The sequence below is a fragment of the Amborella trichopoda genome, chromosome 12, assembly GCF_054954075.1.
Source record: "Amborella trichopoda isolate Santa Cruz 75 chromosome 12, AtrichopodaSantaCruz75HAP2 v2.0, whole genome shotgun sequence".
NCBI lineage: Eukaryota > Viridiplantae > Streptophyta > Magnoliopsida > Amborellales > Amborellaceae > Amborella > Amborella trichopoda.
The window spans coordinates 37655169-37727257 of record NC_142347.1 but is presented as its reverse complement, the minus strand read 5'-3'; the positions used below and the strand labels follow the sequence as shown (position 1 = coordinate 37727257).

Here is a 72089-nt window from a genome sequence, read left to right as displayed (position 1 = left end):
CATGTACCTAGTGGAATGAGTGGGGAGTCCACGTCATCTCAATAACCAAAGATACGCGGTGAAAAGAGGGCCACCATTTCCACTCAACTTGCAACTGGTGAGAAATAAATCTACTTCCAAATGAAAATGGCACATAAATTTTAGAGCGAGAAAGAGTTAGAGAGAGAGAGAGGGGCCACTCTACTTCTCGCGTCTCGCCCCACGAAAAGCCGTTTGTCTTTTCTAAGCTGGAAGAGGCACCCAACGAAAATCAGGAAGTACTGACACGCCTGAAAACACACGAGCAAAAATATGCATGGGATTCCAAGCCTAATCCCATCGCACTCTATTTAACACATATTAAACGTTTAAATCAGAAAAAAACTTTCCTAACGTAAACTGAAGAATGATTTTGTCTATTTTTATTATCATTAAATTTTGTTATATAATTTATTTTTCATTATTTTTTTAATAAATCTAAATTACTTGAAATTTGAAGAATCTGTACATCTTAGTGAGGTGCACCTAATAAAAATATAAAACAAATAATTCGTAAAATATAAATTGATCAAAATACTTCTAAAAATTTATAGAAGTATTTTGATCAATTTATATTTTACGAATTATATTTTTCATATTTTTATTAGGTGCGTCTCACTAAGATGTACACGCGCTCCGAATTTCAGATCATTTCGATTAGTTAAAAAAAATGAAAAATGAAATAGTTGCGGACAACTATGACCGGCAATGGAGTTTGGATGGTGATGAAGGTAAACGAAATCACTGTTCATTTTCGCTCATAGGCGTTTTGTAGTATCTTCCAATTTATAGAATGTAGTCTAGATTTAATCCAGACCATTTGAGATCAAGAACAAATGATGGAGATAGTCTGCTCGGCATTGTGACATCACGATAAAGGGTTACTAAAAAAACATAATAGTCAAGATTTATAATCATCATCATTATAATCATTCCATATTCATCACAATGATTTTGGATCGGCTACATGAATCATGTTCCTCCATGCTATAGATTCAAGATTCATGATATGTCCAAGCTTCATCGTAATAATTATGGGTGGGCTACATGAAACTTATTCCTCCACATCTTAGATTCAAGATTTCATGATAAGATGTACCAAAGTATTGCGTTGATTAGCTACCTACCTAAGGTAGCCCATCTCCTTTATTTGTGCTTGGGACATGTTAAGGAAAAGTTTAATATCGTCATCCTTATTAAACCATATAATAGACGAGCTTGCATGTAGTAATTCGTTTTTCTTTTTTGATAAAAATATTTGATGTTTTAAGTGTTTTGCACGGGAGAATAACAAAATCATCTTAATGGAAAGTATATTTTTTAGATAAGTTAATAAGGGAAAGAATAGCATACACATAAGAGTATGCTACACATCCGATCGGCTCTCGAGAGAGGCTGGTGGAGATGAAAGATATGTCTTATCGTTTTCTATCCATGATTCATCTCCACCATTGTTCTTCAAAATTGACAACGGATGCCCGGCATCATGTTGTTTTTTGGAAAATTAGTCAAAATATACGTATGAGATTAAGTACTTAATATTGTACTCACATACTTTGAATTAATTTCAGAATCGCCATCAAAATACATATGATTCTGGCTTTAACAATAGTAAAAGGGTAAAAAGTTAAATAGTTGAAACATGAGGTATATCATGATAAATTTCCCTTGTTTTGAACATATTTGATAAGTATGTTGTGCTAGCATTTGATGGGCTTTAATGTTTAGTAACCACTAACATATTGTTATCGGAAAGTATACAAAGAGATTATTTATTTTTGGTATAAAGAGGTCACAAACTCTCGTATGTCGAATTTCAAATTAGGTGATTATAAGGCTGTTATTGAATAACTAAACTTAAATATCAAAAAAGAAAATTTTTCGAACTTCGTAACACATCTTAAACCATCTAATGACTAAAAATAAAAGAGATGTCCTTGTAATAAAGATAAAATGGTTCATAATATTGAATCCCTATAGGTACATAATTAAAAAGTATGATATGAAAAAAAAATGCCACCCTAGGATCATACCCCCTCATAATACATTTATTAGTGTTTAGAAAAATGGCACGCCAGCATAGAACTAGTGTGGTACTTATTTAGGTCTAAAGACCATTGATCCCAAGTTCCAACCAATTCGAATAATTAAACCTTTTTTTATCATTATTTTTATTTCTATATAAATTTTTTTTTAGAAAATCGCTTGAGGGCGTGAAATGAGCTTGGGCTTGAATGGTCAGCAGCTGATGCTTAACATTGCTACATCCCAAGTTCGATTCCTACCGCCCACTAAAATACTAAAAAGAAAGAAAAACGAAAGAAAAAAAAAAAGGTTCACTTACAGGAATTCTCATTTTGTCCCGTCATTTCCTAATAATACACTATTTTTCTATTTCTTCTCCAGTGTTATTCCTCTCTAGAAAAAAGTTCAGCGATCGTCTTGCACAATACAAATTCAACTCTAGTGAACAAGAAACCCTAAAAGACCAGCGGATCAATTTCAAAATGGATTGATCAGTGGGAAACCACAAAAAATCATTTACAGCAAGAGCGAGAGCTCGATCAGCGATCAAACCCTAGAAGAACAATTTCAAAAGCTTATGCTCTATTACAGTTTCGTCAAGACTCAACACTGAACCCTATATTCCTTCAACAACAAAAGAAGAAGGGCTCTCTGACCTTTTCTTTTTGGCCTGAGAATCCAAATCGGAGATTATTCGATCACCTCGAAGAACAGATTGGACTGCAGCTTCACAAATGTGCCAGTTTCCACTCCATAAGAGCCCAACCGCTCCATTAACAGGGTCCACTGTTCGACCGCAAGCTTCGTATAAAAGTGACCGGAAAAGATCTGTAAAGTCACTGAAAGAATATTAAAATTGCGAATAAGAAATCACTCGAATTGCTCGTCAGGGCATTTTCTAACAAGTTTTTAGCTGGAAAACGGCGATATAGAAGAAGAGTTTGAGCATTTTTAAACGATCAAATCAAAGTACAGGAAAACTTGTCAAGATCGACGTTTACTGGCTTCTAAAGCACTTTCTGTAAGTTTCACAAGCCAGGTACATTTTCCAGTAAGTTTTTGGCCAAATTTTGTGTTAATAACAATATGTCAACAATTTTCCGGCAAGATTTTGGCCAGAAAATGTTAATCAATAACATATTTCGAAAAGTCTCCAGCGATCTTACCAGGTCTTTGGTTTTCTACAACGGCTGAGATGAAGGACATAAGACCTGCTCGTCCAAAGAACTTGGCCACAAAGACAGTGGCGTGGCCTTGAGCCTCTGTTCCTTCTATCCATTGAAGGCAAGAACGAAGCATGCAGCTTTCGCTGCAACCCTTTCTTAGAACACGGCAGCCATTGCAGCTCATCTGATCTTGCTCAAGCTTTCTTTAATGGCGTTTCTCTCTCATCAAACAAGAAAACACAGGCAGGTCCCTCCCTCCCTCCCTCCCTCTAAAGATGGTTCTCTTACATCACACAAGAAAAACCAGTATCCTTAAATTTCTCTCTAAAAAGCTTCTCTCTTTCTCTCTCTAAAGAGCTTCTCTCTTTCTCTCACTAAAAACTCTCTCACTTGGTTTGTGGTTTGTTTTTTTGGGGGGCAGGGCTGATTGGGACTCTTATTTTTCTAGCGTGTGTAATGGGCTCCTCAAACCCTAGACGGTCAGTCTGGGAAACAATTATTGCCTGAATAAAGAAAACTGAAAATAATTAATTCGAGAGTTTTTTTTTTTTTTTTGGCGTAAGTAATTCGAGGGGCTGAAGAGATATTAAAATATAATAATATTATATGATTAAATAGTCAGACGTTAAAAGCGAAGCAGCATATAAAAAAAAAATTTCTATATTTTATTTTTCTTTTCTATAATGTTGTTTTATGAGCGCGTGTGCTATACTCCCGCGGGAACAAAATGTCCATTTTCTCCTTGGGGTATAATAAAATATATTTGAAAAAGTTTATTGGATCTGAAATTTCTGGTTTCTGGTTCCATTTAAATATGGAAAAATTCTGAAATTCATTAGACTAGCTTAACAATCTAATTAGGGTTGAGGTTGAGGCGCTAAACAATCTAATTAAGGTGTACCTCAAAAATTCATTAGAATAACTTATTTCGATACTGAAAAGCCCACAATTCGATCATCTTGACCTCAAGATGTATGTACATGAGAAAAAATAGATTTAAAGTCTTCAAAGTAATGCATCTTGTAGTGTATTATCTAGATCGTCAATTTTCAAGATTTTCAATTATTCATAGGTTAACTCTATTTACTTTTCTTTTTAACTTTAAATGTTATAATTAGAGATAAAAATAAATTTTTAGATGATCATTAGGATTTATGATACTTAAACAAAAATATTTTGGCACTATTTGAAGGTACGCCCTACTTTGATTGTTTACGGCTTCGGCCTTATGCAAACCACATCATTTAAATATCATCAGATGAGTATTTTAAAAAATAAGAAATTGAATTTTGAGCTCCTTCAAACTTAAATCTTGCTGTTCAAAAATTGGATGGGGCACTTTCAATTTTGTGACATTTATATTTTTTCAGGCTCATGGAGAGTTTTTTGTTCTTTTTAGATTTGGTCTCTAAATAGTGGTGTATACATCCCCAAAATTAGGAGTCCTAAAATTACCTCTAGCTTGATTTTTGCCCGATGAAGTATATGGAAAGCTTGCTCATGTGGGAGCACAAAATCATTTAGCTTATTTTATAAAGATTTTATGTGGGTGGATTAGAGGGGCATTATCATTTCACGATTATCCTAAGCATTGAACTTAACTCGTTATTTTAGGCTTATCTACTCAATTATACAATCGTACAAAAGTTACCTAACTTGTTTGTTTACTTTTGCCTTAAAGAAATGTGTTTTTCAAGGGTAGGGTTTACAATAATTAATGTTTCCCCCTCTTCTCCCTTTAGACGGCTCCCCAAGTTCTCGCACTCTCTAAGTCTAATACAAGAAAGCACACCACTGCCTGGTTGTTTCCTCTCTAATCCAATAAGTAATGTCCCAAAGTGTGGATTCCTTCTTCCTCCTCCTCTTCTTTTTCTTCTTCTTCTTCTTTCTTTCTTTCTTCTTCTTTCTTTCTTTCTTTTATTTTATTTTATTTTTATTAAGATTTTCTATATTTTTTGTAAGAAACTTGGATAAAAAAATAAAGTTTTGATTTGGTCTTAAGAACTTGTTAACTTTTTTTTGGGATCACGGTTAGAATCTCCAACTTCTGACTCGGTTCTGCAATATTTTTTTTCTTGTAAAAAAATGACGTTCTGATCATCATCATCAATATAGCATTTTTCGAATTAATTGGGGTCGGTTACATGAATTATGATCTTCTGTTATGCTTTATTAAGGGTCATACCCTCATTGAGACCATAAGTCCACTTTATCTTTACTCACCAACTTGAATAAAAAAATAAAGTTTCGATTTGTCTTGATAACTAGTACTTTTTTTTATATCATTGTTTGAATCTCCAACTTTTGACTTGGTTCTACAAACAAATTTCTTGTAAGAAAACTAATGTCCTGATCACCATCATCATTATAGATTTTTTTTAATTAATTGGGTTCGGTTCCACTATTTTACTCTATTAAAGGTCATACCCTCAGTGAAGCCATAAGTCCCTATATCTGTTCTCACTACTTCCAATATTAAATACTTTTACATTTATCGAGTCAGATCTCCAACTTTTGAACCTGATTTTACACTAATGTTTATGTAAAACGAACATATGTGAACATACAGTTTTGAATGATATTGAAACTTGTATTTCTCGTTTCTTAATGACCTGATCTCTAGCTTCCAACCCATATTTTACAAAAAAAAAAAAAAAAAAAAAAAAAAAAAAAAAAAAAAGAAAGAAAAAGAAAAAAATGCCATGAAAAAACATAAAAATAAAAGAAAGATTCATGTCAAAACTTAAAGTTTCAACCCGAAAACTTGGCCGAAAAAGAAAAATCATAGGCAGGAGATTCAATTCCCCATCTGGAGGACTGTATGGGAAAAGATGAAAAAACTTACATAGAGAGAGAGAGAGACAAGTCTAAAATTTAAAAGCCAAAAGATTTTCTTGTAGGATTATACTGTCCATTTATTCCTCAACCTAGGATTATGTTTAGTGTGAGTTTGTATAAGGTGTCAATCTTACACTATTGATATAAGGTGCACCTCATAACTATGTTGAAAATGCAGTTTCGGTGCCACCAAGCCTTGTGATGATGATAAGAAAATCTACTATTGCCCACAATTATAAAATTTAAAATTCCAGAAATGGTGATGATCAAACATATCCATACACACTTGAAAAATCTTTAAAATGGACGTTCCAGATAGTGTGTTAGAAGATAAACAGTTTTTAGGACTAAAAGTCCCAAATTGTTCATGTCTATGAATCTCGCAGTCGAGATGATTGATTTTAAGGTTTTCCAGCATAGGAACAAGCTTTTCTAGTGGGTTCTTTAGGTGCACCTTACTCATACGGTATAAGGTTGACACCTTATACAAGCTTTTTCTTTAAGTTTAGAACCCCAAAGTTTAGAGATGCGACCTCTTCAAACCATAGTTAAATCTCAATAAAAAAAAATTCCCTAATTGCATGCTCCATGCACTTGAAAATAACAATGTCTCAAGATTGAACAAAGTTGATGAGATCTAAATATTAGAAGACTCAAAATTCAAGCTTTTTACTTTTTAAGTGGTTTCCAAAAATTTCATATTGAAAATGTCCTCCCATGTCGGTCTTCTAATCTAGGGAGCAGATGTACTCTATGCTCCAGCATCTTCTAATTGAGGGAGCAGATGTACTCTATGCTCCCGTTAAAGCATAATATATGCGCTCAAATTCAAATTCAAAAGACATTTTTATCCTCATTGTTAGAACCTCATCCCAACAATTTGGGATCGGCTGTAGGAGCCTTGTTCTGTCATTCCGCTCTATCAAGGGCCATACCACTCTATCAAGGGTCATATCTCAGATGAATTGGATTAAGATTCTTGATAGGAATATGGCAAAATCTTTCTACTTGCTAACCGAACAAAACCTTCCTTTTTTATCATATAGGCTTTGGACCAATAACATAGTTTCAGAAGACACTTATATATGCCAAAAAGAAAAAGAAGAGATTGTATACAATGAGACCATTTACCTTAATTACAAGGAGATCACGTTAGACGGCTTGGGTATATTATAATATTCAAGAAATTTTGTTTTGAACTTTGAGTCTAGTTAATGACACACTCACAACAACCTTATTTGAAATCTGCCGCGCAAGAGTGATCTGATGATCTCCTTGTATTAAAAGTAAGTAATCTCTTCATGTACTTTTCCAAAAAATATTTACAAAAAAGGCGCGGTTTGTATAGAGTAAACAATAAAATTAGAGCCTACCTTCAAATAGTGTCGAGAAATGTGCTTTCAATACATTAAATCTTTGTGATAGCCTTAAATACATTTCCATATTTATTTATAAAGTTTAAAGCTTCAAAAATAGTGTAGATTGATCGATCTATAAAAACTTGAAAATCTTGAAAATTGACAGTCCAAAAATGCGTTACAAAATACACTATTTCCAAAGCTTGAAATCCAATTTTTTTCTCATAGTCCATGCATCTTGATGTCGAGATGATCAATTTGACGATATTTAAGCATCAAAACAACATCTTCTAATAAAAATTTTGAGATAGATTCTAATTTGATTATTTAGAGCCTTGGCTCTGTATAAACTATTTCCTCACAAAAATTCACCTAGATATTATCTCGAATACAACGGGAGAAGGAATGGGTAATGCCTTTAGTCACACTTGAAGGGAGTCGATGTCATTATCATCTTCTCAAAAAGTCATAAAAATCAATATAAAATATAATAATAATAAAATATGGAGGAGTTGAGATGGAAACGAGAAAACCGGGGGCGACGAGCCACGTACATAAAATTCGGGACGAAACGAAAGGAACGAAAACAAGGCGCCATTAATTGGAGAATATGGGATCTGGAGTCCTCCACGTGGGTGTGGGGACCGCCACGTGTTCACGTCAGAATTGCTCCCACGTAGGTGGGGAGGAGCAACCCCCCAGACGACAAAAGCTTCCTGGGTTTGTGGAGGACGTCGTGGGTCCCCTTTTTTCTTTTTTTATTTTCCCTCTCTTATTATTATAATCAAATAAAAAATCTGTCAATTGTGGCCACGCAGTAACAGTACCATACAGTGTTGGAAAGATCACTCGGGCCGAGTACTTGGCCCATGCCCAAGCCATCCGGCCGAATTCGAGTAACTTGCTTTAGGCGGGGTTTTGCTGAAGCCAAAAGTATTAAAAATAAAGAATTAATTTTTTTTTTTTTAAAAAAGCTAAATAAAACACATTTAAATGAGGTTAAAAAAAGTTAGTGAAAAATAAAATTTGAGAAAATCAATTTGTGACGGGGGTATTTTAGAAATAATATTAAAAAAATGAATAAAAATAAGTATTTGTAGTCAAAACATTTTTTAATCTTTACCAAAACGATAGAAAACATAAAAATAGATAGGGGGACTTATGGCCTCACTGAAGGTATGATGTTTAATATAGTAGAATGACGGACAAGGATTCGTGTAACTGATTATAATTAATTGGAAAAAAACTACGATGCTGACGATGATAGAAAACATAAAAACACGTATTTACAATTTTTATTTTTATTTTTTTTTATTTTATAATTTTAGTTTTTAAATATTGAGCCTGACAAAGATAATTTGTCCGAGTTAATCAACCAAGTCTGAGGCCTATATGCCAAGTTCCATGGTATATGGGCCACAGAAAGAGATGATGGAGATTGCCCTAATCCAGAATGTGAACTCACCAAATCAATCCCAATCACAAACCGCTTGTCATGGATGAAATTTAGATGCTATGTATCTACCACTCTCTCTTTCTCCGCCATTTTTGTTTATTTTTAGTCTCTCTCTCCATTTTCTCATCCTCACGTCCCGTGTTTGCTTGCACGTGATTCTTGCACACGTGAGATGGACCACAACTGTTGCTATGAGAGTTCCATATGGGCACCTATTCAATCAAATTCTCAAATCCTAGTGAGGCAGTTAACGGGCCCAGGCTGTCCCATGGGCTTGGAGATTGGGCTCGGGTTAGCATTAGGCTGGCCCTGGCCCTGGCCTGACTTGAAAAATTTTAAGTTACATATCATTAAAAAGTCTATTATATTTATATAAGGGCCGGCTTGGCCCAGGCTCAATTCTTGAAGTCAAATTGGACGGAGCTTCATCATCATGAATTTGGACTGTACTTGCGCTAGGCGTATGTCTTGTATAGTTTCGGGCCTGGACCACGCCTGGCTGGCAGGGCATATGGGGCCCTAATGTATTCCTCATCCAACCATCACAATCTCTTAGGGAAATTATGAGCAAGTTTTTTTCTTTTTTTTGTTTGTATTGGGTATTTCAATGGTATAAAACTCTCTCTCCTAATTATATATTTCAACCCAAAAAATAATCAAAATTCCTAGAAATGTAAGATTTTTTCAGTTCAAGCCGTGTTGGGGAATTATTAAAACCTATCTTGAAAAATGGGTTCCCACGTAAAAGAGAAAATATAATTTCCTCCTCAAATACAATTTCTTGGGCTAGCAACAGGTTGGGTTGGGCCTGGACCAGACCCACATTGGCCCTAGCCTGAGCAAGGCCAGGTCGAGCAAAGGAAGGTATAATTAAAAAAACAATAAAAAAGATGAAAAATAATGTCTGGGCCGGGCCTATTTTAGCCTGACCCAATCCTTGGGCCATATTTTGAAGCCCAGGTCCTAGTTTTTTGGGGTCTGACCGATCAAAACGCACCGGGTTGAGCCACCTTGGCCCATTACCACCCCTAAGGATTTCTAGTGGTCCACTAGAATTAAAATAGGATTTCGTAACTAGATGCCTATCTCAACAAAATAGTAAGACCAAATAAAAAAGAAACTAGCTAGAATATAAGAAATTAAGAAATATAGTTAAATATAAAAATTAAATAATAATCACATAAAGAATTAAAGATAGAATCAAACATTAGCTTAAAAACTAAAAAAAGAATATGTTATGTTGAGATTAAATATTTCTAAGAGTTATTTTCCATTAAGATGGAAGAATATGGTAAAAAGTAACTCCACTAGCTAGTTATCGTTATTTAGGTTAAACTATATAAAATTAACTGTCAAAGGAATGTAATAAACTATTTTATTCTAAAAGGGAGCCACTTGGATGGCCTAGCACATGGCCAGTGGGATAAATATTTGATGCACTTTGATATGAGAATATTCATATCTTCTTTGATTCACATTCAACGATTTGGATCCACCCTGTGGACATATTAATATCTTCTTTGATTCACATTCAATGATTTTGGATCCACCCTGTGGACAAATTCCCAATCTTTTCCTATTTTAGAAAGTCGTCATAGTATCGGATCCCGTTTTGGTACAGTTCTAATGAAGGCCAATAGAACTGCAGATAAAAAATCCTCTAGCATAAAAAAAATTCCTTCCAAACAAGGTTTAAAAAAATGTTGATCCAGACTGTGAATTATCATAGACAAATTAGTTCCTACAAAATCTTGGGAACCAGTGGTTCGGTTATGTCAGAGAAGTGGTCACAAATGGCCCCACTTGTTTTTTATCTTTTTTTGTAATTTTTTATCTTTAATGACGTTCGGTACAAATCACCAAATTGGATTGAAAATCTAGATGCACAATGTGAGTCACCGATCTATTTTTTTTAGAATCGATGACATACTCCATATAGTTGCTGATGCTCTTGCTAAGAGAGCATCTACTAGCCCAGCGCCGATGCTACTGTGTGGCGCCATCGACCACCAGACTTTCTTTCTTATATTTTATTATTTGATATGGTACAATTGCCCTACTATAGGATTGTACTTTAATTGTTTTTCCTTTCTCATTTATTAATGAAAAAACAGGTAGGGGCCTTCTCCCCCACTGACTTACCCCCCAAAAAAACCTATTTTTTAAAACCTTGCTTCCAAATGATGCAAATCAAAAGTAGACGAAGGAAGAAGAACTAACCCAATGGGGTATCTCATTAATTAGATAGGCCCTACTTGTTTTTTTTTGGTAGATTAGGAGGAACTTTTTTTAAAAGTGTTAGTAGGGTGGTGTTGGTCGTGAGAATAAAAACCCACAAAACGTAGGTGTAGATTATTCTAAAGAATATTGACCCATATATCAATTGGAAGATAAAAAGTCATCTAAAACCCCTCAGAGAATCTACTAAAGATAGAAGCAATATAGAAAATATGCATATTGAATCCAAGGATCAAAACGCACTGATGCTCTCCACCTACCCTAGCCATTTATATATATTTGTGTTGACAATCTTAGCCCTACAATTCTAGCTTAGGAAAGAAAAAGACTTCATTCACCCTTCTTTTAATATCTATTATTATTTCTTATTTTAAAAAGTATTTGAAAATAATATGCTTTCAAATGATTCTTTCCTAAATTTTTAATAAATAAAGAGAGAAAGTGGCGAGTCTTAGTCCCACATTGAATAATAGAGTGAAGCACAAGTGACTTTTATATAGAAACACTCTTATGTGTTTTGTTCATTGAACAAATGAGAGTGTAAGACTCGACCACGCATCAAAATACCACTTGCCGGAATCCACTAGCCATAAGCTAGCAGATGACCTTCAATTGATTAAAGATGGATTAAGATGGATTCCAATACGATGGAGAGTAGAATCCATCTTTATTAATAGTAAAACTTGAAAAGTTGAATCCATCTTTATTAATAGTAGAAGTAGAATCTATCTTTATTAAAGATTGATTACCATAAACTAGCAGATGACCTTCAATTGATTAAAGATGGATTCCAATAAGATAGAGAGTAGAATCTCAATTGATTAAAAATGGATTAAGATAGATTCCAATAATATGGAGAGTAGAATCCATCTAAAGATTGATTATCATAAACTAGACATATGACCTTCAATTGATTAAAGATGGATTAAGATGGATTCCAATAAGATGGAGAGTAGAATCCGATGGATTCCAATACTAAGAGGTTAAAGATGTGGATTCAATTGATTAAAGATGTGGATTCAATTGATTAAAATGGATTCAATGGATTACATATTGATTAAAGATGGATTCTTATAAAGATTGATTAAAGATGGATTCCAATAGAATTCCATGGATTCTTATAAAGATTGATTAAAGATGGATTCCAATAGAATTCCAACCTCAAGATGGATTCCAATACTAAGAGATCAATGGAGGAAGTATATATTACGTTCCTCTATTTCCCCTTTCTTATTCATAATTTAATAATATGTCTTTAGGGGAAAAATATTCAATGGAGGAAGTATAGATTTTGGTGAGACTGCTAATGTTGGGAGAGCCCATTTAGATGTTATCTGCATGCTAATTTTTATATTGTTAAGTATATAACAATAAACACATGCCATGCTTTTGATGAGATTTCTGAGTTCTTCTTATTAGACAGACCTTAAATTTCTTTTTAGTAGATTTCGTAACGATCCTAACAATAGTTAAATAGAAAGAAGAAAAGGGAAATGTTTATATACTTCCCCTACTTCATAGAAGATATATACTTCCCCTCATTCAGCAATCCAATTTAGATCTAGTGAGCCATTGATCGTTTGATCTAAATCCGACACTTCGAAGTATTTTATTTTAAGTTTTTTTCTATAAATTATATGAATATAAAATTTGTTACTTGCCATATTCTCAATGGGAGCACCTAAAATAAATATTAAAAATAATTTTTGATAAAATATAATCATCAAAATACCCCTTAAAACTTTTAGGGAATTTTGGTTGTTTTATTTTATTGTAGTGCTTCAAAGATCGGCTAATTTTTAAAAAATGACCAACTGACTCGGGATCGGTCACTGGCCAATCTCAATTTGGCTTGATTCCAACGGCCATGTATGCAGGAATTTTTTTTGAGTACACTAATCGGCAGAATAATCGGACCAATCGGCACTAATTGGCTATTTGTTCTAAAAATCGGTCGATAAGTGCATTGTCACAGTGTAGAGTCGGCAAAGCTATCCTTATAACATTTTTTTTATATATATTTATCTTCTTTTTTCTTTTTTTTCCCTCCTACTCTTCTATTGATATAGTTTCTATGTTGCATATTGTAGAAATGCGGGCTTGGCAATAACTATATTTTTAAAAATAATTTGATCCTAATTTTTTATGGAGATCATGCATATGGAAAAAAGAAAATTCTTTGAAAACTAGAAATAAAAATTCCATTAAGAAAATATTTGGAACACTTGTTTTTAGATGGACTACCTATTTGCATCCTTTAAGATGGATGCTTTAAACCTCTAGACGGCATATTATAGAAATGATGTCTAGGCCGCATGAAACAATTTTTCTTCTTCTATTTCTCTATTTAAAACTTTATATATTATTACAACTTTTTTATATGCTAACGGCAAGTTTACCACTTTGGATGAGTAGACTCATACACACCAGAGTTGGTCAGGCCTGACAGGGTGCCAAGCCCGTAGGTCCCTCAACGCAGGGGTATAAAATTTATATGTTGTTCATCTGATTTGATCTTCAATCTAATACCTACACCACCAACCGCCGAGGGCCACATAGACACAAATATGTGTGTGAGAGAGAAAGAGAGATGGGAATTTATCAAAATTGTCATAAAGAGATGAACAATTTTATATTTTACCTACATTTTTAATTGAATTCCAAAATACCTAAAGAACAAATATGGTCTTGAGTTGAAATAATATTGTATTTTATAATATTATATTATATATTATATATTTATATTTATTTTATTAATGCAATTTATATTACATAGAATATATTGATCACATACTGTATATAATATATAATATATATTTATTATATATGCCTAATCATTTTCTCAAAAATCCAATTATGCTTATAATATTTATTTTTTTCTTTTCTTATGTGACAATATAAAAAGCAATACACGTAAATTTTAAACATTTTTTACAATGTTTTACAATTTTTTTGGGGATTTTTTGAGATTTTTTTGGAATTGTTTTTACCAAAATTGTATTTTTCAGAAAAAATCACGGCACCCATTGGCCGTTCTAGCCGGAATTGATTGGACTAATCGGATCTGGCTAAGACCAACTAGTCAACGCGATCCATTGTTTTGAACACTGATTTATTGAGAATGTGATATTAATATTTTTTACAGGTGAGTTTAAGAGAGAATGGACACCTAGAATTTGATCTCAAAATATTTTGTCAAAAAATTAAAAATAAAATAACATAGAGACATGACATTGTGATTGGGGCTATCTTAGCCGTCTATTCAGAATGGACGGTTGTATGTAGGGAAGTATATGAGTTTATCATTTGCAAGGAAAAAATCATCAAGATCATCCATCATTTAGAACTGATGGTGAAGACTGAAAGGTGGACAATGCGATAAAGCACGGTGTATATAAATTCAAAATTTTCTTTTCTTCCACCTATAAGATCACTTACAATGTTCAATTATAAATAAAATAACTCTTGAAATAAATAAATAAATAAAAACTGGTTTTCACTTGCTACCACTTAAATACAACTCCTTTATTCAATAAATGAAAGTTGACACACTACTTTATATGAATAGAAGAGCACAACAAAGAATAAAATAAAGCAAGTAAAGTTGCCAGAGATTATTTGAACTGGACCTAGTATACCCCATACCAAGTCTTCTCGTTCCAATAATGCTCAGGATCAATGATCAATCTCGATTATATTAAGTATGACAAAACCCTCCAAAAGCATATGGGTTTTATCTAGAACAAATGTGCTAAGGCCTCAATGCCTTAACCTACTTTAAGCCCCCTTTGTTTAACCTAGAGATATGAGAGAGAGAGATCCTTTAAGGGGGGGGGGGGGGGGGGGGGGGGGGGGGGGGGGGGGGCTTTTTCTTTCTATAAGTCTTTGCAAGAGAGAGAGATATTCCATAATGGGGTGTGGCCTTTAGAGAGAGAGAAAAGATAAGAGGAGAGGTGTAGAGATTTAGGGGAGAGGGGACACCTATCTATAAATTTTATAATGCTTAGGGTTTGTCATTTTTAGTGAAATCAAATCTAGGCCATGATCTAATGAGACTTGTGGGGTGAGAGATGTGAGTCATCTATTCATTAGATCCACCATCAAGATTCAAATGAAAGTGCTAGAACCTTATCATCTATTTCCCAACCTATTTCTATCAAATGTTCAAATAAAAAAAAAAATTCAAATAACAAAAAAATAAACATACTTTCTCTTTTAAAAAGATATTCATTCCTCAATAGTCAAATATCTTGATTCACAAAACGTATCAATTTTTATTATCTTGATTCATGAACCAATAAGGCTTAACATAAAATTAGAAATCCAACTTCGCATGAGGCTTCAATCCACAAAATAAAAAGCCAACATCCTATGGGTGGGGCATGCGATCCTAGGTCTAGGTGGCTCCAAGTGGGCCCCACCCAATTATATCATGTGACAATTTAAATGGGTCTCATACCATATGGTGGGTCCTCATATTTTAATGGATATTTAAATTGATTTTTAGAATTTAAAAATAAAAATTATTTCTCTTTGATTAATTAAAATATTGAAAATAAAATTTCTCTTATATTATAAATCCAAAATAAAATATCAAGAGAATCACAAAAATTCAAATAATCATTTTAAAAAATATATAACATAAAATTAATTAAAACTAATTAGTTTTGATGGGAAACGGATTCGTATAAGTCGAGAAGTTATGAATATATTGGAGAACTCCACTTGCAACTGTGAACTACGATCCACATTTGCTTTCTCAAACTAACCCAGCGGTTCCCATAACCTACAGTCCACTGTAGAGGTTCATGATTGGACCACTAAAGTCAGCCAATAGACTGGGGGATGTAATCTCATTCTATGAACTATAGGTTCTTTCCAAGAGGCATATCCATAGTCCCCCAAACCATGATGCAACCACAGCTCTGTGATGCATAAAAGTAATCTCTCGTACAAGTACACACGTCATCATCAATGGTGGATTGCTTTTTCGATGCGGCTATCAATATACATGCCATGTGATGGTACATATATGAGGTTTTGGCCCAGTCTCTAAAAGCCACAAGGCCACACAATCCCTTAGCTCACTCATCTGGGCAACTTCGACCTCATCAAGAGATGACCCACTGAACTCTCATCGGTTTATCTCTATGCGCAAGTACCTTAGATTTTCCAACTCAACTGGCCTAGCACATCAAGCCAAATCCGCGTATCAGCAAATAGCAATTGCCTAGTATGGTTCACAAGAGGACCACACTCCCACTATCACTATATAAAATGTTTATAGAGGCTATCATAAGGCCTTTAATGGCTACATAAACCCAACTTAGACTATACTAATAAATAAACAAAACATATAACATAATGGAGATGAACCATTTTCAAGGAATAAATCATCCACTTCGTCTATCATTTAGAAGAGATGGTGGATTTATAAATGAAGGAATCGGACTTGGACTCGAGTATTTAACAATTGACATCAAGCAACACTACATCTCAAGTACAATTCCTACCATTAAACTACCCAAATCTTATATTGCGTAAAAGGTGGTTGCTCAGTTTTCATTTTTATTCACCCAAAAAAAAAATACAATGATACAACTCAAATTTACGAAAAGAGTAATCAAATACTATGTAAGAATAAACCTTGTGTAGAAAGCACATGGATCTTTTTTGTTTGGGGTAAATTTACCATGAGAAATATTATCTCCATAATTTCAATCATACTATTTGTGGTAATTCTTGCCTCATTTGCTCATTGTAAACAAATGGATGGTTGAGATCATAGCTCTTAAGATCAGACTGAACTACCCAACTTGACTAGTATTTTCCGATCCGGTCTAAAGCAAAAATCTAGTTTGGTCTAAAACTTGTCAAAATAAAAATTTGACTGGTTTTGATTTTCTAACCATCCGGTTTTAACCTGTTTGACCGATTAAACGAAGTTTAAAAGTTTTTTTTTATATATATCATATTTTAAAAATAATATTTTTATTATTTTTTTATTTTTTAAATCTAGTCCAATCGACTCACTTAGCCAAATTGGTGGTTTCGATTGGGCCATATCCCTTATCAGTTGGGCAGTCAATTCGATCTTGATAATTATCTGTTGAGATGTCGCCACAAACACGAGCGTAATGGTACATCTCAACTTTCCCATTTGCGTTGATGGATGCTATGCATAGCGGAAAAGTAGTTTAGGCGCTAGGGGAAACATTACATTTGCATCGCCCGAGGCCTCACACATTCATCTTAAAAATCCATGTGGGGTTGTCATGTCTATGAAAGGGTAAAATCAATGATTTAAAATTTTCCTTCAAGAATTATTGTTTTAATTTTAAAAATTCATTTTTTAACAAATTCCCGATTTCCATGATAGATATTATATATACCTAATATATTGAGTCCAAAATCCATCTTAAAAACGAATCATGAGAAGGGACCCATACGAGCCGTAGGACTCAAAAACTATATCCATACTTAATATATAACCCCTCCCGAAAGAGCGCTGTATACTGTGGGCCATGTTTTTATCAGATATGAATATATGAATTTAAAGGAACCGGTTTCTATGCGGTCAATCCCGCATATGTAAAAATACAGCCCTCTTGATAAATCTATTTTTAGATGGATTTTAGGACTTAATTTTTAAGATCAGGTAATCTCTAACATGGAAATCATAATATGAAAAATAAATAATTTTAAAAACTAAAAGTAACAATTTTACTAAAAAAATATTTGGACAGTTAGTTTCCATAGATTTGATGTCAACATGAATGATTGGGGTGAACCGTCCATCTTCACATTAGCCGGGGTTGACATGCTTATACTAGTATGGAATGGAAATAGGAAATCTAGTATAAATTTTCATTGGGATTGTATATAATGAGACCATTTAACTTTGATACAAAGTGGTCACAATTCCTTACAACCATTTGATGTGAAATTTGATAGCTTGGATGTATTACAAAGTATGAAAAAGTTTCTTTTGAAGTTTAAACTTGATCAATGAAATAATTGTAGCCACCAAATTTCACATCCAATGGTCAAATATTAATGTGACCAAATTGTAAATGGTCTCATTTTATACTTTCTTATTTTCATATTTGATTAGTTCATACATTTTTATTGTATATTTTAGCTTCGAAAAATATATAATATGATCGACATGGTCTCGGTAACACCACCATATCCGATATCACTATCCAATCAATGGCTTCGAACAATGATGGAGGGAGAATGGGACACACATGGTTAGATACTCAAAATGGCTAGGTACTTAAAAAAGTGTTATTTTTATTTTTTTAAAATGATACCAAATTGCATATTATAAAGAATCCTCCAAAGTAGGACATTCGTGCCGGAGTAAATGCAAACTTTTTCTCCTGCAAGGGCACAGTATGCGTGCAAACCCTAAAAAGAAAAAAGAGATTTTGAAAGTGAGTCCCACATTTTAATACAGTATTAAAATCACAACTTAGTATTAAAATCACAACTTTCTAGTAAGATTTGGAAAACTAAAATGCATGTATCGGTATCATTGTTCTCTAGATTTGGCCAGAGACACCCTTCTGCTGAAGATTCATGGATGTACTGCAAAACACTCTCTCTCTCTCTCTCTCTCTCTCTCTCACAGAATGCTAACTCAAGGTGTGACCACATACACTTGTGGAAATTATTCCCTCTTTTATTCATACCACTGAAAAAGAAACAAAACAAGAAAAGAAACAGGCAATTTATATACAATGAGAGCAATTCGAAAATCCGGCAAGAACCAGCTCCCTTATCTCACCTTGCCTTTGATTTCTTGAATGTGACTAATACAAAAGAATTGCACGGATAAGGATGGCTGCACAGATCTCAAATACCAAGAAATTATGTGCACACTCACCCTCAGCATAAAAAATTGTGCCAGAGAGAGAGAGAGAGAGAGAGAAGCAGCAGGGGGGTGGGGGTTGGGGGGGCGGGGGCATTCCTCCCATTACCTCCACTTGGAGTCTTGGCAAAGTATGTTGATCATACGTGAGTTGGGTCTCACACAAACGTCTCCATAGCCATGTTTGGTTGTTCTCCATTGCAGATAGCTCGTCTCATCTGTATCAGATGTGTCCTGAGGCTGGACTCTTCTACCTGTTTCCAAGGATGTGATCATGTAACACTGGCTTTAACAAAACTTTTGAAGTTCGTAGATAAAAGGAGAAATATCATCAGCCTCAAACAGAAACCTGGCATGAAAATGTGGAAAGGCAGAACTCTCACCTGCACAGCTGCTGTTGCAGCCAACAGATGTCCACACTCATCAAGCATAGCTCTCTCTTGAGCAGCTACATTGGCAAGCTCAGAGACCAACTGGTTCATCCCCTCCACCTGTGAAACAACATTATTGCATTATGATGTTAAGAGAATTGGCCAAATAACACAAATATTTTTATCATAACTTTCGAAAGAAATGGCAAGAAAATTATTAATCCATGATACTATCAAGTAGCAAGGATGATGATTTATCAACAAACGTCTATCGTTTGGTAGGGAGACATGTATCAGGGACTACAGAAGATTGCACGTCTCAGACAAAATTTTATACCATAGTCCTCTTTATGTCCATTGCAGTATCTTATTCTTTTCTTCTCTCTTTGTAAAAAAAGAGAAAGATGCACTGAACGATGTAAAGTAGAAAAAGAATTAAGATCCTCGCTTCAATCATCACATTACCTTCAAAGAGGACTACCTAGCAGTACATAATGTTCTAAAGAGCAAGGGAAATATCAAAAAAAAACAAAATACAAGTTTATAATGTAGGTTCAATAACCCCATCCTTCAAGATAATCATAGTGGCTCCAAGACCCCCGACAATGGTTATCTTCGCAAATATGACAAATATCACCTCAATCTTATGAACAATTTTTTTCCAAGGAAGGTTAGTTGGGACTTGAATTTTGGACATTGTGAGTGCCCATCAATACCTTATCACCAAACCAATAATGCAAATAATATCAAGGTCCCATAACTAAGACGGTATACACCTAATTATGACATAAAAATACAACTAACATATTGTCAAGGAGGTAGATCGACATTCCTAGGTGACACCATTACCATCTATGCTTCCATACAACTTGCCAACAAGTCTAGGAAGAAACTTCAGAATACAAGGACAGATTTTGCTGTGAATGAATGGCTAAAAGAAGCATTAAGGATTGGTAGTAAAGCAATACACCTTTTAACTCTTGGAAGAGGCTTACCTTTATGTACCCAGATCAGTACCAGCCCAAAGGCCAGGTGTGATTGCTTGATTGTAACTACCATAAATTTTGGATTCTCTCAACATAAGGACAATAAGTTGACGTTCTCCTCAAATCAATACATGGATTAACAGGAGAGCAAGAAGAGCTGGAAGTTCTTTGTAATCGAAAAAAGGAACTAGATATTTCTACTTCGGATGTAGAAACAACTGAAGTGCCAAAGATATAATCCATTCAAAAGTATTAAACTGATCAACATGTTAATTGTTTCAAAGAAACTCGATAATTCTAGAGACAAAAAGCATTTAGGACGCTTGTATCATCTTTGACCTATGATACAAGGACACAGATATGAGAATCTCTCTAAGCTGGAACTGAAGAATCTGGTTTCCCTCCCTATATTTTGCCAAGTCAAACTTAACATGCCCATGCAAGTCTGTATGATCCATACATGTCTATATATTCAGATATAAATTTAAATTGGGATTTTCTAATGATAGAGTTAATTAAAAGGATAATAACATGTAGGTCCAAGTCAAAGACATCCAAATCATAGACGTGTACCCAATACTGCAGACATGTGTCTTACAAAGCAGACATGTGTCTAACAAAATGCATGCATGTCATGTTTCTCCAAACTGTTTATTCGCATCTATGTTACATAGATTCTTTCACATGGGCCCCATGCCCATGTCGAAGACGTATGGACATGGATACAGGTACGGATTCTTCTGGATTCCTCTGGATTCTTCAAGTACAAGAATCCTAGAAACTGAATTCTTTGTTAATGTAGACACACCAAATCTGACACATTTGGGTTCTTATCGTAGCATGTTGGATTCTTCTCTCCAAATAATACAATAAATGACATAAAAAGTTTCCAGCCTCCCTACATTTTTTAGAAGCTTTCAGACTCTCTCTCTTTCTTTCTCTCTCTCTCTCTCTCTCTCTCTCTCTCTCTACAATTTTGGAGAGTAACATAAATCCCAAAATTTTCCAATCTCTCACTCTCTCTTTCCAACTCTGTTTAATTTTTTTGGAAAATAGCATTAACAAGCACCATCTTGTTTCTTTTTTGCTGCAAATTCAAAATAAGAACTTGTTGTTTTTCCTATGAATCATATAAATAGAATTAGAATTTACTTAATGCTAGCCATGAATTCATTAACAAGCATCAAACTGTTTTTTTTTTGTGAATTGAGAAAAGGAGAACTTGCGAAATCTTTTTCACACTCCACATTGTTACCGAATCCTACTTTTCGAAGCTCAAAGAATCCAACACCCAGTACCCATGTCCTACACTAACACACTTACTCGTATCCATGCAACATAGACTCGCATGTCGACATAACCATCACACTAAATCTGCAAATCCAAAAAATGAAAATTTCCAGATACAAGTCTAAACGAAATGTTCATCTGTCATGTCCCCATGTAGATCTAATACTTTGGTGTTCATGTTTTCCTAACTACATGCCACATTTCTGTGGCAATAACATAGTCCTTATCCTTAACCCTTTTGAAGGGGTGAATTCCAAAGAAAGACTCCCGTTGTTCGTACAATTGCACTCAGATTTAGATTTATTTCTCCCTCTATTCCAAGAGTTTCGAAAGTCTTTCCTTGGGATAACCAACAGGAAGGAAGTTATCCTTTTAGAGAAAAATCACACCACAAGAAAATGAGTTCAATGCACGCCTCCTAAACCCTAGATAATATTGAACTCCCTCTACCCAAGAAATTAAATAAATTACCTTCAAGTCCCACAAAGCTAACAATAATATGAAACCCATACATGTCCCCAAATTGATAAGATAAAATAAATTTTGATTCAGCCTTCACATGATTTGCATCAATCTGTCTGCGTTTCCATTCTACAAAGCCATGTCTTTTGAAAGGGGTGGGGGTAATTCAGGGGATGAGGGTAATGATGAACTATATTAGTACTTAAAATGTTAATTTCAGAACAAGAGCTATGATAAATGGTTAGATTAGAATTTTAAGAGTGTTTTGGATATCAGCAAACAAATTTCCAAACCATCCCAAAATTAGTTTTTTTGTTGGCACCAAAAAAATTTGATGGAAACTTGGAACACAGTGCACAGGAGCGCAAGCACAATTAAGAGATGTTTACATCCCCAATCCTAGAATCCGATCTAAGAACCATCTAGTAAAACTAAATCATTTTCTCCTAAGGATGGTTAGGAAGAAAGTGAAATTTAATGAATCCATCTAATTCAGTTGGATGAATCCAAATAAACAACCCAAGAGCTTGGGGATCTACTTAAGAACAAGTAAAAGGAAAATAGTTACTGTTTCACTAGTCCTTGAAACAGAAACATTGAATGTGTATAATTGGTATTTGGTGAAGGATCTTGATCTCATCTAGTAGTTCCAGGAATTGAAGTGACTTACACCAATCTGGGAAATGTTTTCTCATAGTAAACATGCTCAAGGTCCCGTTTCATGGGAAGTAAAGGGAAACCTAAACCAAAGGTGAAGTACTTACCCCAACTTGATGATCATGAACTCATTGTGCTATATCAAAGGCGCAAATCTAGATATTGTCCATGAAATGCTGTCGTCAGACAGTCTCTAATCCTCATCAAAGCCACTTTAGAACAATTATATCATATAAATGATTACCTGAGGATATCTCAAGATTCCTTCAAGGCGGGTTTCTACTTAGCTACGTCAGTTTTGAGTTACTGTTTGCTCATGGGCACATTGGGATCACTCTCTGAGTAATAGGAACAATATTTACTAGTTTTGGAATATTACTGAGTACCATGCAGACTACCACATGTGAGATTGTGTTACTAAATGTAAATTGATTTCTCCTATACCCCTCCATTGGGACACAGCAAAGATCATCCCTATCAGTTTGAACTCATCTTTTCATGTGTAGACAAAGCATATTTAGGTTCATTGGCAGTTAACAAGGAAGAGCTCTTCAGATCATCATCTATCTACCTCAACTTACTTCTCAAACTCAAATAGCTTATTTGTTCAGTCAGGCAAGGACTTGTGAACAAACATCTCTTTTTTAGCAAACTCTCTCCCTCTTATCACTTTCTTAGTGTGAAGGTAAGTGTCAGAGGATGGCAATGTGGTAATTTTTAAACTTGTAAATTAATTTAATAATTTGACTGCCCAGGGGTCCATAATCCTTTTACCCTTATATAAGACATTGCAAAACCAATAGAGATTTGTTTATTGCTTAACCAGAGAAACAATTCTGGATTTCTCTTCTATCACTTTTGTTACCCAGCAGGGCATGCCCAAAAGAGTGATATTAGAAGAAAAGGAGCAAAATTTCACAAGTGACCAACCATCTCCTCCACACCTGATGATGAGAAATGCTGTAACCAACACAGCAAATGTACAAAGCAAGCAAAGTACTGGCTTAAAGCCTCTCTGACCTAAAAAACGTATTTGAGCTCCTAAAAGGATGCAAACTCCAGAAAATTGAGCATATCCAACAAAGGCTGCAACCAAAAACCCTAAAATGACTGTCCTGACCCACATTTTTTGAGGAACCCTTTGTTCCCTTGATCTCTGCAACCATCAACAATGCCCAAACAAATAAATTAAAATAAATAAATAAATAAATAAATAAAAGGGAAAGTTAGCTAGAGACCTGAAAATCAATGATGGCCACAACTAAAGGAATATTGTGACTATTTCTATAAACAATCCTGAGTGCTTAGGATCCTAAACCATTAGCTAGATACTGATTATCATCTTTGCAAGCGGCTAAAAGGTATAAGATTATTCAAGACTTAGAATCTTCTAGGCAACCCAGCCACAAACTCTATCATTCACACAAGGAGTTTATATTGCCTTGGCCTTTTGACAGGATGAAGCTCACCTACTAGGATAACGACTGTAATATTATGTTTGTAGAGAGTTTTTTAAACGAAGTGATCACCTCAGCTTTTGTAGCCCTTGGGTGAGGAGGAAAGATGGAGTGCAGGGCCAAAAAAAAAAAAAACTGTGACCATTCCGTTTCCTAGGGAGTGTGCACAAAATCCTACCCAAGGTCTTAGCTTCAAGACTCCAAGAAGTTCTCACTCAGGTGATTCGCTGCATCAAGCAGACTTCATGAATGACAGACAAATATTGGATGGCGCAATGGTAGCCAATGAATTCATACATTCGTGATAAAAGGACAAATTAGCCTGGGTATTATGCAAACTAGGCCTGCAAAAGGCCTACAATTGAGTAGATTTTCCTCTCTTAGATGAAGTCACAAAGCTTATGGGCTTGGGTGAACTATGTCCTAGATTTATATCCACTTGCTTGTCCTCTGCACATTTCTCCATATTAACAAATGGGACACCTAAGGCCTTTTTTCGGAATTCGAGGGGGCTAAGGCAGGGAGACTCAATGCCCTGGTGATAGGAGCTGAAGTTGTCTGTTGTATGTTCGAAGGTTTTTGCTGCCGGTCCATTAATAGGTATCAGTGTATTAGGTCCATATGTCCAACTTGCAGTATGGCAAAAACAGTCATATTTACACTATGATATCACATTTAAGCAACCCTTCACTATTATGCGCTGCTTTTAGGGAGCATCAGGAATTAAAGTTAACACGATAAAGACAAAGTCAATTGATGAATTAGTTCCAGATCACCAGCTCGCAGGTCTATCAAAATTTGTCGGCTGTGGGGGTGGACAACTTAACTAAACAAGTATGCTTGAATGCCATGATGCTTGGAGAAACAACTAAAGGGAAGCTGGGATGCAGTACTGGAACGAAAAAAAAAAATTGCATCAATTGAAGGCAAAGTAGTTATCATTAGGTGGGAGATTCGTACTCATAGAGTCCATACTGTCAAACTTGCCAGTTTATTGTAGGTTCCTTCTCTCAATCCCAACATTAGTGGCATACGAGATAAAGTGGTTTATGAGAAGGTTCTTGTGGGGGAATTTCTCAGAGAAGAAAAGCGTTAATTTTGTAAGATAGGTATCTGAAAGCCAATAGAAGGAGGGAAGGTTTAGGAATATGGATGATTAGGATAATGGATCAGGCATTGTCAGTAGTGGCAGAATGGTAATGATATACAGCTCAGGATGACTACCTGTAGAAACAAGTTGTATCCAGCAAATATTTGGTCAAAAAAAGTGAAAGATTTATCAAAGCTCATAGGACCAAAGGAAGACTTCTAGGTGTTCAGAACAGGATAAATAAATGTCTTTCCAGCTACATAAGCAGATTTGTTTTTGAGAAATGTTAACTTTCCAGCTACATAAGCAGATTGAGAATGGAAAATTGGTCTTGGGAAGAAAACTCTCTTTTTGAAGAAGGTTTAGCCCCAATACATTACAGTAAGAGTTTCCAATGCTATTCAGAGTGGCTTTGAAGCCTGATATCAAAGTGAAAGAGATTGTAGAAGGGCGGGGACTTAAAGCTACCTGGATCCCTTGCTTCACGAGGGCACTGAAAGATGACAAAATAGAAGCCTTTCAAAAAATAAAAAATGGGTTGTACCAATTTTTCTGGGCAAAAAATAGGATGAACAAATTTAGAGCCCAGATAGTAAAGGGGTTCTTTTATTGAGGTCAATGGGTAGATCACTGACATGGGGCACAAAGGAGAACTCTGTTGCATCCAGAGTGTGGTCCATTCCAAACCCCCCAAAAAACACAGGCCTTTGGTTAGCTGGTGATGTTGGATAAAGTTTTGACAGTTGATATCTCAGCAAGAAATCCATGTAAGTGCCAAAAATATGCATATTATGCAAAGAGTCAGAGGAATAAGAAAATCATCTCATACTAAACGGTTCCTTCACAAAAGTGTTTGGTCCTTAGCTTCAAGCTTATTTGATTCAAATGGGTATTAGCGGAGGATTAACAGTGTTGGCCATTTTGTGGCTTATATAGCTCGAAAGAAACAGCATATGCTTTAAGAAAAAGGGAAGAGAGATATAAAATATGAAGGCCACATTAGGATCACTATTGTATTACAGGGAAGGAGATTAGTAGAACGAAGCTGTAAAAAGATCTTGCAATCTAACAACTGGTGTCCTCCCCGAGGGTAGCCTGAAATTAAACTTCAATGGTAGTTCACAAGGGAGCCATGGGCCCGCTGGATTTGGTAACCTTCCAGATGACCACCAAGGAAAGATTTTAATGACCTACTCTGGATCACGTCATGCCCGCAGTTCAAATGACACGGAGATCTGGGCACTGCTCACTAGACTAAGGTTGTTCGAGATGAGAAATGAAGCAATACGCATACAGGAGGAGGACTCCAATGCTATTGCATAGGAGAAATGGCAGGTGGGGGCTGCCCCTGATAGTTCAAGCTATGTTTCAAGGACATAGATTCAAGAATCTGCATCTCACTCAGATTCCAATAATCCGACACAACTGCATATATTGTGCCAAGTCTAGTACGACATGTCCGTACAATGTGTATGTGAATGTATGTGCGCGTGCGCACGTGTGTGTTATTTAATTAATCTGTGATCATAGTTGTTGGAAACACCTGAGATTCTGAATCATTTTAGGAATCCGAATCACAGAATCGTGGCTAGCTAAAAGATTTTTGTCCTCGGAATCGATGTCTGAACAAGGAGAATTATAAGAAACGGGATTCCTACTTTATAGGAATCGAGGTTCGACCCAAATGGAATCGAGATCCTTGCACATATGAAATAAAGATTTATTCATATATGAAATCGAGATTCTAACATCTTTGGAATAAAGTTTTTGACGTATTTAGAATCAAGAGTCACACCAACTTGCAATTGAGATTCATGTCAGTTTAAATTGAGTTTCGAACCACACAATAACCAAGATTTGTAACTATATGGGGGTCGAGTTTCAACCCTTTTAGAATCAAGTTTCCTATATCAACGACATCTCGCACGTTAACAACTTACAACCTCATCAAGCAATCAAGATCAGAGGTCCCTAAGACATGAAAAAGAGTTTCGTAGATAGGAAGTCAATGTATTCACTATTGAGCCTTAGAGACAGTATCAAGAGTACGTTCAATTAATAAATCCTCATATTCCATTAGGAAATTTTCTATAAACTATACAAATAATATCTCAAGTATTTTTGAAACGTGATAATGATTTCATTATTGTTCAAAATAGGACTTTGTTTGTGCCCTAGGGTTGTCAGTGTTGTAATCTGATTTGAACGTAAAACTCTTTACCAATTAAATTTTAAAAAACTTGCAGTAGAAATGTGATCCGAGCTAGTTTCAATAATGCGTTCATCAGATTATTATTCGGAGCACATACGAAATATGGGAGAAATCATCTCCAATCCAGTTTCCAAATAACTTAACTCGAAATCCCTAAATATTTGAACCAATCCATAACTCATAGACTTACACATTAGAAAATTAATGTTTGATTTTGTGGTATTACAGTTGCAATAGACATATGTGCATATATATATATATATATATATATATATATATATGGGAACCCCTCAAAATACAAAGGTTCAAGTTAAAAGGGATTGTGATGGGTGTATTTATCAAAACAATGATTATTATTTTATTAAAAAATTATTTAACTATGTAACTTTACTATTAAGCAAGGGCAAATTTGAAATTTTCACAAAAATACAATGGCATTTTGGAAGTTAGTGTCCTGGAACTTTATTTGTAGAGTGCCTTGTCCTTTAGTTAAAATTTCAACTTTACCCCTTATTGAGATGACAAAAGTACCTTTTGTCTTGTAGTAATATTTACAAAATTGCCCCACAAAAGTAACTTTTTTTAAAAATAGAGTACAAAATTAATAAATCCACCCTTCACAACTCTCTCTATCTTGAACCTTTGTAATTTGAAGGGTTGTGAAGTTTAGATTATCCCTATATATATATGTATATGATCTAAATTTTATAAGGGTGGAAGCAAGATTCAATGTTTGATTTGTTCTTGGTTTCTTGCATCTACGAACCGAGGTATTTGATGTTCGGGAATATGAATTTGAAAACAATTGAATCAAGTATCATTACTGTGGAATCTAGATTCAATAAATGCAAAAACAAGATTTAAGAATTGCAGAATTGAGAATCAATAAATATTAGAAACAAGATTCTACGAGTGTTGGAATCGAGATTCCTAAAATAAGAAATCAAGATCCTCACTTCATGACAACAGATTCCATGAAGAATCCTTGTCGGAATCACATAATTGGGATTCTGAATCAGAATCACAACGTGGGTGAGAGAATCTAGTAATTTGTGACTTTTAATAGTAAAATTAACTTAAAAGAAACAAAATGTGGGTCAAAATCAAATACCCACATGTTTAAATCATAGAAATATGCACCCAATAGTTCGGACATGCGTGTCTTACAAAACGGACACGCTTCTCATATTTACTAATCTGCAGACTTGCATGTTCCCATAGCATACACCATGTCTGTGATTCCCAAAAAAAAAGGTGAATTTTCAAGACACTCATGTCGACATGGATTTCTTAATCTGTGTCTTGCATACACATGTCTAGGATGTTGGCATCTTGGATTCTCAAAACACACCCAACACGCATGTCATTATAACATATGGCTCAAGAGATCATGGATCACGTTGCAAAGTTAAGGCAGACAATATCACCCTCATGAGAGACAAATGGCAGATGTGCTGTCCACAGAAGGGTTTTCCAAAGCTATTGTAAAAGTGGTTAAATTTTACAGGTTTTATTTAAGGAATTGTACAGACTGTTGTACATAGATCGGTTTTGTAAAGAAATGATATACATTTGTACGTCAATTTGATTTTTCTTTTATAATTACCAAAAAATTTCATTACTAAAATAGAAGCATACATCAATTCTAATATCAATGAATGATCCTGAAAAATTACATCACATATTTCATATTGAACACAAATTAAAATCACAAAAAGAACACACTTAACCCTCTCAATGATAGTATCAGATGAAAACGAATCAGTCAGTAGCAACAGGGTCTACAATCGAACTTTTATTTTCATTTCAACACATGAACGTTTTCACACAATCTGATGATTGCTGAGACCTACGAAAGGACTTTCCATCTAAACTCCAAATAAAAAAGCATGGTTGTCTTCCAATTTTATTCTGCAAGACTCTGGCTGTTGTCTTCAGTAAGAATTGAAGCAGCCTAAGTGGTATTCTCCTACTTATGCAATACAAACTAAGTTTGTTTCTTTATAAATTTATAGGAACCATCTGCCAAAGAAGGTTTCAAAACAGTAGGCTGTAGGCATAAAACCTCTACATCTTTATAAAAAGTCAAATGGGTCTTTTCTAGTTGCATCTCTACAAATTATAGACACCTAGAAAGATATGAGACTAAAAACAACAAGATTTCACACGTAAAGACTATTAAAGGACCAATAACCAAATTTATTGATGGAGCATAGCATAAAAGAATTACTATGAAGGAAGAGAAAATTGCACTCAGCATCTCACCTTTGATAGCAAATAACAAACAGATGCACCCATTGCTTGCATTACATCAACTGCAGAGCTGATAGCTTCCTCGACTGAGTTTATATCTGCCTGTAAATGTATGTAGCAGATAAGATTTTGTGAAATTCATCAAAGAAGGATGTAGAAACATAATACATCACTAACCTATCTTATCCTAGCAGTAAATTAACTTCCACAGTAATTTATTGAACACATCGTTAAAAAACTTAGAAAATCACTGCTTACAGCCAATTGCACATACCCTGGCCCCACCAGTAACTGGAAGGCGGAGCGTACTGGCTTCTAACGCTTCAATAGCCCCTGCTAACGAACTAGAGTGATCTCTTTCTACTAAGGCCCACTCATCCAGATAAGACAACTGCTCCGAACATAAAAAACACAGTTTCAGTATAAATTTGGTATTATCAACCCAATGAAGTTAGTAAAGGTACCATGAGAGTTTCAAAACTAAAACAAATTGTAATTCCCGGGTTTCTTTTCAAGTGACATTTATAGCTTATTTAATAAATGGAAAAGATCAACACATAAAAATAATTAGCGCAAGAACAGAAAGAATTACTCTAAGAATAGAGTCTACGATGCTCAAACCCCACCTTAATATTCTCATGGAAGGAACTGAGTTCCAATGGTAAATCCCACCTCAATGATCATCCAGAACAAGCTAGGACATCTGAATCAAAATTAGAAGCTCTGCAAATATATTGATATGCAATCGAAAGAGAGAGATAAGTAGAGTCGCCTTGAGTATATTTTCCAATCTCCAAGTCCGGGGGCTAGTCCAATGAACTAGCCAGCCCCAATTAATTGCGAAAATGCTATGATGATGATGATGTCTAGTCCAATGAATCAGTGTCCTATTCCATGATTAGTAAGATGCAAAAGAATCCATGGATCCATAGTACACTAATGAGGAGTCTTCGCACTTGCTCTATGGAATCTGCTACACTTACCTCCATAAGACTTTTGCACCAAAATGTGCTATTTGTCAAATGATCACCCAGACCTCCTTTGAGACTGGATTATCAAGGAACCTGAAGTTAACCAACAAAATCAGTTAGGAGGGCACCTCCATGCCTTATTTGGCATTCTCTTTCCACTCCTCCCTGATAAGAGCCTAAACATAGTTTTGGATAGCAGAAGCAGGAACTGGGATTGTTGATTACTAGGATTTTCCTACTTTGGGAAGGCCATCAGGACCCATAAACAAATAAATAAAACTCAATAAATTTAAAAAAATAACTACCCGATGTGAAATTTACTAGTTTGAGTGAGTCACAAATTTCGAAAATATTTCTTTTGAACTTCGTGCTTGGTCAATAGAATAAATGCAACCACCCAATTTCACATCCAAAGGTCAAGATTAATTGTGACCACCTTGTACAAAAGGTAAATGGTCTCATTGTATACTATTCGTATTTTATATATATATATATATATATATATAACCACCTTGTACAAGAGGTAAATGGTCTCATTGTATACTATTCCTATTATATATATATATATATAGAGAGAGAGAGAGAGAGAGAGATGGAAAAGACAGATCATTCTCCATCTTATACGCATTTCAAAAGATGATGGTCAAAATCCCATAACAATTTGTGACAATTGTTGAACCCATCATCCCGTACACCAAAATGCGATTTTTGGAGCATTGGATTTAAATTTTTCTTTTTGTGAATTGTGATTGATGCAGATTTAAGGATCTCTTTTTCTTTGAAAAATTTACGGGACATAGATTAGAGTAATTACTGGTTTCTTTTTCATTGACATGCAATAACTATTTTTTTGATGGAAATGAATTTATAGCTTGCCTTTTTTAATTGATATGCATGTATTGCTTCTTTCCCTTTCACAAATGTAATGAACATTGGTGTGTTAACCTGTAAACTGACCAGATGTGAACATGGCTGGACCATGTTCCTGACAATGCGAGATCATGATCCATGTTATGGGATCCAAGTAAATAAGAGTCAATATTCTCCTACCACTTCCCCTTTCTTAATGATCCCCCTATTCCGTCCTCCAAATTTCTATGATCTCGCTCCGGGATCGTAGAATTGCATCCATGCTAAGAGATCCCGGTAATTAAAACTTAAATTCTCCTACCACTTTCCTTTTCTCCGTTTTTTCTTTTTTCTTTTGTTTCTTTTTTTTTATTTGAATCTGTTAATGTTTGCATTAAAAGGAAAAGCATACAAGTTACAAAAAATGGCAGCCCGCAGACCAGTGCAGAGGCGCCATTGTTTGGTGGGCTACACAAAAAGAACATAAAAAAGTTCTGCATTTAGTTCCATAATGCAAAAAAGGGGAACCAGGAGCTCCAAAAGGTGTTCCAAAATGGTTCCAGGTGGTCTCCTGCCACTTTCCTTCCTTTCTTCACTACTCTAAAATTCAATTACTCAAGCTGTCGCTGCCAAAAGCAAAGCATCTCCAATGAAAAGGACCACAGCTCGGATAGGTCTTAAAGATTAAAAGGTGCTCTACAATGCCCTCAACACTTATACCATCACACAATTTGGGAATTTGGAGCCCCCTGCCTCAAAAGATGGCTGTTGAATCTGATCACTATCTACCAAGCATCCAAAGGCAGCCATCAGCCGGAGACAGTGGAACTGCAAAGCCAACCTCTGTGTATATGCTGCATCCATCAACTCTATAGAACCTTTACTTATACAATAAAAAAAAGCTATCTGCTGTGCTTATTGTAATGAAGATTCCCTGCCAACAATCCCAATATTCTCACTGATTTCAGGGTCTCTTCCAGACAGAAAAGGTTCACTCAAAATCCAATTTTGTCGCAGTCCCTCTATCGAAAGTACTTGTTAAACTCATATTGTGCTTGCCAATGGCCCTGCAAACATGAAAACCTAGAACAACTTTTGAGACTGAAGCATGAACTTCTTTAGAGATGAATGCGAGCTTTGCTGTTAGAATCTACTCCTAATTTCTATCAGGCCCTCTTCTGGTGAGGGAAACTCGCTAATGATTAAATATGACTAGCTGGGCATGTTATGAGTTGCCCAAGTAATGGCTAATTGCACACTGATCAAGTGTACCGTGGTTGATCCTATCATTCCTCTGGTTCCCCTGTCTCAGTGCCACTCTTAGGCCTTAGTTACTAATGCAATCTAAATGCCCTCACCTAACTCTAGGCATCAAAAGTGGGCAAGTATCACTGCCTTAGAAAAGAGCTGAGCCTCTCTACAATGCCAAGAGAGGCAAGCATTGTTTTGTGCAGTGAGCATTTAATGCTCTTCACATGCATCTCCCATAATATGCATAGCCCAGAATCTCATACTTGTTGACAAACAAACATGTCAAGTACATGATAAAATTTGTATTCACCCTTAATACAGAAACTAGATTTCTGTGTCCTACAAGAGTTCCATTTAAAAAGTGGGCCATCTCATTCTTTTGAAGCAGTTTCCACTAGATGTAACCTAAAATATTTCGCTATCTTCCCCCAATGCTTTGTCATCATTGTATGGCTAGTTCAATCCCCTAAGCTTTCACATGCATAAATGAGATGTTAAAATCTTCTCTTCATTTTTTTTTTTTGAGGAAAAGACGACATCATCAAAGAGTAATTTCACTGTCTTTTTTAAACAAAAACATATTTTCTCTTCAAAGTTATGGGAGGAAAATATTCTTAGTTTTGGCAATAAAATGATAATTCTTCTTCCAGAAAAGAATGTTCCACCAAGGCATATAGGAATTATTCAAACTCCACCCATGTAGATTTCTAAAAGATGTTAGTGGTTCATAATAAGGGTTCCATGGTTCAAGAATACAAATCATGGTGGACTGAAATCGTATGCTTAGAAGGCTTAATTTCAGAACACACATAACAATAATAGAAGAACCATATGCAACACACATAACAATAAATATAAGAACCATATACAAGTAAGAAGGGAATCCTAGCATATATTGCAGTTAACACTCCTAAAATGTCAGAAAGTTGTATCAATTTAATTAAGAGTAAACTAAAGATGGTAGATAAAATCTTACTTGTTCTTTAAGTACTGCATTTAGCTTAGTCTCTTGCCTCAATTGATGTAGCTCGATCCTTTTTAATATAACTGAATCACGCAGATCTGAAGTGTTGAACCAAACGTTGTAAAGGAGCATCTGTTACAAACATTAGATTATCAAAATGAAAAAAAAGAAAAGAAAACTAAATATTTAAATGCGAAAAATCTATCTGATTAAAATAATGAATTGGAATCTGGATTTGACAAGAAGCTGCCAGCAAAGAAATGATACAGAAAGGAACCATCCTTAAAGATGTCATATAATCATAGCTTAGAGTAGGATATAATGCCAATTTATTTATTTTCATTTTATTAATGTAATGAAGCCGCAAATAGCTAGAAACAGGAACATTCGAGATTCTATAGATTCATGGCTTATGGTTTCTTTCTTTAGGTTTCCATCAACTACTGCATTGTACATAGATTGCAGAATATATAATAATAGATAGCGTGCACACGTTTATGTTTGTAAGATCATGCATTCAAATTTCTCCAAATAAGGGCTCTTCATCTGAAACAGACCCCACATAGAATTTCTCATATTCGGCTCTTGTAAAAGATTAATTACAATGGACACAAAATCTTTCAAGTGCACAATTTGAATTTCTAAAGCATAGTTAGAACTATACCTCTGCTGTGACTTGCTGTATTGATAAAGCAGTATCAGCCCGGGCATTCACAAAGCGCCATTGCAAGTGTCTATTATACAGCAAACGCAACTGATGGGCCTCCTCTATCTGGCTCAAACCCTTCTTCCCCTTCCGAACGTCAGCGACAAAGCTAAGCACTGAAGGTGAGCTCCCGGTGGTACGAGTTCCCACTGAGTTGGCCGAAGGGAAGGGCGTCAGCAACCCCACTCTTGTCCTCGTAGGACTAGCCATGCCCCTTGAGGAAGATGTCGTTGATGCGGCCTTACTTGGAGAAGCAGGATGTGATCTACTCAATCGCAGGGTTGATGATGTCCTCCCTGATACACCAGAGCTGCCACCTGTAGGTGAAGTAACAAGCTTGGGCCTCCCCTGCACTCGAGTGTTTGCCTCAGTCAAAAAAATAGCAGGAATGTTGGTTTCATGGGCTAAAGTTCTTACAGTGAAGCTACTTGAACCACTTTGAATCCGTTTGTCTACTCCCAAACTCTCACTTGAAGAACGAGAAACCCCAACTCCTGAGTCTTGAGATCGCCAGCGCCTTTGCAAAGGCGCAAGAACCGAGTCTCCATCATCCGATCCCCGTAAAGAGCCCCGATCAGACAAACCCATCTCGGCATCTTCTCTCCCATCAAACGACATTCGACGAACTGCTCTCGAGGGGGCGATAGAACCCTCAGGAGACCTGCTCTCGCCATCGAGCTTCGGTGTTCTTACTGTATTTCCTTTCCCTTGAACCAGGGAGACTGTAGCTTTACCAGCTTTTTCTGAGAAATCCACACTTCTTGTAAATGCATTTCCAGTCAACCTCCCTCCACTTCTTCCAGGCCACCTCTGCTGATCCCCCAGTTCTCGACAATGAGAATTATCCAATGGCTTTGAATTCTCCAATAAATCAGCATTTTTCCCTCTCAAAGGTGTCCGCTTCCTTTCAGGAGTCACCTTCCTCGCCATTGATGGTGTGCCCTCCTGCCCACGCACTAGATTGGCAGAAGGCCTCAATGTGTGATCAGAGGAATGTGTAACCGGTCTCTCTCTCTTGATGATAGGGAGAGAGAAAGTATCTGCCTGAAAAGAGACTGAGAGGCTCCTAGTTGACGGCCATAAGCCCTCGGCTGTTCGACCCAAGGGGCGTTTCGAAGTGATTTGTGTCTCGACATTAGGGGGTGTAGATGGTCTCGAAGGGGACGATGGTGTGGAGGGTCGCGACGAGTAAGAAGGTGTTGAAGGCCGCCTTCTCTCTGCTGACTGTGAGCGTTTAGGTAAGGGAGATTCAGGTCTTGGGTTTGCTCGGTTGATGTTAGGAGAAGGGCTGCGTCTTGCAGGACTAGCAAAAGAAGAAGATGGAAAAGGGGAAGAAGTAGGGGCTGATTTATACCTAGAAGTGACCTCTCTGGTCTTGGGTTTTCTAGATACCCCATTGTTTTTCTCAGAAGGGACTAATGGGGGTCTCAGTGTCTCCTCTGAGCTCTTCTCTTGCCCTGAAGCTGCAACATAAACAAAACCAACTCTAATTAAAGCTCCAAACTGCCAGATGATCTCTGCGCAGCCCTTTATCCCTACCTAAAATAGGCAAAAAAAAGTAAAGCAAATCAAATTTCTTCACAGACCTTATTGCCATCACAAGCTTAAAAAAAAAACCCCAGAATCAAACAATGTAGAACCACCCAACACCACTTACACATGGTAGGCCTTCATATTTGATTCACAGCATGGTCAGCAAGCCATGGAACAAGATCTTCGTCTCTGATATCCACTAAAAAATCACAATTATCATAAAAACAAAAGAACTAAATAACGCCAAAAAACAAAAAAAACCCCAATCGGCAACATTCATCAAAATCAATAATTATCAGGGAAAAAGAGCAAAACAAATCAGCCCAATGCAACACCATCCCCACCCTCGTCCCCCCGATGAAAAGTAAACAGGGAAATCCATAATTTCCATGTGGGTTGTTAACTCACAAGATCCTGAGAAAAAAACCAACAATACAGAGTCACAAGGGATTTGGGTTTTCCGTTTTGGCCCAGAGAAACCTGGCCAAATAGCCAAAGAAGATATTATCACTAAGGGGAATTCTGAGTAGATCAAGTAATGGCATTGACCCCGAAGGATCAGCAACCAAAGCCAAAGGGAGTGACATCTGGCTCATGAAATAACCAGCATTTGAAAACAAGTATAACAGAAAAGTGGGGGACAACGTGCATTAAAAGGTCATAATCTCCAGTTAATAACAAACTATTAGCGAGGCCGTTGGATAACCGAAATTGGGTTTTAGCAAATCGAGGGATTTATGGCTCTTGACGGAGAAAACAAAAATATGGGTTTTGTTTGAGAGAGAAAATTGACAGCTGGGTTTGCTTTCATTTCCTCTTTTCTAGCCCTCAAGCTCACGGGACTGTCACGGTCACTGTGCTGGAGCCATGGCCTACAGGTTTTTATACCAACCCAACTTCAAGTCAGTACTCAAAAATGGGAAGGAAAGGCCATTAATTTATAGAGTAAATTAGGGATTTACAGAGTAAATTAGTCAATTTTGATTTTTTGTTTTTTCCCAATTGTGATAGATACAGTGGTAAAATTCTCGTTTTTATTCGTTTTATTCTAGAGCATAATAAATAAATGGATTGGGTGAGGGAAAAAGTTTATACAGTGTCCAGGCTCTAAACAATCAAATTAGAGCGTACGGAACTTCTCTTAGAAAAGATTGTTTTTGATGCTTAAATATCTTTAAATTGAATGATTATTATACAGTAATTTTTTAATTTTTCATATATACAAAAAAATAAAAATATTTTAAAATAACATCTCTTATGTGAATGACACCAATAAAAATATCTAAAAATTATATCTTTTATGTCAATGCCCCCAAAGGGATATTAAATGAATTGAATTAAGATATGGATGGAATATAATGAAATAGAGCCACTTTGAAGTTCTTTATGAAATGGGGCTTGGAACGGAGCCACTACGAAGAAAAACAATATACAGGATGGGTAGAAAGAATTGTGACCCTCGGTTTATCATGAGAAAAAATAGATTTCAAGTTTTAAAAATAGTGTATTTTGTAATGCATATTTTTACCATTAATTTTCAATATTTTCAAATTTTTATAGACCTACTACATTATTTTTTAAACTTTAAATTTTATAATTAAAAATAAAAATATATTTTAAAGCTATATAAAATATTTTTAATATTAAAACCACATTTCTCACATTGAAGGTGCGCTCTTGTTTGATTGTTTAGAGTCGACTCTATACAAAGCGCACCCGTTAGTTAACGGTGGGATGAGTATTATGAAATAAAAAGGACTTTAAGGACTTTTTGTGATTTAGGCAGTTATCGGAACGGAGACATGGAGATCCACGTGCGCATGGATCTGTGTCCATCCCTAAAAAAAAATTCGAAGAAATAAAAGGGTTTTTTAAGGAGTTACTACTGCTAACTCCAAACTTCATTCTATCTGCTCTAGTGTGGGAAGGCTAACTCAAAAGTTCCCTCTACTTTTGAAGGAGCGACTTAGGCCGGGTGCGCAGCCCAAGCCCGAGCTAACTGCTCGGCCTGAGTTAAGTTATGGACAAGGCCAAAAAGCGTTAAAATATAGTAAAAAAAATTGTATTTGATGAGACTATTTATTTTTTATAACAAAAAATTATAATTATTTTTAATCATTAGATGTGAAATCCTATAAATACAAATATGTCATAACATTCTCTTAAAAAAAAACAATTGTGACATTTGAGAATTTTTATTTAGGATTTTGTACCCAAATAATGACGCATCAACCGGCATATTTCAATTCTAACTGTCAATAATCATTGTGACATCCTTTTACTAAAAGTAAATGGTCAATATATATTTTTAATAAAAATATTAAAAAATTCAAAAAATTAAGAAATGAAGTTAAAAAGTAGTGAAAATTAGATTTTGAAAACCAATTTATGATCATGGGTAAATAATCTAAAAATAAAAGACAATATAAAATAAGTACTTAGGACGAAAGCAATTTTCAATCTTCGCCAAAATGATGAAAAAACATACTACTAATAAAAAAAATTGAATTTTTATTAACTTTTTAGGGTTTCCCATTTTTTTATGGTCCTCGAGTTGCGCACCCAAAAGATACTAGCGAGCCTGAGCCTGAATTACATGAATGAGTACGAGGTGGCTCGTCCCAGTAATCAATCGCTAATTACCCACGTCTAGTGCACTTGGTCTAGGAAAAGGAGTGATTCGTACTACTTCACTGTGGATTTGTGCGTTTGAGAGCGAGAAGAGACAGAGAGAGAGGTACATTGATTAGGGTCAGCAACAGTAAATATGAAACGTGTAAATAATAATTCATTATATAATGGTACCCATTTTGTGAGAACCAAGGATCTTAAAAAAAAAAAAAGGATTTTCTACATGTAAGCTTTAATGGCGTGTTGAGTTAATGAAATGTTGAGATTATTTCTCTTATGACAATAAGTCCCTAGTTCTTTTTCATAGCAATTTATTAGGGAAGTTTTCATTTCTATGTTCCATCTACACTATCCTCCTCTTTATCCAACAGTCTATTTTTTAATGGAGGGTTAAGATTGTCTCAATCACAATGTCATGTCTCTACACTATTTTTTTAAAACTTTTTTTCTATAAACTATTTTGACACCAAACTTTGGACGTCTATTATTATGTTACTAAAAATTGTTTTTAGTATCAAGGTTTATCAAAACACTTATTCTACTTGGTTAATTATAGATATAGCCCCATTTTCCGTACTCATAATGCTCTTAATATTACTATATCTAGGTTATACAAGATTAGCTTAGAACGTAGAATTATCAGAGTTGATCTTGGCTTGCAAATGGTATAAGAGCCAACTTTGTAAACAACATATATTTGTTCCTATTCAAAGAGTAGTCATAGTAAGTGTTAGTACTCTATGAGGTAGAAACACTACTGATATTTACCATTAGATAAAGTTGGTCCGAGAGTTGAAGCTCATCTATTAAACTTGCACTAACGAAAATAAAAAATATATATTTTCAATAAAATAAAATGACCAAAATACCTTTAAAAGTTTCAAGGGGTATTTTGATCATTATTTTGTATCGAAAAATTATTGTTAATATTTTTTATAGGTGCACCCCAATGAGAAGATGGCACGTACCAAATTTCATAATCAGAAAATTTATATTAAAAAAAATAAAAATAAAATACTTTGAGACGTCGGATCTAAGATCAAACAGTGAGTGGCTCTCTTGATAAAAAATGGACGGCTGGATGGTAGGGGAGAATAGAACTTCTATGTTGTAGAGGGAACATAAAAAGCTTTCCCAACTTATTATCATCATGAAAAGCCTTTTTCTAACTATTTGAAGTTGGTTTGGAGAATAATATTTATTTTGTTGAGCTATAAAAAGCATAATTTTCTACACTTCAAATTTTTATACAGGCTTCCAATTCATTGAACAAAGAAAGTTTGTCAAAATTCACGCAAAGATGAACCAGTTAACAACGCAATGATGATCCAGCTGACAATGTCAAAAAGAGTACCTAATGAATCTATATATATTGATTTGATTTTTCAGAAGAAATCATGAAAAGACAATAAACCACTAAAATTTTAAACAGTTTGATATTTTAGGAAGGAAAAGGTTTATATAAGGTTTGACACTTTAAAATGTAGAATTAAGGTACACCTCTAAAATCTTTTGAAAAATGTTGTTTTGATGTTTTAATTGATTATAGTAAGATATTTAGATATGGAAAAAAATATATATATATTTCAAGTCTTAAAAATAATATATCTTAGACTATCTATTTTCAAGATTTTCATATGTTGATGATAGATTGTTTGATTTACATAAATTTTAAAATTAAAAATTTTCTAATTAAAATAAAAATAAATTCTCACGCCATCTTAAAAATTTTCGACACCAAAATTACATCTCATTAAAAAGTTTAAACTGGACCTTACCTTGATGGTTTGAGCTTATGCAACCGCATCCCTTTTTAGGAATGGGCAAATTAAAGTTCTCATATTAAGATTTTGAAGTTCAATAAGTTGCTGAGACGATCTCCCCCATGTGGGTCTTTCGGTGTGCGACAAAAAATGTAATTTAATGAGTGCGCGACCAAATATGTAGTTTAATGAGTTTTTAAAAGCACCATACGTGGGCACGTTATCAAATACACTTGACCCCGTAACGTATCGTCCCCGTCCGCCGCTCTCTCTCTAATATGTATTTATGTATTGGAAAACTTTTTATGTTCCTCCTACAACTTAAAAGTTTTATGTTCCCCCTACCATCCAGCCATCCATTTTGATCAAGAGAGCCACTCATTTTTTGATTTTAGATCCAATGTCTTAAAGTATTGTATTTTTAGTTATTTTAATATAATTTTTTTTAATATGAAATTTGGTAGGTGCCATCTTCTTATCGGGACACACCAATAAAAAATATTAATAATAATTTTTTGATAAAAAATAATAACCAAAATACCCTTTAAAACTTTTAAAGATATTTTGGTCATTTTATTTTATTGAAAATATTTTTTTTATATTTTTCTTTAATGCGAGTTTAATACAAGAATGGACGTCCATAATTTGGTGTCAGAACAGTTTATAAAAAAAAATTAAAAATAAAATAGTGTAGAGACATGACATTGTGATTGAAACAATCTTAACCCTCTATTCAAAAAAATAAACAGTTGGATAAGAGGAACATAAAATTTTTACGTTGTAAGGGGAACATTAAAAAGCTTTCCCATATTTGCCCCAGTCTTTGAAGGAGACAAAACTCATTTTCTTGTCCCTTGTTTTACTTCCATGCCTCCCAACAACGGTCAATGTAAGGTACTCTCTCTCTCTAAAACATTCCAAAAAAAACTCTCTCTCTTTCACATGCATTTGCCCGTTTCTTTGAAGATGACTAAGGGCATTTTCTTGTCCCTTGTTCTACTTCCATTCCTCCAAGCAACGGTCAATGCCAAGGCACTCATTCTCTCTCTACTCTCGCTCTCTAGCGTTTACCTATAGCATTAAAAAAAAAACGCTCGTACGAATGTTCCCGTAAAAGCATATTGTATACTTATTTCCTCGAATAAAAGATGAATCTAGAAGGAATTTTGTATACTCACTTCGTTGTGCAAAAAACTAATTTGGGAAGAGCATTTTGATCCAAACTTTCAGAACCACTGAAAAAACATTATATGATTATATTCAAAAGGAAAAAAAAAATTAAGTCTTCAGTTTTATGGAAAAAAAATTAAAGCTATTGTTTTTTTCTAAGTAATTATCCAGAGAGAGAGAGAGGGGGGAGGTTTTGGGTGGAATATATAGAAGCCAAAAGACTTTGTGATCCTGAGGGAGCATACTGTGAATGTGAGTAACCGAATGTGGTCCAAGAATACGACCGACTCGCAGTGCCCCCTCTCTGTACGTCTCTATATCAGAGAATGTTCGAACTTCCAAGATACGACTTCTCTCTCTATGACTCTCTCTCTCTACGGCCCTCCGTCTCTACTTTCTCTCTCTAGGACTCCATCTCTTTGCGTCTCTGTACTTTCTCTCTCTAGGACTCCCCTCTCTGTGTAAGCAAATGGGCGTTGCAAGAAGCGATGCTCTCTTTCCCTTCCTCCCTTGAAGCAAACTTCATCACAACTCCCGCTCTTTCTCTTTCTAATAGAGGCCATGGCTGTACGACTTTCTCTCTCTAAGAGAAGGCCATTACCATACAGGACTCAATACACTCTCTCTTGAATCAAAATTCATTGCTAGTCTCTCTCTAGGCTCCTGCAACTCGCCTTACCCTCCACGAATATCATTCCTCAGGCATCTATCTCTGATTTAATAAATATATGTAAGAATTCTAATGTTAATCATCGCTGATCTTTCACAGATTTAACATTTTACCGTACAAAACTCATCCAAAACAAAGTAATACACTGATTTCCTAAATTCAAATCCTACACAGTTGGAACTTTAAAATCACAGGAAACAGAGATAGCAACCAAAAAACTTCTCTGTTTACGACGAAATAATCGGTCCTAAAATCTATTTGAAGCCCTAAAATTCACAAGAAAATGGAACAGAAATGAACTATCAGATCAATCTTAATCATAAGACTCCATGATCATAGAATTCCAAAGCATTCTGCAACGATCTGCGAATTCTTAAAGCAGAAATAGAAACTGAAAAAACGAGGGGAAAAGAAGAAGCACACCTTTCTGAATCGTCGCAAAAAAATCGCAGAAAACGTGAATTTATGTTGAAACCTTAATCTTCAACCGATCACGGGATAGTTTTAAGCAGAATCCGCCATGATCGAAACTTGAAGAATTTTCAGAGGAGTAAGCACCAATTTTGCAGAGATTACAGGTTAAGCAAGGGTGGATGAAGCGTAATGAGGATTGATTTTGTTGGGGGATTTAGAAAGGGTATTAGAATTAGAGGAAGAGGGATTTATTTGATGGGGAAAAGAGAATGTGAGCACCAACCGCGATGGGTTACGTGAGTGATTTTTGTACGCTAAGGCTCTTCTTAGCAGAGTGGTTATTATTATTATTAATTTATTATTATTATTATTATTATTATTATTATTATTATTATGACACGGTTTTTGTGAGTCCACTCTTAAAAATTTGTTTTTTGAATTGGGGTTTTTGTCAGTCCACTCTTAAAAATTTGTTTTTTGAGTTGGATTTTTTGACTTAATAATTAAAAATAATAATTCTATTAAGATTTGAATGGAGCTATTATTATTATTATTATTATTATTAAGACAGAGTTTTTATGAGTCCACCCTTAAAAATTTATTTTTGTGAGTTGGATTTTTGGACTTATTAAATAGAAATAATAATTCTATTAAGAAAAAGGTGCGGTTTGAATGGAGCCTAAGTTCTAAACAATCAAATTAGAACCTACCTTGAAATAGTATGAGAAACATGATTTTAATACTGGAAATTTTTGTGATAGCTTTGGGCCAGTTTGGATGTCAAACAAATAAATATTTACAACAAAATAAATACAAATTTTTTCCATCTCAATTGAAAAACATTCTGGTTTTATTTTATTTTGTTGGTAAAGCGTTTGGATGTCTAATTTCATTGATTTGTCACAAAAACCCTATTTTCCTTCTCTTGAAGATTTTCCAAGATGAGAGATTGGTCCAAAGTTGGCCCTTTCCTCTACCCCTTCTCTCTCTCTCATCTTTCTCTATGAAATCAGGGGAAGCTTCAGCCCTTTCCTCCATCGCCAAGGTCTAGCCCTACGGAAACTGTCACCATCGCCATGGCCATCTCCATCTCCATCTCCATCGCCAAGCAAGGTTCGGGTTTGAGGTCTCCATGACCAAGCCAATCTCTCCACCTTGCTTCTCTCTCTGTAGTCTCTCTCCCCCAATTTCTCTATCATAATCGCTTGCTTCTAACACACGCTTCACAAGGTTCCTCCTTTCTCACTCCTTACGGATCCATTCCACATCTCCATTTTCTCTCTCTAAAACCCCTCATATAAACTCCAACTCACATCTATTCTGCTTATATAAATGGCATATCAACCCCTGATCACAGATATCGTTGCCCCATAAAATAAACACCGGAAACCCAATTTTCAGGCAGTCGGATTCTGTATTTTCCGATCATTTATACTTTGCAAAGAGCGCTTTTCCTCGGGAGCTACAAATTTTGCAGGAAGAAGGTGTCTCTGAAAGAATAAAATTGTCGATGGTTAGACTGAGGAAGTTCCTTTGGGAGTTTGAGTGATTTTCCGGTGAGGTTGTCCCAAAAATACAGGGGCTTACGTGTTGAATGGGGGCTTTTGATATACCTTTTATTTAGGAAAACAAGGAACTTCAATAGATACAGTATCAGTTGATTCATAATCGTCACCTTCACCGTCAATTACTCCTACTCCTGATACACACATGCTTCTGCATCCAGTGAAGATAGCAATGCGAAAGAAAACCCATCAAAGTTATCAGCGTCTGTTATATCATCGTGGGCTAGAAGTCTCAGGATAACGCAGCCTGTGCTTGGAGATGAATCACAATCCAGTAATTCTGGGAAGTTGACTATCAGTTGGTTTACGAGCGGTTTTGGACTGTGCACATCACCCAAAGCTTTTCCAGCAGATGAAGGTTCTGAGGGAACTTCAGCAACAACTTCAACAAAGACACAATCTGGTGTTTTTGGAGAACTTTTGAACACCATGATGGGTTTCATTCCATGAGATAGAGAGCATAGCACTATATTTTCAGAGCTTTTGAAAGAGAGAGAGAGCGGAGCTTTGAGTTTTTTTCTCGCGCATGAGAGAGAGCAAAGGGAGATGAGGGAAAAGGAGGGAGGAGAAAGTTAGAGCGAGAGGCGCGAGGAACGCGACCCAAGCCAAAAAAAACATGAAGTTTAATTTGAAATTTTTTTTATGGTAATTTGTGGCCGAAGGTATTTTTTTTTTCTTTCAATCTAAAAATATGACAAAAGCACGCGGATGTCCAAACAATAAAAATAAGTTTTATTATATTTTTAAAGTATAATTCAAAAGTATTTTAATTTTAGGTACATCCAAACTGGCCCCTTAAAATATATTTCTATTTTTATTTATAAAGTTTAAAACTTAAAAAATAGTGTAAATCGACATATATATGAATACTTGAAAATTGACCGTTCAAAAATGCTTTATAAAAATATATTATTTTCAAAACTTGAAATCCATTTTTTCTCATGTTCAAGCATCTTGACGTCTAGATGATCAATTTGAAATATTTGAACATCAAAACAACTTTTTGTAGTGAAATTTTTTAGGTAGGTTCAAATTTGATTGTTTAGAGCCTCAGCTCTATATAAACTTTTCCCTTAAGAAAATGGCAAACTTTCTATGCTTTCCTTACAACATAAAACTTATATACTTCCCCTACAACATAAAACTTATATACTTCCTCTTATCCAACCATCTAATTTGAATGGAGGGTTGAAATTGTGCCAATCACAATGTCACATCTCTATACTATTTTATTTTTAATTTTTTCTACAAAATATTGTAACAAAATTTTGTATGTCAAATCCTCTAGTAAACTTGCACTAGCGAAAAATATAAAAATAATATTTTCAATAAAATAAAATGATCAAAATACCCTAAAAGATTAAAGCGGTATTTTGGTCATTATATTTTATCAAAAAATTATTTTTAATATTTTTTATAGGTACACCCTAATGAGAAGATGGCACATACCAAATTTTATATTCATACAAATTGTATAAAAAAAACTAAAAATAAAATACTTTGAGACGTCAAATCTAAGATCAAACGGTGAGTAGGTCTCTTGATCAAAATTGGACGGCTGGATGGTAAGGGAAGCATAGATCTTCTATGTTGTAGGGGAAGTATATGAACATTTCTCTTAAAAAAACATTTGGACAATTAGGTTCAATTGTTTTTGGTCGGACCACCTATTTGCATCTATCTTTAAGATGGATACTTTAATCTTTGGGACAGCATATTATAAAACTAAAGTCTAGCCCATGAAACAATTTTATTTATTATTATGATTTGTTTATCCATGTCAACCAAATGTTTCAATAATCAAAAACCCGGACGGGTACCTGGGGAATGCCTTCCCACTTGAGAGATGAACTAGGAAGTGAAGTGTGGTCGAGAGAGAGAAAGTCGGATGTTTGCCTTTGTAGATGGATGTGATGAGCCCTATGCAAAACCTCAACTCGGGGAAGGGACTTGGCCCATGGTTGGTTAATCCGAGTAACTCGCCCCAGTCGAGTTCATCCGCCGAAGTCTAACCAAGTTAAAAAGTATTAAAAAATAAAATAATACATTTTTTTTAAAAATAAAACAAATATGTTCGAAATAAAATTAAACAAAACACATCTTAAAAAAATAGTGAAAAATAAAATTTAAAAAACTCAATTTATAACGGGGGTATTTTAGAAATAATCTAAAAAACGGAAAATTATTAAAATAAGTATTTATCGCCAAAATACTTTCCAATCTATATCAAAATGATAAAAAATATAAAAAACATTTTATTTTATTTTTTTTTTTGAATTTTATTTTAAATTTTTTTAAAAAAATACAGACATCAAATCACTTCATTCGGAGGCCCGAAGTAGCGAGTATGCCTGGCGAGTCGGACATACTCGGCCGAGTCAATGTAAGAGAATGTTAGAAAGAGAGCCCGCTGTTTCTGTACGCGTGTGAGAGAGAGGGGCCACATGATGTTTGCGTTTGATTTGCGAGAAAGAGAAACATCAGATTGACAATTCAGTATAAGGATTCCCTGAAGACAAGGGCAGTTTCGTTATGTATGGTTCTATTATTTATAGCTCCTATAGTACAGGATTAGCTCCTTGGGTAAAAGAACGGCCAAGGATTATTTTCTAGATTTAAAATTTTACGATCTTCTTTTGAATCACTCTTGAAAAAAATTTGTTTGGATTTTTAGAGAGAGAAACTATATCAAATTTTAAATTTTATAGAGAGAAGGTACTTGAAAATTTTTAGAGAGAAATTATCTCAAATTTTAAGTTTTAAAGAGAGTAAGTATTTTAAAATTTTAGAAAGAGAAACTATATCAAATCTTAGAGAGAGAAACCACCTAAAATTTTTTAGAGATAAACTATCTCAAAGTTTCTATAGAGAGAAACTATTCAATATTTTAAGTTTTAGAGAGAGACATATCTTAAATTTCTAGAGAGAGAAACTATAACAAACTTTAGAGAGAGAAAATACTAGAAATTCATATAAAGAGAAACTATCTGAAATTTTTGAGAGAGAAATCACATCAAATTTAATGAAAAAAATGACATTACAATGAATAATACAATAAAAAATATTTAACAAAAAAAAACATTAAATGTTATGTATCGATGTACCATCCAAACAATAGAAAAGAGCATGGGCTTAATTGGTTAGTGCTTGATAAATTGCAACGCTACATCTTAGGTTCAATTCTTGCCAAAGGTAGGGGCCTTCTCCCCACTTACTCACCCAAAACAAAATTAGAAAATTTATAGAAAATATCTTTCTCGAGGAATATATTTTTTTAAAAAATAGAGTTTTCTAGATAATTTTTTTCCATGTATCCAAATGGTCCCCACATATGAGCGTCTAAAATTTGGATGGTTTCCTTCACTTTTTCAGTCACATAAAACTTTTTTTTTTTCTTGAAGGTTGCTCGTTAGGTTTAGATTTTTTCTTTGACATTTAAATTTATATTTATGATAAATTTTGAAAATAAGCATTAACTTGATTGTTTAACGATGCAACCGTATACAAACCACACCCTAAAAATGATCGTGCGGACGCATAGGCGCGTGAAAGCATATAATCTTTTAACTAAGATTTAACCAATCCTCACATTTGGATTAGGTGGCTTCCACGACTTCAAAGCATAGGCTAAAAAGAAGTATGAAATCAAAATAATTCCAACACAAGGACATTTTCATAGCAATGGGAAAAAAAATATAAAATTATCTTTGAGGGGAGTTTACTCCTTCCAAAGGGGGTTTACCTTCATATGGGGTCAAGTACCCTGTTGAGGGGCTTCTCGTGCTTAATGGGTTTCACTTGTGGGTCTGGAAGAAGCTCCCTGCACTTCCACATTGGGTTAACACCCAAGATGGGGAGTGGCAGGCCTGCGCGAGCCTTATAGTGGATTTTTCTTTATTTTTTTTCAATATTCTTTCTCTTTGTCCATTTCTCTCTCCCACCTCCCACCAACCTTTCTTTTACACCCAACATTATACTCATTGGTTGGCCGTTACTCCCCACTTAGCTCGAAAGCAAGAAACAACGACTAGCCCAAAGTTATTGTGCTAATGTGCTTCAATTTTCTTACTAGAGTGCACTCAATATTGCATCGTCTCATTTCTTCGCTTGCTTGAATGCTCTGTTTGGGCTCCTTCCCCCCTCCCAAAGTTTGGAATCCCTTCACTAACCTGCCTGATCTTCAAAGGAAAGAGAGTTATTATCCCCACCCAATCTGTGCAGTCCATGTTATATTCGAAGTCATCACAGCCAGGTGAGTATAAGATTCTATGCATTCTTGGATGCCGCCATGCTTTTACTGACTTTTTCTTTTTCTTGGGCCACATCACAAGTGCAAGCTGGTGGGTTATCTCAAATCTGGTCGAAGAGGTTATTGTTCATGAGATGGTAATTATTAGAGGTTTTAGTTTGAGGTTTTGGTCAAGTGGAGAAGGCTAGAGAGCTCAATGTCCGAGGAAGATGCCTTGAGTGGGAAAGTAGGGATCCAGCGTAGATGGCGATGTTGGGACAATTGGGGGCGAGGGATATCTATGTATTGTTAGTTTAGGAGGGTTATTTTTGGAAATAAAGAATTGTATTTTTTTATTTCTTCGTCTTGTAATTTTGGAGCCTTATTCCTTTTATTCAACAAAAATATTGCTCACTTCATCAAAAAAACTAACCTCAGCACTGTTTTTCTTTGCAACTACTACCCCAAGTAAAAAAGTTAATTTTTTTAAACTAAAATACCCTCTGTTTTCCAAAACATGACACTCAACTGTGTTGGTCCGACACAAAAATGTATCAGTCCATTACCAGTTAAACATAGAGCCGGTTCAGCACAAAAAAGGTACCATACTAGCTCTGTACACCGGCTTAGAGATGGAAAGCAGAAAACACAACCAGAAAATATGGTATTTTGGTAAAAAAGAAGAAGTCAACTTTACGCTTATATGCGGTTGTAAAACAAATAATATTGAAGTTAACAGTGTGGTATCAAAAGTGTTGAGGAGGGACACAGCGAATGATAGGATGCAGTAGGGCGCATGCTTAGGAAATGCAAATTGGGGGACCTATAATTGTCCCTCATTCGAAACTTTAGGGAAATTTTACTTCATCTCACCATCACAAAGGACTTTCTCGTTAATTCTAGTGTTCTTTATTTATCCACCATTGTTAATCCATAGCTTCTACTTGCATAAATTAAAGCAATTGATGAATGGGGTTTCACATTAGTAAAAACATTCAATTTACTTTTTTGAAAGGGGTAGTTTACCTGTTACGGCCTAATAAAGAAAAAGGTACATGTAAGGATCATGACCCATACTTGCTCTCATGTTTGGTTGGAGATGGGGGTCCACCATGATTACTTCATCGCAACTTTTCTCTTCTAAAATGTTGTAGTTACATTAGTCACGGATGTGTGGCCCATATGAAGAATGGATGGACCAGATCTTGTACTTCCTCTTTGGACGGCTTAGATACTACCCACATGGAACTTCAATATAGCAAGCCAGTGGAAAAACTAAATAAAATAATACTAATAAAAAACTCTCAAAAAGGTGAAATCATATGTTGCTGCTATATCATTCCAATGAAAAATCCAAAGTTCAAAGTTAGGGATGCATGTCCAAGAATATTAGTTGGATAGGTCACTGCCCAGCCCAAGGACTTGTGTCATTTTCAGGATTTTTGGTGAGGTAGTTGGGTGATTTCACAGAGGGGTCTAGCTTGGCCACCCCTGTAATCAAGGGTGATCAAATTGCCAGCTCTAGAGCTGTCAATCGGGTCCGGCCGTCCAGGGAATCCGGCAGATCGACATGAGGGGGTTAGCTCTGGATCTATTTGACCTGGACCAGGTCTGGGTCCAACCTTGACAGAGTCTGGTCAAAGATCATCCCACCCAACATATTTACATATTAGTACAAATTAAATTTATAAAATGTTAAAACCAATGGTATTCATATTTTCATCATGAAATAATTATTTTTAATTTTTAAAATGTATGTATTTTTACATATTCATGATCTCTATATTAACAATTATATATTCCAATAAATTTAAGTGATAAATCCATCTAAACAATGGATTTTTAAGAGGGGACTCATTTCTACATATGAGTCCTAGGATTCATTGAAACCTTGTTCTTAAAAAAAGAAAAAAGAAAAGAAAAAAAGGATATACATTAAAGTTATGGAAAAAGTTTATATAAAGGTGAAGCCCTAAACAATCAAATTAAGGCAAATCTCAAAGAGGTTGTTTCGATGCTGAAAAACTCACAATTCCATTATCTTGTGGATAGGAGACATAATAGATTTTAAGTCTTGGAAATAGTGCATCTCATAGTGAATTATCTAGGCCGTTAATTTTCAAGATTTTCATTTGTTTATAGATATGTTGAATCTACTCTATTTTTAAATCATTAAATTTTACAATTAGAGATGAAAACAAATATTCACACTATAATAAAGATTTTTTAATACTGAAACAATATATTTCAGCACTATTTGAAGGTGTACCATACTTCGAATGTTTAGGACCTTAGCCTTATACAAACTACACCATGACGTTGTTAAAGTTATATTTTATATAAATGTAGATCGAGCAGATCTATGAAAACTTGAAAATCTTAAAAATTGACGGTCCAAAAATGCTTTACAAGATGCACTATTTCAAAAATTAAGATTTTTTTTTTCTCATGTACATGCTTCTTGATGTTGAGATGATCAATTTGAGGATATTTGAGCATCCAAACAACCTCTAGTGAAATTTTTTAGGTGGGTTCTATTTTGATTGTTTAGAGCCTCGGCTCTATATAAATGTTTTCCTTTTACATATTATCGATGGAAAAGTATACAAAGGGATCGTTTGCTTTTAATGCAAGGACGCCACAACCACTCTCGCCTGTCAGATTTCAAATCAAGGGGTTGTGAGTGCGTCTTTGACTAGACTCAAAAAAATTTTTCTTTTTAAATTTTGTGTCACACACCAAGCCATCCAATTGAACATCTAATGGTTATCAGCAATTATGACCTCCTTGTAAGAAAGATAAATGGTCTCCTATTATACTATTCCATTATATATTGTTACTTTTTATATCTAGACTTGCGGCTTTGGTCAGCTTGCTACTCATGTTTTAGGTGTAGAATTAAAATTTTTGGGTAGATATAGAATCTTGGGTGGCCTAACTCGCCCTTTCATTAAGAAAGGGTGAGGTTTGCATAAGGTTGCAACCTTGACCAATCAAAATATGATGTACCTTCAAACTTTGTCATAAGATGTAATTTTAGTGTTGAAAATTCTTGGGATGACCCAAGAGCATATATTTATATCTAACTATAAAATTTTTAACTCCAAAGATGGTTCAAATCAAACAGATCTATAAACACATAAAAATCTTGAAAATGGACCGTCCTCAGAATATGTTGTAAGACGTACTATTTTTGAGATTTGATATTATTTATTTATTTATTTTTTCATATCCACGCATCTCTACATCGAGATGATCAAATCAATGGTCTTCCAAGAACAAAAAAGCCTTTTTCGATGGATTTTTGAGCTGCACCTTAATTGTACAATTTAAGGTGTCAATCTTATACAAACTTTTTCTTTAAGAAAAGGTAAGAAAGAATAGAGCGACAAAAATAGAAAAATCTACAAAGTATATTGAAGATAAACGAAATAGAAAAGCCAATGTAACCATCATTTTTTACCATTGTGAAAAGAAGATCCCAGGGAACCAAACCATTCTGTGCATTTGGTCACGCCAGCAAAATACGTAGGTGGGGAGATTTTTATAAACTTTAACTTTTCAAAATATTTTGGGTTGTGATCAATTTCAAAAAAGAGAAAAAGAAAAGCAATTACTTTAAGTTGGACCCGGTTTCCATGCGGTCAAGCCCACATGTATAGAAATGCAGGCTTCTAAATAAATCTATTTTTGAGATGAATTTTAAGACTTAATTTTAAGGACATATAATCTCTAACATGGAGATCATGAATATGAATAAATAAATAAATTTAAAAAACTAAAAATAATAATTTTAATAGGAAAACATTTGGACCGACATTTTCCACTGGTTTTAGATGGAACACCTACTTGCATCCATCCTTAAGATGGATGCTTTACCCTTTGTAGACCACATATATAGAAATGCGATCCTGCCCGCATGAAACAATTTTTTTTTTAAGTTTTAAAAAATACTGATCTCATGGGAATGGTTTTGGACCATTTTTTTTTTTTCTTTTTAGCTGCAAAATATTCTTCTCCGTATTCATCTTAAAGAGAGCAAAGATAATTATTTAATTCTTAGGAGGAAAATCCTCTAAATATTTACAATTTGATCCTATGGGGACAACAAAAGTAATAGCAACGTATATGATATAATCCCTTTTCCAGTTTCCACTGAAAATAAACTAAGGTGTGAATTTTTAACTCTTTTCCGTCGATTGTTTTCTGAAAGTTCCTTTTTTAGTAGACTTTTCTGGAACTTTTTTTTACAAGGGAATGACTAAAATTTAGAATGCTTAGATCATAGCTTCATTCTTAATCTCTAAGCAAATTTGACTCGCTTTTTCACTAGACCGATTCCGGGTTTCAAATTTAAGGTCTCAAACTTATACTGTATCGGTAAGGGGCACTTACAAAACCCACTAGTGAAGGTTGTTTTTATACTAGAAAACCCTCGAATCAATCATCTCGACTTCGAGACTCATATACATGAAAAAAAAAAAAAAGGGATTTCTAATCCTAAAAAAAGTTCATCTTCAAACATATTATCAATACCATCCATTTTCTAGTGTTTATAGATTTGCCTAATCATCACCATTTCTTGAATTTTAAATTTCATAATTGGAAGCAACAATAGATTTTCATATCATCACAAAGCTTTGGAGCACCGAAACTATATTTTTTACATAGTTTTGAGGTACACCTTATTTCAATAGTATAAGGTTGACACCTTATAAAAACGTCATCCCCATAAGGTATATCACTCGGCTTTCCAAGAAGGAAAATGGTTATTTAAGATTGCAACCTTTATATGTAGAAAGAAGATTGTAATAATCTACGATGCTCATTATATTTGGACGATGTTGATTGGACACTATCTTAAAAGATGTGCCATGTATTGACACTTAAAAAAATACCAAATTTATATCGTCCAAATAAAATGAACATTGTAGAGTGTCGTAATCTTTTTTTTACAAATTATGCAATCTTATATAAAACACACTCTTCCAAAAATCCGTCTTTATTACATGCCTAGGTAGATGAGCAAGTTTAGAAATTAGTTGGAATACAAGAAATAAAGTTAATCAACATAATTTAGTAAAAATTTAGAATTACTTTTAAACTACTAAAAATTCAATAAAAACAAAAATGTCATGTATTTTAGACGAAACCCGGAGAAAACTCCCCAATACTCGTGTAGAGGCCGGAGGGAGAATAAATAGAGTGTTAGTTTCAAAAGAAAAATATACTATGAGACCATTTGCCTTTGGTATAAGGTGGTCATAATTAATCTTGACCATTAGATATGAAATTTGATGAACTCCTTTTGTCTTCAGATTTTCCAACAGTACATTCTAAATATTTCTATCATCTTTTTTCTCACATTCCATTTTCTCTCTCTCTAAGACAAAATATCCCTTAAATTTATCCCTATATTTAGCTCTAATTATTTCTATATTATTTATCTCAAAATTGTTGGGAGAGTAGAATTCTCATCTCACGTCTTTTCTAAAATTTTAAATATATTGTTAATTGGCAGTATTATTTTTAAAATATATAATGTTCACAATTTAAAATCTTAAAATATATTGTATGAATAGAAAACTTCTGTAAGAATTATTAAATACCAAAATATTTTAAGGCGACATAGATTAGTCAAAAGTACATGAAATCGATTGCAAGTAATAGGTTTTTTTTTTTTTTTTTGGCTATGTGGGGATAGGGCCCTACCCATAGGAGACATATTAAAACTCCTTAAAATAAATCTCTTATTTTAAATTGGTATTTCACTATTTTTAAAACAAAGAATATCTAAGATTTAAAATTTAAAATATTTTATCATATACTGCATATGTTGTAAATAAGGTGTCCATTAAGAATAGTCAAATACTTTTAATTGTTCCAAGAGTAATGATCCTATGAGACCCTCCCACACTTATGTGTGTAGGACCTCAAAGGATCACCATTAAATTTGGCACAAATATCTAGCAAAGTTATCACATGGGTATGGAACTTGTCTTTTCTAGATATGTATGCCAACTTTAATGGTGATCTTTTGGGAGGGTCTCATAGGATAATTACTCTTATTTTAAATTGTAAGAGAATTTAAGGTTGTAGTTTTTCCAAAAAAAATTTAAGGTTGCAATTTATATAAGACACCCACCAGTTCAAAGGTGTAGTTCGGATGCCCGAAACTCTTACAAGACCTAAAATTTGTCTCCACTGTTAATTACAAAGGGAAAATATCTCATTATCCCTTATTTTTAACTTTCATATCTCATGAGCCTCAAAAATTGAAAATATTACTTGTAAGCAAAAGATCTCCATCTTTTCTATCTTATAACCCCCTGGACCCTTTTGACCATAAATTTTTTACCCAAACAAATACTAAAATGATACCCTATTCAAACTCCACCTCTCTCTCTAAAACTCCATCACTCTCTCTTCGCTTCTCGGTGAGTTTACTAGCTAAGGGATTTAGCTTGAGCTCGAACACGAGCACACCTTCTTATGTGTGAGAGAGAGATGGTGGTTTAGAGAAAGAGAGATGGAGTTTGGGTTTTAGAGAGAGAGAGAGTTTTAGAGAGAGAGATAGAGTTTGAGTTTTAGGGAGAAAGATGGAGTTTGAGAGAGAGACGATGATGTGAGAGAGAGATGGAGTTTAGGTTTTAGAGAGACATGGATTTTTTAGAGATAGAAACGATGATGTGAGAGATAGAATTTTAGAGAGAGAGAGAGATATAGAGTCATTTCATAAGTTGTTGAGGTCAATAATACATGGTCAAAAATCTTGGGTTTGATGAGATATAGATGTTAAAAATAAAAGATAATAGGATATTTTCCCAATTATAAAAGTCAAAGCTCGAAACAAATACCTTTAAAAATCTTGAAAATGTATTGTTTAAGTACATATTAAACAATCCATTAAAACAACCTTTTCTGATGTATTTTTGAGGTGCATATTTAATTCTACATTTTAAGGTTTCAACCTTATATAATTTTTTTCCTTCAAGATTTGAAAGTCCCTCTTTTTTTTCTCATATTTATACATACCAAGGCTAAGATGACTAATTGGACGGTTTTTCAATGTCAAAACAACCTTCTTAGATAGATTTTGAGGTCATCCTTACTTCTATAGTACATGATTGAAACTTAATATAAACTTTTTCGAAAATTAAAATAAAAAGCTAATAAAAATATAAAAAAATTATTCATGAAATAAAAAAAGAACAAAATACCCCCAAGATATTTCAAGGGTATTTTAATCAATTTATTTCATACAAATATTTTTTGATATTTTTCGAAGATTCACCTATTTTTGATGAACACATGCTTAAAATTTCAAGTGATTTGGATTTGTTAAAAAAAAAAAAACTAAAATTCAAACACTATCAGATATCTGCGATCGTCAGATCGGCCCAAAATCAATCTGGGACATTGGACTCATATGTTCATATGAACTAGTGGGCTAATCCCATCTTACCCCATATATATATATATATATATATATATATATATATGGAAATGACCTTGAGAGACCCTCGCACACCCATGTGTGTAGGACCCCAAAGGATCCTTTGGGATCCTATACACATGGATGTGGGAGGGTCTCATAGGATCATTATTCATATATATATATATATATATAAGAAAAGTTTCATAGTGATATAATGAAACCACACATCTATAAATCTATTTTTGTGGCTTTTGTATGACCTTAAAAATTGCATTCTCTCTTCCTCCCAATAGTCAATCCTTGAAAAAAATAACATTCATATAACACCCAAGATATGTTCAAAATGAGCCCCTCCAATAATGAATCTAGACCAAGCATTTGGTGAATTTCACGATCTAGGCCTTCACAAACTCAAAAACAACCTTTTCTTTTTTCACATTATTCATCTAATAAAAAAATGACAAAAAATTTATTGAAAAGGAAAAAATTCATTTTAAGATTTAGATCCAAGTGTCTCCCTAAAATAGACGGCCTATATTAATGAGATTGTCTACAGAGAAACCCTTTATCTTTTGTATATGAAGGTCACAATTATTCTTATTCCTTCAATTTCAAATGGAGTTGAGGGTAGGCGAAATTACTATTCATTTTCACCAATAGGCGTTGGAAAGACTTTATATATATATATATATATATATATATATATATATATATATATTAGCTTATATGAGCCCAACGTCTTAGATTGACTCTGAGCCAATTTGACGATCACAAATATCAGGTAGTATTTGAATTTTAATTTTTTTTCTACAAAACCAAATCACTTGAAATTTTAGATGTGTTCATCAAAAATAGGTAAATCTTCGAAAATATCAAAAAAATATTTACATGAAATAAACTGACCAAAATACCCTCGAAAAGCTTTGGGAGGTATTTTGGTCATTTTGTTTTTTGCAAATAATTTTTTTTATATTTTTATTAGGTGAGTCTTGATGAGAAGAACGCATACCTAAAAATTTTAAATGATTTGAATCTGTAAAAAAAAAATAAAAATAAAATTCAAGCACTGCCGAACATTCGTGATCGTCAGATCGGCCCAAAGGCTAATCTCATATTTTCCCCCACATATATATATATACCACAGCTATTTGTTTGATTTTAATTATCAACTATACATTTTTTCCATTTTTATAAACAATCATATAAAATAAAAAATTGAAAACGCATTTCAAAAATTATTTTTTTAGCTCATTTTAATATATGGATTGTTTACAAAGAGATCATTTATCTTTTGTACATGAAGATAACAATCATTCTCTCATTAAATATCAAATTGGATGTCTTGAAGTGAACTACAAAGTTCGAGAATATTTTTTTCGAAACTTTGTGTCTATTCGTTTATCTTAAAAGTCCAACGCCTATAGGCAAAAATAAATAGTAATTTCGTCTACCCTCATCACCATCCAAATTTCATCGTACAGTTACGATTGTCTGTTAGTGTTTTATTTTTTATTTTATTTTTATAAATCAAAATGACCTAAAATTTGGAAGGTATATACATCTTGCTGAGATACATCTAATAAAAATATATAAAAAAATTATCCACAAAAAATAAATTGATAAAAATACCCTCAAAACTTTTCGAAAGTATTTTGGTCAATATTTTTCATATAAAATATTTTTTATATAATTTTTTAAAATTCCTCTATTCTTTATGAATACACACTCCAATTTTTAAATCAATCCGATTTATAGAAAAAAAATAAAAAAATAAAACACCACTCAATAATCGTGACTGCTAGATAAATTTTGGACGGTGATCAGAATAGACGAAATCACTATTCATTTTCGCCTATAGATATTGCGTAATAACACAAACGAGAAAGAAGGAGAAGGAAGGGGAGAGGAAATGTAAAAAACTTTAAAAGAGATTCTTAAAGAAAATGAACATGCGGCATGCTAATTATCTTGTTCCTCACTTGCCAATTGAAAATAGAATGATTGAAAGTACCATTCAAGCTTATTCGTAATTATGACTAAAGGAGGAAATTGAGCTTAATTTTAGCTTATATTTGAACCTGAATTAAACGGTGGCTTTGTTCTTTAAACAAACAAAAGTTCCCTGGCCAACAATCTTAATGCAGGCAAGTTGGTTTTGCCTAAATTATCATGCCATGAATGTGAGTGAGAGAGAGAGAGAGATTTGGTTTAGATTCAAAATTGATCAAAATCAAAACAAAAGAAAAGAAGGCCAGCTGTTACATCAGTAACATAATAAGAATCATTCATGCAATCTATGCATGCACAAACAGTTCGTGTTCGGCAGTGTGAGGCACTTCTCTTGCACCAACCGAATTTCCAGAGCATATAGTCGTATATTTATTCTTCTATCTACATGTGACCCGCGATATGTACAATTACACAAAAAAATATGAGAAGCATGATGCCAAAGCTAAAAAAAAAAAGCGATAAGGATCAAGAACTTCCGTTAAATGACATGAAATCAACTCAATTTTCTCAACCTATGATTTCCAATATTACAGTAGAATTGCTAAAAACATCAAGCTTTTCCATTCTTCCTTTCAGACTTGATAGCCTCATAAGAGGTCATCACCTCTTTAAACTTTTCCTCGGCCACCTCTGCAAATAGAACATCGTGGACATGCATCAAAGGCAAAAAGATAAGCACAGGCAACTATGGATACACGTTTCTTATATATGCAGATAGACGTACACATATGTATGCATGGAATTGCATACAAGCAACTAATATTCATAGCCATGCATCCAGAAATCCATGTATGCAAACACACACATATGTATTCATGAGCATACATACATATAATATATATACATACACTGGCATAAATGTTGTGAATGCAAACGGAAAAGAAGAGTACACTACGCCCAACCAATGTATGCAAACATACATGACCGATTTGTTAGGAATACAAATAAAGCTCATCAGGAACCCCGTCATCCATCCAATTGGATCACTCGTGAATTTTCAAAAGAATAAAAAATCTCATTGGAACTAGTGGCTGACTGACAACCCGGTGATGTATGATTTTCTCTATGTGGGTTCTGTATACTGTATTTCCCCAAATGGAAAATATGCAATAATTACATTCTGAAGAAACCAAGAGTGTTGAGCACTCACCTTCATTCCCCTGGTTTTGGTCTGGGTGATACTCTTTGGCCTTTGCTCTAAAAGCAGTCTGCAAAAAAATTGCTCTCAAATTAGAAAATGCATTGCAGGAGTCAAAGAAGGCTTAATATTTTGTTAGTAAGGTTACATCAATGAACATACTGATGCATATGTGTATGCCACATGGTGCCAAAAGGATGGTGTCAGCAATGTGAAGTCATGCAAGAATTGTGGGACCGTCATCTCTCATGAAGCCTTTGTGAGGCATTTTCCTTATGACTACAAAAGCCAATTTTATTTTGACGCCACATTTACAGGTCTTTTCTCCACATCATTGTTTGTGCACATAATCATAAATACATGTGTATGAATGTATGCAGGTGTTTACAAAAGGATGTTTGTGTTTAGAACCTATATCGGTGCACAACAGAACGAAGTGAAATCAACAATTGCACAATGATGGAGACCGTATCACCATCTAATAAACCATGGCACCATGGGACAATACATGGAGCTTGCATATCTATCTACTAGGGTGCAAGATCCAGTGAGGCATAATGGAATTGATGAATAGTGCACACTTGATGCAAGCATTATATTATCAAATGAACCCCACAGAGCAGCCTTTGTAACCAGAAAGAAAATCAAGAATGTGCGTGCATTTCTAATTGCTTAGTGACAACAAATAAACATCGAACATAATTGGGAGTAACAACAATGAACAAACTAAACCAAAAAGTTACCTTAATCTCGACCTCAGTATATGGTTGGGCTCTATACCTACAGGAACAAAGAGAAAAAGTAAGCAATATTTTTAAAAAGATTTGCACAAAGGGGACAAAGTTATATATTCCTATTTCAACAGAATCACATGTTTTCAGTGAAAATGGAGCAATGACCAAAATCCCACAAAATCTAGTTTTTAACTCATGTATATAGTGGAAACCATCTCAAGTGATGATTGGCACCTGTAAAAAACTCCACAAAAATGGACAAAGAAAAATAGCAAGCAATCCAAGGAATGCTTGCCTCAATTCAATATTTATATGGCGTGGGAAACAAAGCCTGTACACTTGAGGTTGCAATTCTTAACTGTCCATGCCATGCATCCATAACACCAATTCAGTAAGATATTTCAATATTATATGGTGCAGGAAACACAAGCATTCACACTTGAGGTTGCAACTCTCAACTGTTCATGTCAAATAACCATAACACTAATTCAATAAGATACTTCATACATACATGAAAACCCTACCGAATGGCCATGAGGGATATGTTACAGTAATTTCACTTATGGAACTAAAGGCTATCAATCCTGTCTAATTTTGATATGATAGTTGGGAATGTATTTTATTTTATGAATTTTTACTTTTATTTTTCCTATAAACATTTTTGAGCTGAAATATGGAAGGTCAATGCCCCTCTGGCTCGTGCTCCCAATGAAAATATAACAAAAAAATTGCAAATAAAATAAAATGACCTACAATGGTGTTTCAGTCTATCATGTTAAAATATTTTTTTCATATTTATATTGGTGTGCAGTTGTGAGATGTAGACTCATCCCAAATTCAGGTTAATTTGACTTTTGAAAAATAAAATAAAATAAAATTAATATTACACAATCCCAACCATCCGAATTAGCCATAGGCCCATGAGTGAAAACACCATAGCATTTTGCTTATGGGCGTCTTGTAGAGTTTTCATTCAATTATTCCTTCCCTTCGTGCTGATTAATAATAAAATGAATTCTTCCAATTTACAAAATAAAAATTCCAAGACTTTTGCTACTATGACCTCAGTTCCAAATCACGTTCCTTATGAATTGGATCATCCATAACCCTGTAGGATACAAAAAGAAACTCCAGATGTTTGATATGTGTCTCTTTGAAGGGCTAATGGTATCATTTCCCATCCCATGGAGAACCCTTTTCGCTCCACTTAGACCTGTCCCCTTCTAGGGGTATTTTCATGATAAGTTCTACATCAATTGGACAATGCTATTTGCTCAAATACCTAGCCACAAACTCGTAAGTTCCTTCCATTACTGTATCTCTATACAAGTTCCTGGGTTGCTCCAATGAAGAAAATCATTTTTTTTTAACAATCTGCGGAATGGAAACTGATCTACCCTTTAGTTCTCCCCGAAATGTCCTTACCTCTCTCTTTCTCTCTTGCTCTCTCCCTGTGTGTGTGTGTGTGTGTGTATAAAGGTCAGATTACAAGAGATTCATCTCCATTATTAATAAATATAAGCTTGGTACATTATGGTAAATGCTTTGAAATATATCAGCCTTCCACATATTACGGTTAGTTTTGAGATTAGGTAAGAATTGAACTTTATGAGAATGTCTACTTGTCTAGCAATAGAACACATTCCCAAAAGCGACAAGGATACTTACTCTAGTGCATACCAGTGAAGAAGATAAGTCCATAATAAGCAAAAGTTGCTTTAGGATAAATATCTCAAAACAAGAGACAATTTATCCAAGAAAGGCTCATACAACTTGCATATAAATGCCCATGGGACATGTGAGAGTCAGTGCACAAGTATGAAAAAATAGATTTTCAACCAAGAATCTCCTAGGAAATGTTACCAAACTATCAACAGTGAGAGCAGGAACGATCCCCAAGTTGAAAGTTCCTGTAGTCAACGATTAAAAAAAAAAAAAGTCGGAACTTAATGATAAGCTCATAATGAAACCAACTGCACTGTCATGGTACATAAAAAAACATTTGCATTTATTTGAGTGTCTTCACTAATTTTGTAATAAAATTCATTGAATTACTAAGGGTTCTCCCATAAACTGCAGTCGAAGGCGATTAATTGGCCTCAATTAACCATCTTTTTTATGCCAATTGCATAAAAGTTACTCCTCTCAAAAGTGCTATGTTCTTGCAGATTTTACAGTATGAGACATGAAACAAACCATATGCAGCATTTCTATTACATGTTACAACTCTATTGGTTTCCATGCCATGCAAGACAACTAAATTCCAATGACTTTTTTGTCCAATTTTTGGAAAATTCTCACATTTATCAGTCACCCATCTTATAGTTAAGTGAGTCATATCATTTATCGAACTCTTCAAACGCAACCCCATTAACCCACCAATCCCAAAAGACCCAAGTTTGACCACAGCTAACATCACTTAAAGCTTCAACACCATTCCATTCATATATCCTAAAACCCACAAAATTACATTGTGGAGCTTCATTACTTGCCATATTCCCCATTTCACATACTAGGTCATCAATCCTCATCCCTTCGAAGTCCTCTCTATCAAGCACTTAGAGAAAATTATGCACATGTTGCACTTGCCAATGACTAATTTGTAAATTTAGAGCAATGTTCTCTTTTCATAAGATGGATTATCAATTTTAATTGATTAAAACTCTAGAAATTTGGTAGTCTTCTAGTGTGCAGCATTGCCATATAAAATTATGAAGGAATACAAGTCCTCCCGAAAAATTCATTGAACATTTTTTCTTTTTATAGTCAAAATTGCCCCCGACTCTGAATTTTATGAATGCCCACATTTACTGGAAGGCTCTATACTCAACCCATAATGATGTCGTTCACCCCATAATGATCTTAAAGTGAACAACAATACCCTATTTTTCATGTCTGAAATCAGTGTTTGAAGTATACCAAGCTTCCTAAGACTAATGTGCCCCTTCCATCTAGAGTATCTTTCGATTTTTTTCCCTTTTTTGTGCAAGCATCAAGCATGAAGCATCTGCTAGTAAGCAAAAGATGGGTGGAATAAATTTGGTTAAATACTTGAATGCTACACGATAACCAAAGTTTCACAGTAAAAGGGGAATGTTTTGCTGCCACCCATTTATACATACTACATAAACAAAGTAATCAAGATTTACAATAAAGAAGAACAACTAATCAAGATATATAATGGCCAGAATAAATTTGGAAAATTCAAAATACCCATTAATGACAACTCTCAAAACTACAGGCATGTGTGAATAATACAAAAACAAAGATATGTAATATTTCTAAAAATATTGAATACCTGTCAAGGCCCAAAACTGAATAGTGATGAGATAGTGATGCACCTCCAGTGTCGCTAGGATGAGTTTTGGAGTGAGCTTTTTGATCTTTGTAAGATGTATCAGTCTTCCAGTACCAGTCATCCCTCTGGTACTGTCGATATGCTCCAGGGCCATAATCTCTCCAGCTCTCATAACTCTTCTTGTACTTGTTTCTCTCTCTGTTAAACACACTTTGCATACGCCTTATACGCTCCTGAAAATATGCAATTGTCATTCCAAGGAAGTTGGAGTAGGAGACATGACAAGACAAGCTATCCGATAAAATAAAATAAAAAAATTAAATTCTATGGACCGCCAAAATGGAATAATTCACATATACAAAATAAGCCACCTCGTGAAGAAGTCCATGAATGAGGCTCGAAGAAATAGGGCTAAATATTAGCTAATGAATAACATCAATTCAACTAGGGGTGAGAAGGAAACTAAACGAATAGAATAAAAAAAGTAAATGAGAGAGAGGAGAGAGAGGGTGGGGGGGTTGCAAAAGTTTGAAACAGTTATAAGGTGCCCGTGAAAAACATTGACTCCACTGTGTGTGTGTGAGAGAGAGAGAGAGAGAGCACAACTATCCATCCAAAAATGTTCAAATGTAATTATTATTAATCAGTACATGCCATTGAGAATTTAAAGTTTTCGGGTTCCTTTCAATTAAATACATCTCGCACCCAAGAGGAAAAGCATCATGGAAACCATGTCAATAGTAAACATTCCCGCACAACCAGCTTTGCTGGACTTCCAACCTTTATGAAGGTAAGCATGTCAATAGCGACTGGACTGCAGTCGTAACAAGGTAGCCATACTGGACGGTGCGGCTGGATCACCTCCTTTTCAATGGCATTGATCAGTACACTTATTAACATAGCAGCAAGTTCAGTGTAACAGTAGCAACTATTCAATCAAAAAGCTATTCAAGGGATAGGATAAGAATGGTTCATGCCTGCAGAGCTTTTAGATCCCCAAAAACAGCAGATAAGGTGAAAGGTTTTGCACAAAATCGATGAACTGAAACATTTAATCAAAATGCAGTCAAGGAATCCTTCGATCCCTCCAAGACCAAACTATTGGTTGCTCAAATTTCCTATGAAACCTGCATACACCTAGGGCAAAGGTAATCGAGCTACCAGTTATGGCTCATATGATTCCGACCTGTATCTAAGTAACCCACTTATTCCTGTCAAACTTCTATTTTCTCAAAAATCATAACACTCGGTTGAGTTAAATGCAGTCCTATCTAGTTCGGATTTCCTGATTTACGGAGTTGCATAGAAGCAAAGCTTACTTTATGTAAATTTTTAGAATATCATTTTTTTTTTGATAACTGTTAACTTTTGTATTGATCGAAAGGATAAATACAATGAGGTAAAAGTAAATCCAAGAGTACCTTAAGTAAACGGAACTCCTAGTAAAAAAGAATAGGTCATCAGACCCTATACAAAATGGCTATAAAATTATCCCCTTACCCAGTGTACTGCAAATGTACAAAAAAATAAAGAGAGTAGCTAACAAAAAATCCCAGCCCACAAAAAAACCCCTCCCCAAAAGGAAGTACGTGCTCTGTAACCACCCGAAGCGCATAGGGCCTATTCTTCAACATGGGCCTTGGCTCCGTCCTTGGCCATCAGATCCATGAACCCGTTCGACGTCCTCGAGATATGCTTTAGAATATCATATGTTAATCTCTCAAAATCAAGGTTTATTCTCACAAAATCATAAGTTTTCTATATACACAGAATCCACATGCTAATCAGATCCACCTCAAACTACAGCGAATATAACCTTTAAGTTCTCCAAATAAAGGCCCAAAGAAATTCTCAGATCCGTTGTGCCTACATGCAAGCTGTTAATACAAATCAGTCATACATATGAAAGTCTGTTTTGAGTATCCGACTTCCAATTTCTCTTCCTCTTCCAATGAAAATCTCAAATTTATTTATTTTATTTTATTTTCGATTTCTAACCCTCCAACATACAAATCTTATGGTTTGCCACCTGAGGTTTCAATCTCACGAGAGACCAAATGAAAGGAAAGCACTGGAGAAAATGAATGCCATTAATCTAGTCTATTCCTATAAAAGGTATATTGGACATGTAATAATGAACAAAGTACAAAAGGTCCAAATTACTAAAATATCCAATCTGCTATAAATCACAAGCAGTGCCCCACTCACGCTATAATCTACAAAGGCACCATGCACACACCTCCAAACAATATAAAACACCCCAATGCAATACACCAAAGAACATGGAATAGAAATCCAGTCATCTTACTCTATAAATCACAAGTAAGTGCCCCGCTATACAAAATACCCCAATGCAATACACCAAAGAACATCGGATAGAAATTCAGTCGCATTCCTCTATAAATCACAAGAAGTGTCCCACTCCTACATGAACAAAGCCACCATACAAACAACTCTAAACAACACACGATAATCTTATGCAATGAACAGCAGAACACAAGACAGAAACAAAGTTACATTCCATTATAGGTTTTCTCTTTTTAATTAGTTTCCTTTATAGCCATTATGCAAAAGCAGCAATGCAAGTTCCTGCCGAACAATAAGATCGAAAGGCATCGGTTTCAGATAAAGTTGATCAGCATTGACTCACTCACTTGGTATTAAAATCTGAGTAAAGTGGACCTTGGCAAACAGTCCTAGAATGGTAGTAGTTCATTGTTGGTATTCAGAAGTCCTACTTAATGTTCACCCAAAACAAAACAATAAAAAGGTCCTACGTAGGCATTCTTGTACAGCCAATTTATCTTGCTTTATACTTCTATCCTCCGGAAATTTTCCTATCCTTTTCTCGTGTGATTACAAAGGTATTCACCTTAATAATGTAGAGATACAGACCAATACTGCCAACTGTTTGAAGTATTTCTCAATCGATGGATCATACTGATACGATTGAGGTTTGCATTATCAAACAGTACATGACTAGCAAATTTTAGCTCAACCATGAAGGGAGATGTAAGCGTTAAAAAATTCATCACATTAAAATTATCATCTACACCGATATAAAATACGAGAAATGCAATTAAATGATTAAGCCATTGAACCACTTCAAATGCAAGCAACTCCAACCAAAAGAATATGATTCAATGAAAAATTACGTAAAAGTAGGAAGAACAACAGCAAACACAGTTGCACGCACCAAAATCCAATAGAAGTTATTAAATTGGGATAAGGTTAAGATGATGATGAAATTGGAAGAGACACAGTAAACAATATCTCATCCATGGATGAATCTTGTACAAGTAACCAAAGATGTTGCAAACATAAGCATGTCAAATATCAAGACTTGAGAAGACAATGGTAGACAGGATGTATGAAACTATTAAAAACAAACAATGATGTCAATAAGTGAAATTTATACTCACCACTCTCTCCATTTCCTCCTCATATTCTTCCTGCATTCGCCGATTATATCTTTTCCATGCTTCCTCCCTAAAGCTCGAATTATTAGTTGCACCCTTCCATGAGGAGTATGACTGCGACCTGCTCATCTTTCATATTGAAATATGGTATAAACAATTACTTCCAGTTTCAGGTGTTCACATAACATTAACAGAAAAAGAACCCATAAGGAACAACAGACCACTGAAACGTCATCCATGGGTAACCAAAGAATGACAATGCCATAATGACTAGAATTTCAACAATGATAAATCACAAGGTTATCTTCTATTAGGAAAGAAAAAGCAAAAAATAATTAAATAAATAAATGACTTAAAATAGCCATCTTTTACTAGCATTTTTCTTCCATTTTCCTTCCGTTAAGCAAGTTAGCATTTGCCAAGAAAAGGTAGTGCACAATGAAAGAACAGAATAAGATGACGAAGGATGTCCAACTCAAGGACCCTTGTATTACCATAGCAGCAAAGGGCCCCATTTGTCCTCCACTTCCGCTCTACATAAGTCTACACTCTCTCACTTACACTTCCTTTATGGCTGCTAATACAAAGAGATGTTGCGGTGACATCAATAGCACCCACCACCCAATACATTAATGCAATCTCCCTCTACAACCAACAGAGCCTCCACCCTCCGAAATATTTGTAGCAAATCAACCATCAACACACTAGAGACTCCATCGAGGAATTGCAAAAAACCACAGGACCTGACTAAAGAACATGATGTCCCTTAGATTCCCATAACGGCCCCCTCCAGGTCCAGGGTTACCCCATGAGCAACAAAATTGAGTTTGAAGTTCTCACTACAAGAAGGGACCATCTCAAAGCCAGTCTTTGAAGTTCTCACTACAAGAAGGGACCATCTCAAAGCCAGTCTATCAGTTGCTGCCCGTGAAAGTGCTACAGTCTACTGATCCCCGAGGAAAACCCACTGCCCGGAGTCCATGGAACTCCAGTGCCGCAAGAGCCCAAGAATTAATCTGATAGTAAATCCTCTCCTGTATGGGCTCAGTTCATATGCCGCACCATGTAATTTTGAGTGAAGCTGATCAGTCGACCAAGCAATTGGCTAGAGGTGCAAGGTTGTTCAAGCTGTGAGGGCAAAGATTCTTCAGGTTGATATTCTCATAACATGCATTAACTCCTAACACATTCATAGACAATGGACTATTCTCAGGCATGTAGTTCAGCATGGACATTTCTCTTGGCAGTATTCCTGCCAAGATGTCCCCCTCAACCCTCTCTCTCTCTCTCAACATACAAACATATATATATATATATATATATTAAGAGAGAGCAACACAGTCCCTATTCTTGCACCACGTGTCCCACCATATTAATAACCCTCTCTTCTCTCTACCCACATCTCTCATGCCCATGCAAAGGTCCGGTTGGACCCGACCCGTACCCAACCCTATCCATAAACTGTTGGAAATAAAATACTTCAAGTCCTATTCGTTTGGGTGTATTCAAGATCATATACAATAAGAATTCGTAGTCATCTTTAGGTATTAAACGACAAATCAGATGGCTTGAAATCTAACGGCAGGTGATTGTGACCTTGTTGCCAATAATATGGGTATATAATAATAAAAAAAGGGCAACAAAAAAAAAAAAGAAGTTCATAGTGATGGTGGCAATGGAACCAACTAGACCCGGGACCCGACGGATACGGGTATGGGTCCAACTTTTGGACCCGACGGATCGGGTCTAGGTCCAAAACCTGTACCTGAATACATTCGGATCTGGGTCCGGGTCTAGCCGGACCCAACCCATACCCAACTGCCACCCCTGATCCTACATCAAAATGTATTATCTTTACTTACATCAATATAATATATAAGTGTCATTTTGGTGGTTTTGTTATAGTGGGCGAACATGTATTTATGAGGAGTTTTGTAAACCCAATGTGAATGTAATAAAAAATATTCTCTCTCAAGCTAGAATAGTCTACATCCCCCAGCGACTCCCTCTTCCTTTTTCTGCTCTTTCTCATGTGGTTCTATGATGGCACAAACTCTAGAGGTGTATTCCCCTGTTATGGTAAAGATGAAATGGTGAATTTGTTAATGCATTTCAAATATGGCAACTAACAGCTTTCTTGTGGTATAGGAAATGCATACAAATTTAATTCGTGTTACCTAATAACATGCTTTCTACAAAGAAAGGTCCAAAGATAGGTTCAAGAACCATTATATTAGTCTGTGTGAAAGTGACAGGTACAGTTCCACGTAGGAGGTTCCACGAAATTATGCAACAGAAAATAAATAGCTTCTTTTCATAGCCTAGTTAACTTCTATATACTAATCCACTCAAATATGCAGACCAGCAACGATATAGCATAATCAAGTTCCTTGCCATATTGGATATATAAGATACATATGTAGCGTGAATATATTAAAATACCAAAACTTAGTTCATTATGAAGATAAATAAATAAAATGAATCAGTCAGTGTTTCATGCATAAACTATCAAACAGTGAATATTGTTTTGACGATAATTTCAACAATGCAAATATTTATTTGCAAATTAGGATAAAGAACAGTCCTAAGAGATAGGAAGCACGTATTCAGTCGACATACATGAACTGAAAAAGCATATTTCATGTACAAGCCAAGTATGTACCTGTGACCAGAGCCAATAAACAGTCCTACGTAATTGCCCAACCTGCAATTTCTCGAGAACAGAAAAACCAAGTATAAGATAGGATCAACATCATCAAAGGATAATCATCCATAACATATCAATACACATTGAAGATGCAAATATTAGTGAATCGTCTAGTAAACCATAAATCCTGAACCTTGCCAGTATGTTCTATAGAAAGCAATATCAACAACCTCTAGAGATGATGCCTTACAAAATATAACAAAACATGCCAGATAAAACCTGAAGCATTTTCTTTTCTATCTACTTTTCTTAGGTGAGCCGTGCCATGTGCATGTGTGGCCATTTCAATTTATTTTTTTTTGTGAATAGTTTTCATTAATGACTGTAAAATGTATCACTATAGTCTATAAATGCTGCACTGGATGTACGCTATTTACAATAATATAACCGAGCAACAACAGGTATTAGTCAAAATTAAGCACGCTGCAGAGAACTGTTAACAGCTATCCTGCAATGGCTTCCCTCATGGGCAAGTCAGCTAGCTCATTGGCTTTCCGCCAAGTATGTGAAAATGACACTACAAATCTCTCTCACAGTCATGAATCCTTCTGAAAAATGTTCCCCAAGCATCATAAGCGTTAGGCTTTCCTGCATGCCAAAGAGATCACATTGGCTGAATCCACTTCGAGCAAGATTGAGAGCAAGAAATGCAGGCCAGTCATTCTGCCTCATACTCACTAAAAGGACTCCTTCATGGCCTCTAAACACAACGGTTCCAGCAGGGCATTGCCACAAGAGCTCCCATCAAATTTCCATTTCCTTGCATTCTGAGAGGTAAGATCCATCTAGCTGATCGGTTTGCTTCCTCTTGCGTACTCCATTCAACTGTTTAACACTACTCGAGAATGTGTATCCCTTGGTTTTCCCAACGTTTCTTCCCGGCCATCATCCATCTATGACTTGAAGGTTGGGCCCTTAGCCATGAAAGATGCAACAATTTCTTTCGAACCAGATTGACCAAATGATCAACAATATTGGGAATCTCCATAATTTGCGACCTCGAGTAGGAAGGATATCCAATGATCAGCAATATTGGGAATCTCCATAGTATGCGACCTTGAATAGGAGGGCTATCCACTGATCAGCCACCTGGGCAGGTACAACATAAATGATTGTCTTAGTTATGGACGACTTAACTAGGCACCTACAAGATGAGGTAACGTAGTGAAAGTTGTTCGCGGACAACATAGTTTTGATCGATAAGATCCGAAGCGGGCCAACACAAAATTAGAGCTTTGGAGGGATGTTCTAGAATCTAAAGGTTTTAAAATTAGCCGGACTAAGACAGAGCATAAGAAATGCAAGTTTAGTAATAATACAAGTAGAGACAAGGAAGAAGTTAAGATTGACGGCTAAAAAAGACCAAAAAAGAGTGTACTTTCGATATCTTGGGTCGATAATCCAAGACAATGGAGAGATTGAGGAAGATGTTGCATATAAAATTAGAGTTGAGTAGGCGAAGTGAAGATGAGCAACCAGAGTTTTATGTGATCGCATACCTATGAAGCTGAAGGGGAAGTTCTAGAAGACAAATGTGAGACCAGCTTTGATTTATGGGGAAGAATGTTGAGCGGTCAAGAAACTACATACTCATAGGATGAGTGTAGCTGAGATGAGTATGTTGCGATGGATGAGTGGCAAGACAAGAAGGGAAAAAATTTGAAATGAATACATTCGGGAGAACTTATGTGTGGTACCAATAGGTGATAAGATGAGAGAAAGTAAACTTAGGTGGACTAGCCATGTGTAGTAAAGACCCACTACAACACTTGTTAGGAGGTGTGAGTTGGTTCAACTCGAAGGCTCAAAAAGGACAAGCGACAAGCCCAAAAGGATATGGTTGGAAGTAGTAAGAAATGATATGGAGACTTGTGGCCTCATTGAGGGTATGGCCTTTGATAGAGCTTAATGGTAGACCAGGATTCATGTAACCGACCCCAAATAGTTGGGATTCTGACTATAATGATGATGATGTAGGCCGCAAGACGAGATTTGCAATTTTTCCTTACATAAGATGAACGGGCGGCAGACAATTCTGCTTCGCATTTGGGAGTGAATGAGATGCCATGCACTACATTACTATTTTGCTCCACTCCCAAATTATTGCCAACAGCGATGAGACAGAGTGGAGATTCATCAAACAAAGTGACTCGTTTGACGCAACCAGTTGGATTCCCTCCATAGAAGGTTGATTTGGATGAATTTTACAACGAACCATGATTTTTCTGATCTAATTGTCTTGTCCATGACTGCAATCTATATTTTGAAACACTAGATGTAATTCATTAGGAAGTTTACAAAAGGAGTCACTTTATTTTATTTTTTTTGAGAAATAAAAAGGAGTTGCTTTATTCAATCCCGTTTGGAATCAGTGAATAAAAATTCATAATCACCTCAAAAAAACTTGTCGAGTCAACTCAACTTGGCCGGTTGCCAAGTTTTAACATGCAATTTTGTCACATAAACGCTATTTAGTGAGTCGGTAGACGTGTAAGTTTAACCTGGTGATCACTTCGGTTCAATGTTGCAAGGATACAAGTGCATGTGTCATTGCTTGAAAGGGGAATACGGAGTTTGGCTCCTCATTCCATGAAGAAGAGGATTTGGCCATACAAATATTCCATTTATCGATATGAAGAACACCCAAGTCCAACAATGTTTTGGTAATATTCCATTTATCGATAAGTAGCATAAGATAATCAAAGGAATAAGACATACACCACCTTCTTGTAAAACCCCGAGTCCATAAAAAACCCATGAATCCCCTCCAAGTTAAAAGAAAATGATGATTAACCCTCTCCTTACCTTTTCCACTATCTAAATTACAATATTTATCCTTTTTTTCCTTCTAATGACCCCATCATTCAAACCCTCGAA

At 35.0% G+C, this 72089-nt stretch overlaps 3 protein-coding genes and 1 long non-coding RNA gene across 9 annotated transcripts in view; all 4 read right to left on the bottom strand.

Moving 5' to 3' along the window:
- Positions 1-2659: 2659 nt before the first annotated feature.
- On the bottom strand, positions 2660-3393 carry LOC18421812 (LOB domain-containing protein 39). The gene is made up of 2 exons (XM_006826609.4): positions 3210-3393; positions 2660-2871 (listed from the first exon to the last, which is right to left on the bottom strand). Exons 1-2 carry the CDS (start codon positions 3391-3393, stop codon positions 2660-2662), a joined length of 396 nt encoding a protein of 131 aa, XP_006826672.1.
- Positions 3394-18765: 15372 nt separating this feature from the next.
- LOC18421813 (AUGMIN subunit 8) lies at positions 18766-42963 on the bottom strand. Of its 5 annotated transcripts, XM_088853634.1 has the most exons (9): positions 42685-42963; positions 41837-42303; positions 36152-36216; positions 34453-35957; positions 33801-33920; positions 30028-30144; positions 29766-29855; positions 19359-19466; positions 18766-19229 (listed from the first exon to the last, which is right to left on the bottom strand). In XM_088853634.1, the coding sequence occupies exons 3-9, from the start codon at positions 36153-36155 to the stop codon at positions 19134-19136; spliced, it is 2040 nt and encodes a 679-aa protein (XP_088709760.1). In that variant the 5' UTR covers positions 36156-36216; positions 41837-42303; positions 42685-42963; the 3' UTR covers positions 18766-19133. The 5 variants fall into 5 exon arrangements, with proteins under 5 accessions (XP_088709760.1, XP_020518352.1, XP_020518363.1 ...); XM_020662693.2 differs by lacking the exon at positions 41837-42303 and having other exon boundaries at positions 36152-36226; XM_020662704.2 differs by lacking the exon at positions 41837-42303.
- A 521-nt stretch (positions 42964-43484) lies between these two features.
- Positions 43485-45027, bottom strand: LOC148779569 (uncharacterized). Its single transcript, XR_016045156.1, has 2 exons — positions 44289-45027; positions 43485-44165 (listed from the first exon to the last, which is right to left on the bottom strand). It is a non-coding gene; the product is annotated as an uncharacterized LOC148779569 (long non-coding RNA).
- A 13120-nt stretch (positions 45028-58147) lies between these two features.
- The window catches only part of LOC18421815 (Chaperone DnaJ-domain superfamily protein), a 21479-nt gene continuing 7537 nt past the window's right edge, over positions 58148-72089 (bottom strand). The window contains exons 2-7 of one of the 2 annotated variants that reach the window (XM_006826612.4): positions 69168-69209; positions 66509-66634; positions 63087-63319; positions 59798-59834; positions 59067-59124; positions 58148-58546 (exon numbers count right to left, since the gene is read on the bottom strand). In XM_006826612.4, the coding sequence (XP_006826675.2) occupies positions 58467-58546; positions 59067-59124; positions 59798-59834; positions 63087-63319; positions 66509-66634; positions 69168-69209 (576 nt within the window). In that variant the 3' untranslated portion in view covers positions 58148-58466. The remainder of the gene's footprint in view (positions 58547-59066; positions 59125-59797; positions 59835-63086; positions 63320-66508; positions 66635-69167; positions 69210-72089) is intronic. The other variant, XM_020662818.2, reaches the window with a different exon arrangement.

Coding starts and splice junctions, on each gene's coding strand:
- LOC18421812 (XM_006826609.4), bottom strand. CDS start 3,393: ATGAGCTGCAATGGCTGCCGTGTTCTAAGAAAGGGTTGCAGCGAAAGC. Junction 2,872..3,209: donor TGTAGAAAACCAAAGACCTG/GTAAGATCGCTG, acceptor GTGACTTTACAG/ATCTTTTCCGGTCACTTTTA.
- LOC18421813 (XM_088853634.1), bottom strand. Junction 30,145..33,800: donor ATGCAGTACTTAAAGAACAA/GTAAGATTTTAT, acceptor TGTTCGGAGCAG/TTGTCTTATCTGGATGAGTG. Junction 19,467..29,765: donor TTTGTTATTTGCTATCAAAG/GTGAGATGCTGA, acceptor GTTGTTTCACAG/GTGGAGGGGATGAACCAGTT.